The 72089-nt window shown below is 34.5% G+C and overlaps 6 protein-coding genes and 1 non-coding gene across 9 annotated transcripts; 2 read left to right on the forward strand and 5 right to left on the reverse strand.

Annotated features, from left to right (window-relative positions):
• Positions 1-8867: 8867 nt before the first annotated feature.
• On the forward strand, positions 8868-12047 carry LOC110894322 (ACT domain-containing protein ACR4). Its single transcript, XM_022141535.2, has 6 exons — positions 8868-9186; positions 9389-9549; positions 9636-9706; positions 10285-10887; positions 10989-11093; positions 11540-12047. The coding sequence occupies exons 1-6, from the start codon at positions 9113-9115 to the stop codon at positions 11900-11902; spliced, it is 1377 nt and encodes a 458-aa protein (XP_021997227.1). The 5' UTR covers positions 8868-9112; the 3' UTR covers positions 11903-12047.
• A 7340-nt stretch (positions 12048-19387) lies between these two features.
• On the reverse strand, positions 19388-19461 carry TRNAV-AAC. Its single transcript has one exon. It is a non-coding gene; the product is annotated as a tRNA-Val (tRNA).
• A 500-nt stretch (positions 19462-19961) lies between these two features.
• Positions 19962-34025, reverse strand: LOC110894321 (protein ESSENTIAL FOR POTEXVIRUS ACCUMULATION 1). 3 transcript variants are annotated; one of them, XM_022141533.2, is made up of 12 exons: positions 33733-34025; positions 31825-31884; positions 31605-31678; positions 30414-31223; positions 29269-29362; positions 29040-29159; positions 27975-28586; positions 25985-27433; positions 23028-23091; positions 21704-21852; positions 20530-20849; positions 19962-20204 (listed from the first exon to the last, which is right to left on the reverse strand). In XM_022141533.2, the coding sequence occupies exons 1-11, from the start codon at positions 33812-33814 to the stop codon at positions 20560-20562; spliced, it is 3804 nt and encodes a 1267-aa protein (XP_021997225.1). In that variant the 5' UTR covers positions 33815-34025; the 3' UTR covers positions 19962-20204; positions 20530-20559. The 3 variants fall into 3 exon arrangements, with proteins under 3 accessions (XP_021997225.1, XP_021997226.1, XP_021997224.1); XM_022141534.2 differs by lacking the exon at positions 19962-20204 and adding an exon at positions 32178-32265 and having other exon boundaries at positions 20297-20849; positions 33733-34020; XM_022141532.2 differs by lacking the exon at positions 19962-20204 and having other exon boundaries at positions 20297-20849; positions 33733-34020.
• Positions 34026-35543: 1518 nt separating this feature from the next.
• On the reverse strand, positions 35544-37201 carry LOC110894320 (BAG family molecular chaperone regulator 6). The gene is made up of 2 exons (XM_022141531.2): positions 36259-37201; positions 35544-36093 (listed from the first exon to the last, which is right to left on the reverse strand). Exons 1-2 carry the CDS (start codon positions 37004-37006, stop codon positions 35846-35848), a joined length of 996 nt encoding a protein of 331 aa, XP_021997223.1. The 5' UTR covers positions 37007-37201; the 3' UTR covers positions 35544-35845.
• A 7495-nt stretch (positions 37202-44696) lies between these two features.
• On the reverse strand, positions 44697-46269 carry LOC110892569 (5-methylthioadenosine/S-adenosylhomocysteine deaminase). Its single transcript, XM_022139726.2, has 4 exons — positions 46111-46269; positions 45417-45573; positions 45071-45243; positions 44697-44813 (listed from the first exon to the last, which is right to left on the reverse strand). Exons 1-4 carry the CDS (start codon positions 46216-46218, stop codon positions 44697-44699), a joined length of 555 nt encoding a protein of 184 aa, XP_021995418.1. The 5' UTR covers positions 46219-46269.
• Positions 46270-53719: 7450 nt separating this feature from the next.
• On the forward strand, positions 53720-54127 carry LOC110892568. Its single transcript, XM_022139725.1, has one exon. It carries the CDS (start codon positions 53720-53722, stop codon positions 54125-54127), a length of 408 nt encoding a protein of 135 aa, XP_021995417.1.
• A 2345-nt stretch (positions 54128-56472) lies between these two features.
• Positions 56473-62662, reverse strand: LOC110894319 (5-methylthioadenosine/S-adenosylhomocysteine deaminase). The gene is made up of 10 exons (XM_022141530.2): positions 62339-62662; positions 60209-60381; positions 59427-59585; positions 59142-59291; positions 58923-59066; positions 58235-58391; positions 57885-58057; positions 57569-57624; positions 56845-56947; positions 56473-56761 (listed from the first exon to the last, which is right to left on the reverse strand). The coding sequence occupies exons 1-10, from the start codon at positions 62541-62543 to the stop codon at positions 56672-56674; spliced, it is 1410 nt and encodes a 469-aa protein (XP_021997222.1). The 5' UTR covers positions 62544-62662; the 3' UTR covers positions 56473-56671.
• Positions 62663-72089: the final 9427 nt, after the last annotated feature.

Raw genomic sequence — 72089 nt, forward strand, 5'->3', positions numbered from 1 at the left:
GTGCGGGTTTCTATGTACATGTCGGTATAAATTCGAGTTGATCTATGTTTAGACGAAAGCTTTTTCTTGGGAAACAAGTCAGTGCAAGTATAATACGTTTTCTTTACATACCAAACCGAACGTCGTTAAATATAATACATTTTCATTCGACGTTATAAATTTGAGTTACTCTGAGTTTCATGTGTTTTCTATTTTTAAAGCAATAATAATAAGCCCCTTTTGATTGATGCGCATCTACCACGTTACATAACACTTGCACTAATCCGTTCGATATTTGCAAGATACCTGCGCCGTAACACGCAGTGGCTGACCCAAAAATTATGTGTTGGATGAGCGGGTGAGGTGTTCTACCATATTTTCAAGGGGTCCGCTTGGGTTTTTTTGCCTAAAATATACACTAATTTTTTTTAATGGATGCAGCCCGTCCACCTTGACTAAAGGGTGAGTCTGCCAATGTCAACATGTGCTGGTCCATTTACTAGTATTGTAAATAAAAAAACGATTTTGATTTACTTTTTTACGAATTCTCAACATGTATATTTGTGTGTGTAAGAAAGAATCCAAACATCTCACCCACTTTGTGTTGGATTTCCAACATTGATGAGTGGGACGATACTCATCTCCACCATTTATTAATCAACATGTCTTCCCCAAAACATGCTGATCATGAATTAATTATTTCACACTGCTGGTTTAAACTGCATCAACAATATTATTAAACATTATAATAGATATGGGCATAAACGGGTAACTATGGGTTTTGAAATGGGCAAATCAAATTGGTCGGGTAGGTTGTGTTGGCCTTACCAATCAAAAGTTTGTTTGTTTTTTTTTTTTTTTTTTTTTTTTTTTTTTTGCAATTTGAGCATTTTTTTTAAATAAATATATTTAGCATGTTTCAAAAATAAATAGTGAATAATCAGTAAAAATCTAAAAAGTGGCTGATTTTTCCTATTGATTTTCAACGGTTTAAAAACATCCAATGCCAATAAACAAATCGGCATTCTTAGTTGAGCATCTTGTGAGAAAAGAAAAAGAACAGCCTGATACATATAAAAATGGTTTAATTTGGGTAAAGTATGTAACCGAAAAATAGCTAGAGAGACAAATTGATCAAATAGAATGAAAGTAAGGTGTTCTATATTTATAAGAACAAATTGTCATTTTAGTCCCTAAGGTTTGGTCTAAATTATCATTTTAGTCCAAATAGTTTTTTTTCTCCTCTAGGTTCCTAACTTTTTCCTTTTCTTGCCATTTTGATCACATTGCCTAACTCAATTTAAAAATCTGGTTATAACCAGGGGTATTTTTGGTATAACTGTTGTGTAGTGATAACCACGGGTAGTTTACAACATAATTTATAAACTTCATAATAATTTAATGCCAAAAACACCACTGATTATAACCTGGTTTTATACTAAGTTAGGCAATGTGATCAAAATTGCAAGAAAACAGAAAAGTCAGGGACACAGAGGAGAAAAAAAAACTATTTAGACTAAAATGTCAATTTAAACAAAAACTCAAGGACTAAAATGGCAATTTACTCTATTTATAACCTTAACTCTTATATGTTAAATAATTATTTTAATACCAATTCACACAGATAACAAAGAATAAAAGAAATTTGACGTTCAAATCAAAAAATTATTTTAACAATATGTTTTATAATCGTATTTACTATAGCAAATAATTAAAGTTTAAAATTTAATAAAGTTAAAGTTTCAGCAAATAAATGTTACATTATGGGTTCATAAATCTTATCGGTCTATATCAACATATTGTATTCAAAATTTAAACTGTAATTAAAAACATTGGAATTGGTATTTACTATTTAGCCATACAACTAAAATGAAAAGTGAGATATTATTTATAATCTAAGATTAAATATTATTAAAAGCGAACTAAAAAAACGTTAGTTCTATATTTAACTATAGATTAAAATCTATCAATTAAAATATCATATACACCCACTTGATCCAATATAACACTCTATATATGATCGATCAATCAATCTGATTCATTATTTTAAGTTTTAACCAGTTTGCTCACTAACCCATCGGAATATTATTAAAATCGAACTAAAAAATGTTAATTCTATATACAACTATGGATGAAAATTTATCAATTAAAACCACTTGATCTGATTAACACTCTATATACGATCAATCAATCTGATTCACTAATTTTAACGAGAGTGGCATGAAGAACCCAGGCAGACTAGTTACGTAGTCAAATTTTAATTTGATTGATTATCAAGTTTAAAAAAACAATAGCTAAGGGGATAATATATGTACTATATATGGAGATGATGGGGCAAGAAAGAAGGGATTTAATTGGTCCCAACCCATCACACATCTTCAGACAAATGGAGTTCTTAAAGATACGTTTTGATTTAGTGAAAACAACAGCGGTATGTGATTCCTTCATCAACCTTAGAGCGCGTGGGAACTTCATACCCAATATGAAAAAAAAAATCACTAGAATTATGCATAAGTTGTGACACCTTTTGAGTTATAATACTCTATTTAGGTAAACTTCTTTAAAAATATTATAATCTATTTGCCTAAAGCGCAAAACCTTGACACGCATTAAGAAGATTAATTTACAATAGTTAGACCATTTGCAATGTGACAACCACTTGTATACGTCGCATCCGTCACAAGCAAACAACCCATTGTTATGCTTTGTCCTTCATTGTTTGTGACACGTCATCCTTCACAGGAGATGTCCCACGAACAAGGTTTGCTTGTTTTCATAATATTTTCAAACTAACATAAAACAAAATCAAAATATTAAGAAACATGAAGTTGAGTTTGTTGATAAGTGTTGTTTGTTGAGGATTTCGATTTAATAAAAAAAATCCTACTTTAATTGGGTTTTATAGCAAGTAGTTTCTTCATTTTCTTAATTAAGCATTTATATTCATGTTTTATAATGAGTAGGTTTTTTTTTATCTTTTTAATTGGGCCTTATAGTTTATTATATTAAAATTTGTAACTTATTAACATTATATTTTTTAAAAATATATAGTTTATTACAATAAATAATCCAATTATTGTTTATTATCTATATATATTCTAAAGTTTAGTTATATGTTCTATTTTAAAACCAAAATTTATGGTTGTTTTAAATGCATCATCCTATAAAAATCCTATTAATTGCATTTAATTTATATTAAATAAATAAGAGATAAGATAAAAAATAAAATAAAATAATTATATATCAATAATCATTAAAATTAATATCATCAATAACACATTATACTAAATAATATATTATAGATAAAGGTAGATTAGTTTAAAGTTAACTTTGATCTTAATTTGTTTTAATAATTGGTTTAAAGATAATTATTCCAAACTTATGATTATTCTATAAAATGATCTTTGACAAGGTAACCATAAATTTAAATTTCGAAGTAACTAATATATTAAAAGTAGCTAAAATATAATTCGTAATAAAAACACAACAATATATTTTCAAAGAAAACATATAATAAAAAAATAGGTAAAGGGATCCAAATGATATCAAATATTAAGAACTTATCCATGATATTAGTATCAGAATTTAATAGATTAAGATAAAATTTAAACCGAAAGATCATAAGTATCATAAAAATATCATTAAATTAAAGTTAAAAAGTAAAGAAAAGAATTATTATTATAATATTAAAGTAATAAAAATATATAAAAAACTATATATATTATTAAAATATTAAAATTACTATTTGTACCGATACCAAACAAGACCGTATCGGTATTTTCGATACCAGTACCGGTTGACACCAAGCTTATCCCACCCCGTGATACTAAAAAATCATTAAATTAAAGTTAAACAGTAAAAAAAGGAATTATTATTATAATATTAAAATAATAAAAGTATTAAAATAACTATATATATATATATATTCTAATATATTATTAACAAGATTTTGGCTAAATTAATTAGATTATTACAAATAATAATAATAATTTACAAATAAAACAACACAATTTGCAACAAAGCAATGCATGAAACACCATATTAACATATAGTACAGTACATTAATGCTAGAACCTAATCTATACTATATTATAAAGCATTTCATAAGGATACCAACCAAATTTAAGTAATTACAATTTTTTATACTTATGGTACAACAACTTAATGATGTTAGTAAGGGGTGAAATGGTCTTTCTACATTAATATTAAAAAATAAAAAAAATAATTATCTATATCTATATCTATATCTATCTATCTATACTATATTATAAAGCATTTCATAAGGATACCAACCAAATTTAAGTAATTACAATCTTTTATACTTATGGTACAACAACTTAATGATGTTAGTAAGGGGTGAAATGGTCTTTCTACATTAATATTAAAAAATAAAAAAATAATTAAATGAGAATATAATCACAATTAATTATAATAATACAATAATAAGTTCGGTTCTTAAATGCAATTAATAAACGAAACCAATTGGGATAAACCGCAAAAGCACTCCAAAGGTCCAATTTCAATCAATATGTAATAAATTTGACCGATTAAGGAATCTCCTATCATTGCTATAAATTCACCATTTCACTCAACATCAACTCCTTTGTCTACTATTGTGCGAGTTAGAGTCGAAAAGAAAGAGATAAGTTGATATGAAATTTATTTATCTTGGTGGAAAGGTGTGTTCTTTTATACCCATTTCAACATTTATTCGAAAAAACTTTGGTTTGTTTCTTAAAATATTCAAATGGGATAACAGTTTTCTTTTACATAATCTATGAGTTTATATTGATGTTTTATTATGTTTTTGGTGATTTAGTGGTTTTTTTTTTTCAAATTATGATTTTATATTACATATAAAGTATACACACAGGTTATTGGATACAAAAAGACAGACACTTCATACTTCATCAAGGTACCCTTGCATGACTATAGTATCTGGAACCATTTACCAATGTATTGTTTAATTGTTCATAAATTTATAGTCTTTTTCCTTTTTGCAGCTTCATGTATATGGAGGTGTAAAAGGGTGGGTACGAGAAAAGTTATTCATTTGGAGATAGACATTTATTTGGCCTATTGGTATTTCCTTTTTTAATTTCTACTTTACTATTTTTTTTAAACATATGATGCTTTTGTGTGATTTAATTGATACTATATATAGGCAATATAGATGCAGAGGAAATATTTGAGGAGGTATTGTTTTACAGGATTGGGCAGCAAACTTTAAGGGCTCGGATGTTTTCAACCCGCGCAAAAGATTTAAATTGATTGCGTTTATCTATACTATCGTATAAAGCATTTCACAAGGGTTCCAACCAAATTTAAATAATTGCAACATATTATGCTTATAGTACAACAACTCAATGAAGTTAGTAAAGGGAATTAGTCTTTCTACATGAGTATAAATTGATAAATACAATTAAATTGATAACTTTATAAATTAAGTATTGTTAAATACTTGATAAAGAATTAAATCATTTGACTTAGTTGAACATCATCACCTTCCTCATATTTACATTGCTTTTCCATTTCAAGTTCTCCGTAACCGATTACTTGATTGAATTTTATAATTAAGTCATTATTATTTGGTTTAGTAATTGCTAAACATCATACAAATAAGGTTACAACCTTTTTTGCAATTTTATCAGATAGTTGATGAACATCATATGAAATAAAAATAAAAATAAATAATAATAATAATAATAATTAAATATAAAAAAACTTAATCAACGTTATTATGAATTTAATTATAACTATAAATGGTTTTAAAACTTAAAAGATGCTAACCAATTAGAAACGAAAATTACTAAAAGGTAATTTCATGGGGTATTATTATCTATAATACCTAATAATTGCAACAATAATGATTAAATAATGAACTTAATTACAGATGGTTTAAAACTCAAAAGAATGCTATTTGCATCTTACCTCAAGTCTCATGGAATAAGGTTCAAATGATAACCATTGCATAATTAGGAACCACTTTTTAGCCCTTGGATCGTATTTTGATGGTTGAGACCTTTAAGTGCAATATCTATATCTCTAAGATGAAGATAATGTATGGTAATGAAGATTTGGAGCAGCAAGAGGTAAAAACAGCCCGAATTTTTCCTTTTATAAATTCGATTCGATTCGTGAGTGTTAGTGTGTGTGTTTATATTGATTAGGGTTTCATCAAATGCAATGTGAGGGTTTCCAATCGGTGTTTATACAAATAATATAGAACCCAATTTTTATGTATGTGTATGTAATGTGTAGTATGGGGTCTTGCTTACCTCATTCAAGGAATAACAATGAAAGACAGGGGTCATTGATTTCGAAAAACTCCGCCCCTTTGTTCGCCTTCTTCCTGATTTTAAGTTACGGTGAGTCAATTTCCTTTTTTCTGATTCTAATCGATTAAGAACTATACGTGATTAACCAACGAATTGTGGTAGATTTTATGTTTCTATTGCAGTATTTGGATTGAATTGACTGTTGCAATTTAATAATCGTCAGTTATAGTTCGTTTTTTGAATATAGAGAAACACTGACTTATTTAAGGTGCTTGATTTGGGTGAATAGTAGCAATATAAACTGCTATTGTAATTTGGTGTGATATTCAATTCAATATCAGCAACCTAATCAAATTGTTCCCTAAACATAGAGTAAATGTGTTCACCAGCAAGGTAATAATATGTACTAATTTTCAATTATAAGAGACTTCTAATAAGGAAATATAGCTATTAGGTTATGTCAAGGTAAGCATAGTTTATAAAGAATATGTTGCAGAATAAAGTTAATACAACATTTTAGTAATAAATAATAAACTGCTTTCTTATCTATAAAAGGGAACAAAAACTGCAATTTGACTTTTAGATGTCAAAACTGAATTTATATGTATATGTGTATGTAGTATAATATATATATTTAACATCTATTTTACACCATCTAAAACAATGAAAAAGAAAAAATAAAAATAAAAAAATTTGAAAACTGTGACGTCTTTTGAAGAGGGTTGAGAAACCACACGTCCATAGAATTGAAGTTTTGTGAGACCACATGCGGTGGGGCGCAAGCCTCTCTCAAAGCGTCTTAAAAACGCGGGGGAACACTGTACCCTCGGGCGTTTTGGGCCTTTTTTTGACTGGTAGTGCTACCACAAAGCGCCGAACGAGGAGTGGACTTTGGTCAAAATAACCATGGTCAAACGGCTAACTTTAAAAAAACCGGTTTTTGTTTTAAAAATCTATACTATATTCGCACTTTCGTACCGTGTCACGCACTATCTATATCAGTCGTCGTTCCAGGAAAAAACAATAACTATTATGCATGTCGTGCATCGCACGGGTGTTCCCCTAGTGTATAAAAAGCAAGACCCCTTTAAAATGTAAGGATAAATGCATCGTTGATGTTTGTACTTATCAAGTAACCGAAATTGTCCCACGAAATTGTTAAGATATTTGATAAATTAAAAAGTATCATTTAAGTAAAAAAGTAGAATGCATCAAATTAGATGTTCCAATTCTACATGAACACGATATATGAATTTCATAAAAAAACAAAGTGATATGAATAACTATGGCAGATTCGGTTTAGGTTGAATAAGGTTAGAGTAGACATGAAAGCGCACTTTAAAAACGCTAAATATATTACCAACTTAAATATATGCATATGCGTATGTGTATGTATATGTTCAGGGAAGTGTTATCAATCACTCATCACGTGATATCATTTTAATTTGTGTCACTAAGGGAAATCTACGCCACTATTATAGTGTAAACAAGTCGAGTGGTTCGAGAGCTACTCGTGATCGGCTCGGTTAAAAATGCGAACGAATCGAGCCTTAACGAGTCCGAGCTTGAGCCTGAAATAAAGCCCGTTTAGTTGTCGAGCACGGACTCGGACTTGGCCTAGCTCATTTACACCCCTAGACCCACTAATATGGTGGTATTTCCTTGAGAAAAAAATATGATGACATGTAATAGGTATGTTTCCTTTGCTACAAAAATAATGTAATTGTTGTATTGTGTGTTTTTAGCACAAAGTTTGAGAATGTGTAACGATTCATAAAGCACTAACTTTATTTGACGTGTGACTTGTGAATACAATAAGACTTTAAAAGAAATACGATATACATAGAAAACAATGACGTAATAGTTACGTTTCAAACGATACAACAGAACGTTAATGAAGAACACGTTAAGCTTTTAATCTGACGACAGCTGTAATGACAACTATGTATAGCTGTAGTGATAGTTGTGTATAGCTGTGGTGACAGCTGTGTATACTTTATCAGTGTAATACGTGTCTTAATGCTAGTTCAAAAGGACAACTATGAAGATCGTCATCTAACATACATTGAATATTCATGTGAAACATTACATATGCCTTTGAATGGAGCAACATTGTGATCAATTTAGATTATTTTCCCTAATTGCACAAATGTTTTATATTCTGAAAGAAAAACAAGAACACATGAGATTTGTATAATCAACCTATAATACATAAAAGGATTTCCTTTTAGCATCATATTAAAAACCTATTTCTTGTCTACATTACATTAGTATATAAAACTCTTCATTGTTCTATAACGAAACTATATTCACAAAAAGCATAAAATACATTAAAAATCAGTGTTTTCATAACCGGTTGCCTCAAATAAAGACGGTATAAAAGTACTCAACTATAGCGGTCGTATAAGTAGATCCTAACTCGAATAACGAGCCTTGTACAAATCTAAAATAAAAACAAAACAAAAATTTCATTTCACAATGTCGTTGAACATAAATTGAATAATAATTATGTGATCTGTTTTTCTTTATGAAAGTACACATGTACCTTTGAAGTACCAAACATTGTGCAAGTGGTATACACCAAATAAATAAAAGCCATCACAACAATATATGGTAGGATCAAAGTGTGGTGACCCATGCCACTACGTGTTTTGGTGTTTGTGTGTGTTTTCTTTTTCCTTTTTTCTCTTCCAATAAAAAAAAACTCTTCACCTATTTCAGGAGCCATCAAACACACACACACACACCACCTTCATCCCACCATTTTCTCTCTCTAAAAATCCATACATATATTCACAGGCACACATACACCCACATCACACACACATACACACCCATTAACAAGATTCACCAAAATGCATTATTGGTCTCCTTCATTAGATGTTGATCATGAATTTGAGAAGCTTGTTCATCGTATGCACCCACCAAGGTAATTAAATCATCAAAAAAAAAAGTGCAAAAAATAAATAAATAAATAAATAAAAACAAATAAAAAAATCCTCGGTTTTTTCATTACAAAATTATGGTAAAATTGTGAGATTTTGCACACAATAGGGTGATTAAATCTCAAGATTTTTACAATTTACATAAATTTAATTTTGTTGATGAAATTTGTTTTTATTATTCATCAGGGTGACAGTTGATCACATAACAGATAAAAAGTCAACTCTGATTAAGGTGGATAGTGCTAACAAAAGAGGGAGTTTGTTGGAAGTTGTTCAGGTCTTGACTGATCTCAATTTGTTCATTAAAAGAGCATACATTTCTTCTGATGGAGGCTGGTTTATGGATGGTGTGTGTTTATATGGCTTTTTCATATTTTTTGTTTTTATTTCTTCAAATTAGTAAAAGTTTGTTTTGAAATTTTTTTTTTTACAGTGTTTCATGTTATTGATCAATATGGAAATAAGCTGTCCGAAGATTTTAATGTGGCAGATCGCATCCAGCAGGTATTGAATTTAGGGTGTTCATAAACCGTTGAAACCAACAGGTTGACTAGTTTGGTTTGACTTGAGATTCATGTGGTTCGGTTCACGGTAAACTTTAGGTGCTTTCACAGTGGTTTGGAATCTGGAATCCGACTTTTTAACTTTTTATATTTAAATATATAATTTTTTTATTCTGGAATATGTGAATTTTTAAATGTATATATTATATAGTTTTTTTTTTAATTTGGAATATGTAATTTAATATATATTTAATTTTTTTTTTATTTTAATACAAACTAGTGATTAAAAATCAATTAAATTATTGTTTTAAACTGTTAAACCGAACCGTTGTTCTACAAACTGGTAAAAGTAAAACCAGTTGGTCCGGTCTACACACCGGACCAAACCAATTTGGTTTGTTGTTTCTCAAAAAGCGTATTTAGCGGTTTGATTTGAAGTTTTTTTTTATCAAAACCAGCTAAACCGAACCATAAAAATCCGAGACAATTGGATTCATGTGTTGAAACCAATAATCATATTTTTTATAACGTTTAAACAAATGTATTCTGTTTTATTGACCGTCTTGTGTTGTGTTGTAGTCACTTGGACCAAGGGGGTGCAGCTTCCGGTCCCTAAGAGGTTCAGTCGGGGTTCAATACGCATCCGAGAACACCACAATCGAGCTAACCGGTCGTGACCGGCCCGGCTTACTATCCGAAGTTTTCGCGGTCCTAACCGACCTCAAATGCAATGTGGTTGCGTCCGAAATATGGACTCACAACTCAAGAATGGCATCCATAGTCTACATAACCGACGACGAAACAGGTCTTCCGATCGAGGATCCAGACCGACTAGCCAAAATCAAGCAACTTTTACTATATGTCCTTAAAGGCGATCTAGACAGACGTGGTGCACAAACCGCGGTTTCTGTGGGGTCGACCCATACACAAAGGCGGTTGCACCAATTGATGTATGCTGATCGCGATTATGATACGGATGAATATGACATTGTTTCCGAGGGGACCAGTAGCCATAAACCGGTCGTGACGGTAGAAAATTGTGTCGAAAAAGGGTACACCGTCGTTAATTTGCGGTGTACCGATCGGCCGAAGTTACTGTTTGACACGGTTTGTACATTAACAGATATGCAATATGTTGTTTTTCATGCCACCATCATTGCTGAAGGCCATGAGGCATTTCAGGTAATTTTTTTTTTAATTTGATACATTTAAACGTGTGTTTTTTTATTTTATTTTATATTTTTATAGTTTTGGTGTTAATATTATTTATTTATTTAATTTAGGAGTTTTACATTCGGCATACAGACGGATGCCCCATCAGTTCAGAAGCCGAGAGGCAACGAGTAATTCATTGCCTTGAGGCAGCAGTCAAGAGACGCGTCTCAAAGGTATCACACCAAATTCTAAGATCTTATATCGGGTACTGATTATTGCGAGTGAGTTCGCAATAATCGGTTTTTTAATGTTTGCGTAAACAGATTTTGTTTTTGATAAGTTAAAAATAAATGGTTATTTTTAATTAACTAAACTAATTATCAAATGATGAAATTGAAAAATTATCTTTTTCCTTGTAAAACATCTTTTTTCCTATTGTTTAATGTTTATTAGTTTCTTAAATAATTAGAATTTATCCAAAAGTAGTTGATAATCTAATTATTACGACTAAAAACACATTTAAACGCTATCTCCAAAAAACAGTTTCAAAACACGCACTAAATTTATATTATTACAACTTTAACAATAAATATTTTTTTACTTTTAAAAATTTATCCCCCAAGCACCCCCAAAATTTATAGTATTTCTTAATTTTTAAATTTATACTTGTGATTTATAGGGTTTAAGGCTAGAACTATGCGGCGAAGACAGGGTCGGGCTATTATCCGATGTGACCCGGATTTTTAGAGAAAATGGGCTTTCAGTCACTCGGGCCGAGGTGACAACTAGAGGATCTACGGCTGTAAATGCGTTCTATGTGATCGATGCATCCGGTGATCAAGTTAAAAGTGAAACAATTGAAGCGGTTAGAACCGCGATTGGTGAGACCGTGCTTAAAGTAAATGAAGACGAAATGTCTACATTCTCGAAATCGCCACGACGACAAACGGGTGGGTTTTCGTTGGGTAATCTTTTTAGGAATCGATCCGAAAGGTTCCTTTACAATTTGGGCCTCATTAGATCTTGTTCAGAAGTGGCTTAAAGTTAAGTTAGGGTATAGGAAAGTACTTAGGGTATATTTAATGTTTCTTTTCTTCATCAACTGTAGATTCTTGATTTAGTGGACTCCTTGTAAATACATACATGAATGGCTTTTAAATGTTTCAAATTTAAATTTTAAGGTGTGATATGACAGAGAACAATGCAAGATTATTAAAACTAGAAAAAGTATATCGTACAATATGGCTTAACGTATGAAGCGTATGCGAGGCAAGTTCGCATGTTATAAACCTGTAAAAAAAATATCGCATGTTATAAAAACGAAAGATCGCACGTAAAAAAAAAAAAAAACAATATCGCATGTTGTAAAAGAGAATATCGCATGTTTACATGGGAAAAACATTTTCACATGTTGTATGGAAACCAATACAATTTCGCATCCTATTACGAAAAACCTAATTCGCATGTTAGTTACAAGTATTCGCATGTTGATAATGTCTTGCGTACACGTCGTACATTAAGGTATTTTGTACGTTAACCAGCCTCATTAAAACTAAATTTAACCGTCTTTTATACCACATTAAAGCAACATATACGAGTGAGTGTTTTAATGTTTCTTACGATTTTCCATTGGTAATAACTTAGTGTGATTTCAAAATGATTACGTGAAAGTATGAACTTTGAATTATATTATAAACTTTATTGTTTAATATCTTATTATTTTAGTGGTAAATAATAAATTCATAACTAAAAGTGTTATGAAAATATGAATTAAACATTTAAATTTGAAACTATTATAAGTATATGAGCATTTGATTATTTTGATTTAACTTTAATTTTTCGAACCAAAAATTTCTATTAGGAAAAAAAAGAACAAACGGAACCCGGGGCAGCAAGAAGCTGAACACCCGACACCAAGAAGCACACGTTACATTTTATTTTATTTTAATTGTGATATATAAAATAGCTATATAACAATCTATCTTTCTCTTTCTAATTAGATTATATAGTATTTGTCTAGTTAAAGTTATTATGTATTAAACGTGTCTTAATAGTTTAAATACTCATATTTAGTGAACCACTCCAAATATATTGCTATATAAAATGGGTGTTGCTAAATGTACCCCATCTTCTACTGAATGCACCCCCTTCTTCAACTTTTACATTAATTTCATTCAAACCCTTTTATTCTTCTTTCATTTTTATCTTTAATTATTATTATTACTAGTATTTGTTTTTAAAATGTTATTTTATTTAAAAAGAAACTTTTTTTGATTATTTGAAAAATAATCGTTTTCTTACGTTTTAAACTAAAGCGAGTCATTTTAATTTTGAAATGGATCTTTTTGTTCATAACGGCTTGATGTGGGTATGCGAATTCGGTTTGTATAAACAATGATACACAACAAAGTTAATGAAACTTTAAAGCCAACCAACTTAACTAACATTTTATTTCTTTTTACGTCTTATTACTTTTTAATAGATAAAAGTTGTTAATTATATTAAAAAACATTTTAATATAATAATAATACTAATAAAAATAGAAATAGAAAGATGAGAGAACTAAAATACGAATTAAATAAAAAATATAAAAGCAACTGTTTTTTTTTTCAAAAAAGAGTTCTGAAACTTTTTTATTGTATAAAAAATATCTTTTTTATTAATTTTAAGAGTTAATTACATAGTTAGTCCCCGTGGTTTGCACAAAATAACATACTTAGGTACTAATAGTTTAAAATCACCTTTTAGGGTATTAACTTTTCATTTTGTAACGTTTGAAGGTATTAACTTCTAGGGTATTAACATAGTTAGTCCCTGTGGTTTGCACAAAATAACATACTTAGGTACTAATAGAATGTGATTTTAAACCTAAAAATAACGTTAATACCTCCAAATGTTACAAAACGAAAAGTTAATACCCTAGAAGGTGATTTTAAACTATTGGTACCAAAGTATGTTATTTTGTGTAAACTACAGGGACTAACTATGTAATTAACTCTAATTTTAATGACGTTTTATAGAAACATAATAAAATACTAGTAAGAGAAAGTGTCTTCAAATTATAGAAACACAATAGTTTTCAAAAACAATATTTGAATTGTTTAGAGAGGTGAAATTTAACAACTTTTAAATTATATTTTTAGAAAGGGGGTGTGACTAGTAAAAAAGGGGGTGCATTTAGCCAACCCCATATAAAATATGGGCAACCAACTTAAAAACATTTATTATGTGATTTTAATTAGTCATTATCATATGTTCGAACAAACTTGGAAGATTCAAAGTAGATTTCATTTTCGTCGTTTGTTGACTACATATTTAAGATAAAATATTCAGAAAATAAAACATATATTTGTTTTTTTTTTCTTGTATTCATAATTATCTTAAAAAAAGTTATCATTATAGACACTAAACACATTATCTTAAAAAATGTTATCATTATAGACACTAAACACTTGAATAAACTTTATGTGTTCACTTTATAGTTTATATTACAAAGCGTGGGAAATACTTAAAAGGTATAAAGTATAAACCTCTCCCTTTTTAAAAGTTCACTTGAAGAAATTAACCTACTTAACAAAAAATTGCTTAGTTGAAACAATTAAAAAATAGTAAATAGCTAGTAAGATATTATTGCTTAGTTGAAACAATTAAAAAATAGTAAACAGCTAGTAAGATATTATACTTTCCACAATAAATTCGACAATCTATCCATGATTTATGTAAGATATCCATAAAAAATAAAGTTTCTACATGATTTATTTATGTATTGTATTAATTAAGGTTTAAAACCTTGTATAACATACAATTAAAGAAAAAGAAATAGTTATGATTTTCTAACTTATATTCTAAACACATAGCAGCTAATCTATTAGTGTTAAAAATATTGTCCGAAGACGTGGGAAATTGACAAGGACAAATAAAAGTCACGTGATTAAAAAATAAATAATTGAAGGATGTGAGTCATCATCTATGCAGCAGCCACTTTTTATTTTATTTATTTATTTTTAATTTAAAATCGGCTCCTAACAAATATTAATATTATTAATAATTAATATACACAGCCAAAACTCCAAAACTTTGTTTTTTTCTTAAAACATTATTTTACGTACCCAATAGTCCAATAGCGCCTCGGAAGCCGAAGGGTTTGGAACAAATTTCCATTAAATAATTTATTTTATGGTGATATGTTTTATTAAGATTTGGTTTTTTCTTTCTTAAATATTATTTATATGTACTATTTAGTTGTTAGTAACACGTTTAGTGTCTCAAATGGGCATGATGTATTAATGTGATGTACTATTTAGTTGTTAGTAACACGTTTAGTGTCCCAAATGGGCATGATGTATTGACGTGGGTGTGACGATAAGGTGTATAATTATTTGATATAAGTAAAATTTTTATTTATTTTTAACAATAACCATTATACATTTGATATTAAAAATTAAAAATATATATAAACCTTAACCTATCATTTGTTTAATCTCCCTACACGCATTTTCGGGCATCCACTGGACAAACGGAGTACTCCGAGAGTAACCCGAGTCCACCACCAATTCCGGGGAAAACCCGGTAACCCACCCGCCCGTAGGCACGACAGTGAAATTACTAGTAAAACCCGTTTGGCTCAAGGATCCAACCCAGGTTTCCCTGGGTCTCCTATAATTGCCCACCAGTGTCTCACTCTGCACCAAGTGGGAGTCGAACCTGCATATCTCAAGAGAAATACAAGTACTCCAGTACTTGATCTAGAGATTATTGGCTACACAGGCCATACTACCGCAAGACATGAGCAAGGTGGATTCAAAGTGAAATCTCACGTTGTTTTGTCAACTCGATTGATGTTTCAACTGTTCAATTTTAAATTCTATCGGAACTCCATTAATTCCTTAGCCATTTATTTAATTCAAAATGCTATCCTTCTACTTCAGACTCCAATTCCTACAATTCAACAAACTAAATGCTCTTTAGTTCTTTTGAGACTAAACCCAATTCGATGTTAAACATATATGTAGATTTGATGCCTATCTTTTTAAATGTAAGTTAGATTTTAAAATAAACTAATGTGATCTTATGTGTTGTGTTATTATAAAAGAACAAAAAAAAAAACCCCAACCAAACATGAATTAGCCGAGTTGTGATGTAGATGGCGACCCATGAATCAAAATTTTAATTTAAATACTCCATCTGATAATATTTAAGACGATCTTATAAATCTTTAGAATGACTAATAATTCTTTAATTTTAAACATTTGTAAAAGAATTCAAAAAAAAAAACTAGATCTCCAACTACCTCGTCATCGTCACCTCCACCATCGTTGCTAGGATCTATGTTGCCCAGTAAGGGGTGTAAACGAGCCGAGCCCGAGATCAACCAGGCTCGAGTTTGAGCTCGTTTAACATATGAAAGCTTGAGCTCGAGCTCGGCTTGATTCGAGCTTTATTTCTAAAGCTCGAGCTCGGCTCGGGCTCGACTCATTTTAGTATTTTTTACTTTATTTTATTAATTATAATTACTGTTATAAATATAATTTAGTTATTTTTTATTTATATAAATGGTAAATATTATTTTTTAAATATATGTTTAATATATTAATAAAAAATATATAAAAAGAAAGCTCGTTAAGGCTCGCAAGCCGGCTCGAGCTCGATAAGCAAAGCTCTGGCTCGGGCTCGTTTAAGCTCGGCTCATTCGAGCTTTTTTCGAGCCGAGCTGGCTCGTTTGCACCCCTAATTGCCATTGTCAGCCGCCTAGTAGTGCCACCACCTATCAATCACCGTTTCCACCACTCAAAACTTTGTATAACTAAAAAACCACTAAAATCTCAATATTTTTTCTAAAAAAAGTTTATAATAATGGAAAGGTTAACTTTTATAAAACAATGTGTGGCACATTTCAAAGTTAGAATGGATTAAAGCCTTAAAACAATGTGTGACACATAACAAAGTTGAATGGATTAAAGCCTCAAAAGGGAAAAGGATGGGAGCAAATGAGCAATACAATAAGTGGATTGCTTGTTAAAAAGTAGTAAATATTAGAAATGAAGAGGTAAAAGAATGAGAAAGGTGAACCGACAACAAAGACAGCAAGGATGGTGGTGTACCACCATGATCCGTCGCTTTCCGCCACCCTAATAAAACTCAGGCCACCAAGTGTAGGTGTAGGACCACCATGAAAACATATCCTGCACCAAATCTTCCTTGAGTACTATTTTTGGATAATTCTGAGCCAAGTAAAAGTCTTCTTATCATCCAATTATTCAATTCTTTTTCTTTTTGAGGACTTACTTCAGCAACCTTTCCTTATCATTCTTATTTTCTTTTCAATATTCATCAAACAATGATGTATAAGCATTCCAATTGGGCTGGTCTTATTATTCTCAACCATGAATATTCATTTATTTAATTATTTTGTTACATTTTATTAGAACTCTTGTAAATTTATAATACTAATTGGGGGTTGGATCACGTACAAGACAAGCCTATCATACAAAACGTAGAGGGCAACCTCAGCGTGGCCTGTGTCCTTTTTAATTTAACGGGGGAAGGGTATTATGTTATTTTCATTGCGTGACCTATTTCACCACCGATTTTCAAACGGATATAATTTTTTCATACGATAATACTTTTAAAGAAAATTACAACGTGTTAACGAACATTTCATAACTACTAAAACAACTAATAAGCTATACAAAAACGATACAAAATATGTAGGAAAACTATATGTGTTTTGCAACACATCATAGACCCACTTCATATCTGCACCGTTATCGACATCTTCAATTCCTTGAACAAGTGAAACATCCCTCTTCCCGGGTCACCAGAATAACCTCGTTCTTGATCACTGGTCATTACCGTTGTTCTACACGGTTCTCCCCATGACACCGGCTAACCCTAACGACATGGCGCTTTACTTTGTGTCAAACATATTAAAGCTTTCTTTGATCGTAGTTTTACCACCCTATCAAACTCCTTGATAAGCCCCCGCTAATATCAACCACCAACAAAGACAACAACCACTGTTGATCCGTCCTTCGGTCACCAAACGGATTCCTTAGCTCCTCGCTCTTTCGTTTATTCTGCAGCACGCCCGTTGGTTCTTGTACCAAGAAAATCGAACTCCTCGCTACGATTTTCCTCCTTGGCGAGAATGAGTCTAGCCAACAAATAAAACACGATTAAACCCAGGTTAAACTTCTCGTTTCTACTCTTATCGCCACGAACCTGCTGTGAATAAGCCATTCAAACACCCGACAAATATGCACATCCATATTATTGATACATGCATGCATGCCTACTACTAATAAATGGTTAAAAGTGCACTATAATTAAAAACTCAATAGCCCACATAAACACAAAATATTAAAAACGCACATGGTTGGTTAAAAGCGTAAATTACTTGGGTTAATGGGTTCTTTTGATTTCGAATGGGAACAAAACAACAACGTGCAACATCAGCATCAACCTGCGACTAGGTGTGCAAACGAGCGAGCAGCTCGCAAGCTGCTAGAGAAAAAGCTTGAAACAAGTCGAGCCTTATAGAGCTCAAACCGAGCTTCAGCCTAAAATAAAGCTCGTTTATTTATCGAGTCCGAGCTCGACCCTGTCATGTGATTTAGTCAACATGTCATTTCTAAAAGCCAGGATATTAGGCTTTTCCAAATGACTTATTGGCTCTAATAAATTAATAAGTCATTTCCAAATTCAATCCCAAACACCCTTAATATTAGTTTTTATTAATATTTAAAAGTGTATAGTAAACGAGCCGAGCTTATTTGAACTTGTTTACGGGCCGAGTACGAACCTAAAAGTAAGCTTTTTAGTAAATGAGTACGAGCTTCAATTATCGAGCTCGTTAGCCTAAACGAGTCTATTATTTTTATTTAATATTTTAATTAATAGATAATAGACGAGCCGATCTCAAGCTTGAGAAACCACTAATGAGCCAAGTTCGAGCTCTCATAAGTTATTTGAGCTCGAGCTCGGGCTCAGCTCGGCTCGGCTCGTTTACACCCGTACCTACGACCCACTCACCCACCTCCGTTCTCAGGCAGTCGCCGCCTCCCAAGTCCTACTATCATGTTTTTATTTTTTTTTTCTTTCATATTTGTATGAAAGTATGATAAAAAAAAAGAAATTGTTTGAATATTACTCCTAAAATTTTGGTCTATAGTCACTACTTTGTGTGACGGCCGGTTTGTGTAAAAAGCTTGATTTATCTCATCCCATTTCGATAAAACTTAACTTTAAAAGCGTTATTCAAATTTCTGGAGACAATGATTAATGTCATGAAAAGAAACCGTAATGCACAAGTTGGAACGAGCTTCAAGTTTGGATCCAATCATAAAACCTTTTCTTATAAAGTAGTTTAAATGTGAGATCTAACAAAAGAGTAATGATAGTTTAGTAACTTTATTAAACTATTAAAGATAGAAAGATAATCTGAAATCCTGATCACGGGTGAAAATAAATGAATATTTAACAGGGCCGGTTCAAACACAATGAATAAAAATGAAAAATAAAATGAAATTGGCTTCGCCCGGGTTCGAACCGGAGACCTTCAGTGTGTTAGACTGACGTGATAACCAACTACACCACGAAACCATTTGTTAATTTTGCTGTTTGAAAATGATAAATACTAGTAAATGGCCTGTAAGGTGCTAATCATTTTATGCTAACCTTAATTTCTTCTATTCTTGAAGGTGCTTCTTTGTTTAAAGTTGTGATGATAAGATAATTTCTGGATTTATATGTAAAACTTGAAAGGAACATAACTAACTCCACTACTTGTTATTCAAAGCCACCTATTTGATCCTCTAACGTCGCCACATAACTAATTCCAACAAACTTGAAAGAGCATAACGAATGATATATGCTTTTTTTCTTTTGAGTTGCTTTGGCGGATCAATCACTCATCTTTGGTCCGAGCTCAACATTACCAAACCAAACTTGATATTAAATTGGTGGGACTATTAGTTTCCCTGTGCCTAAACATTAGAAACTGATTATATGCTACTTGAAAATGGCGTCATAAAACCGAACAATGTCCTACTAACCAATAAAATCAAATAAAATATAGCTGACGTAAAAACTGGCAGAAGCGAAGATTCAAACATGAGACTGGATATTTACACCACTGTTTATTTCGGTGGCTTACAAAGTGATAATTAGATAGAAAAAAAGGTGTGGTTAACCTTTACTCCGTTAGCAAGGAGTTGTGATTATGTCGAGAGACGTTGATATTTGAATCTTAAACCTGTGACGTGATTTCCATTACGTTGAAGTGTGTGTTTTCCATTAACCGTTGGTAAGAACGCGTTGTGAACGTTGATATTTGAATCTTAAACCTGTGCAGTATGTTGAAGAGTGTGTTTAAAACGTCATATTTATCATTTAGTCATGTAAATAAACTAGACACGTATTTAGATAGTGTATAAAGTAGTTTTCATACTTAAATAATATTAATAAGCATTAATATTTTCAACTGAACTACATAATAAATTTTAAAAAAAAAGGTCTGTACAAGCTTTACAAGCAAACTATATGCATGCCTAACCTCATCACCCAATATCACAAACTTTGGATGCAGAATTGAGGTGTATAAAAAAGGCTTTGCACTGTATAAATCCATACAAGTTAATAAAACAACAAATGATGAAAAACAAGAAAGACCTGTTGTGTCGTTGGTTCGGGTCGGTCAAGTTAATCTTCTATACGTTGAATCTCGCCCATCATTATTCGGTTACTAGTAACCTTAAATCCTAAAAGAGCGGGATCGATTTGCCTCCCTTTTTTTCCTTTTTTCTTTCCAACTTTACCCCCTTGTCCATCTGCACTTTCTACATCCGCTTTTTTAGTATTATTGCTTTTAAGCATGTCACTAAAAGACGCTGTCTCTGACACGTCAGCGTCACTCCATGATGACGTTCTTCTAAAACGAACATCGTCGATGGCTTGATTTGCTGCACTGCCCCCTGCTTCCCGTCTACCACCTAATTATAAAATCCAAGAATTAGACAAAAATTTGAATGATAACAAACAGTGCTGGCAATTCTGACACGAACACGATAACAACACACGAACCTACATGAAGTTAACAGGTTTCGTGTCTATAACAGGTCGACACAATAAGACCTGTTTAATTTCGTGTCGTGTTCGTGTTTACCTATTTCGTGTTCGTGTCTTATCGTGTTCGTGTCTTAACAGGTCATAAAATATTATATATACCCATGCAAAATTATTAATATCATATATATATACCCTTACAAAGTAGTTGAAATATCATATATACCCAATTCATTAAAAACAAATTTAATAAATGACAATTTTACCCTTATTTTTCTAAAACTTTGAAATATCATATATTACCTGTAATTCAAGTATTATATTTACTCATTTCTGGCTTAATTTATTTAGCTTAAATATTATATATGGAGAATACTATTGTTTATGGGAAAAAACAAAAAAATAAAAATAAAAATGGGTAAAAATAAATTTAAGTTATGGAAAAAATAAAAATGGGTAAAAATAAATTTAAGTTTAATATGTGTTATATAAAAATATGAAGTTAAAAGATGAACATATATGAAAACTTGAAGTTAAAAAAATAAGGTTGAATGATTATTTATTAGATTATTATTTTTAATAAATTGGGTATATTTGATATTTTAACTATTTTGTAAGGGTATATATGATATTTTTAGTTTTGGTTGGGTATATATGAAAATTTTCAAGTTTGTAAGGGTATATATGAAATTAATCCATAACAAATTATCGGTTATTGAATGTTTCCAATTCAATATGACTATACGAACATATAAAGCAATCAAACATTTGCAACATATACCTTCAGGAGATATAATAGTAGGGACACTCCTTCCTCTGACATCTGATTTTGATGCCAGCTCAGATAACGCTTCATGTGACAAGGCTGCGCGTGCGACGGGTGGACGTTTCAATAAAATGTTCTCGGGCCTTTTGGATGTAGCTGCCGCCCTGCACACAAAGCTAATGCTTTAAAATATGCTGAAAAAACAAATTTTTAAAAGATTTTTCTATTAAGTTTTTTTTTTTCAATAACTTGAAATGTAGCAGGTGAAGAAAAAAAACAAGTTTCAACACGGAATAACACAATAAGAAAATGACCAATTGTTCAAGGAAAATCAAATGTCACAATAAATTGTGTACCAGTACGTATGTACGTATAAATTTATACTCTATTATAAAGCTTTTAAGTATCTCATTTTAATACCTCTTCAAATTTAAATTTAACTAGTTTTTTTACCAGTCGCGCGTTGCAGCGGCGCCGTACGCGACGTGATAAATAATTGACTACAATCAACCCGACTCGTTTCCGAACTAAAGTTGCATTAAAACGTAGAGTGACCCGAATTCATACTGTTGAATAAAAATGTATTATATTTGACTCGGCTTGTTTCCAAACAAAATTTACGTCGAAACGTAGACCGACTCAAAACGTACATAAAGTAAACACGTGTGATGGCTTCATACGCGACTTGATAAAATATAGACTACAATCAACTTGACTCGTTTTCGAACTAAATTTACATTGAAACGTATAGCAACTCAAATTTATACCCTCAAATGAAAACGTAATATACTTGACCTGATTTGTTTCCAAAAAAAAATTATGTCAAAACGTAGTCCAACTCAAAACGTGCATAAAAATAAAACATTTTATAATTGACCTTTCCAAACAAAAATTATGTTAAAGCGTAGACGAACTCGAATTCATACTGAAATGTACATAAAAATAAAAACGTATAAAATTAGTTTTAAGGTAAACTTGGAACTTTAGAAACTTGAGGGGGTCAAAATGAAATTTACAAATTTAAAAGGTTATATTTGACAATATACAAAAGTTTAGGGTAGAATGGGTCGGTGGCAAAATGCCACCGACCTTTTGTTTTAAGGTTATATAAATACGACATCAGATATTAACTAATTCTAATTGCCTTGGTAATCAAATTACACACTACATACATTCCACTAGTTAAATAATGACAAAATTAAAACTTTCTTCAGCCATGTAAGTTTATTTTGGAGCTATTTAAATACTTATGAAACACTTATGAAATAGTAAAAAATCTCACAACTGAAAATTATAATTGAAAGTTAAAGATAAAAAACCCATAAGTAGCTTTTCTTACCGATCTTCAGCGTCTAATGCAAAAAAGTCAGGAAGTCCAACTCCAGTATTGTCCATGTATAAGCCTGCATTCCCAATCATAACCAATTTAAGAATAATAATTCAAATTAGAGTTAAGTTCCTGTAAAAATAAAGTTATCGTACGAAACGTACGAAGTGAAAGAAAGTCAAAAAAGTGGCGGTGGCATTTTGGTAATTATCAGCAACTTCAAAATTACTCTAGTAGAGTAATTTTGAACTACTGTAGGGTAATTTTGTAAAAGTTCAAGTAGAGTAATTTTGGTCGTGTAGGGTAATTATCAAAATTGTAGGGTAATTATCAAAATTACACTAAACCCCCCCCCCCACCCCCCAAAAACCTAACCCCCCCCCCCCACCCCCCCAAAAACCTAAAAAAACCTAAACCATTGTAAAAGTTCAAGTAGAGTAATTTTGGTCGTGTAGGGTAATTATCAAAATTGTAGGGTAATTATCAAAATTACACTAACCCCCCCCCCCCCCCAAAAACCTAAAAAAACCTAACCCCCCCCCCCCCCCAAAAACCTAAACCCCCCCCCCCCCCCACCCCCCAAAACCTAAAAAAACCTAAACCCCCCCCCCCCCCCCCCCCCAAAAAAAACCTAACCCCCCCCCCAACCCAAACTAAAAGCTAAAAACTAAACCATAAAGCTAAACCCCATAACTAAATGCTAACAAAATTACTCTACAAGACATTTCCCAAAATTACCCTACAGAAGTCAAAATTACTCTACTAGAGTAATTTGATAATTACCCTACATTTCCTAAAATTACTCTACAAATGCTCAAAATTACTCTACAGAAGTCAAAATTACTCTACCAGAGTAATTTGATAATTACCCTACATTTCCTAAAATTACTCTACAGATGCTCAAAATTACTCTACAGAAGTCAAAATTACTCTACCAGAGTAATTTGGAAGTTGCTCATAATTACCAAAATGACACCGCCACTTTTTGCTTTTTCCCTCAATGCGTACGTTTCGTACGTTAATTTTGTTTTTATTTGATCCTTTACCATTCAAATTAAAGAATAACGCTACAGGTTAGGGCCATTCATTTATATAAGGGCATGATTGTTTCAAAACCAATGATATGTTGATATGTGAGAGCCGCACTTGTACGTAGACCTACTGCATGAAAGACAATCATGTGTGGTGGGGGAGATGGAGATAGAGAGAGGAGGTTAAAAAGCCATCTTATGTATCACATTTAAAGCAACATGCATAAGCGTCTACGCGTAGGGCTGCAAACGATCCGAGCATTCAGCAAACAATTCATAAAACGTTCGGCGGGAAGTTCGTTTGTGTCCATTCATTTAATAAATGAACGAAACACACAAGAAATTTTGTTCATGTAGTTAAACGAACAAACACGAACAAAGGCCGCTCTCGTTCATTTATGTTCGTGAACGTTCTGTAACGTGCTCATTTATGTTCGTTTGTGTTTGATAGTTCATTACTGTTTTTAATTTTTATATTTTATTTAAATTCATCAATATTCCGACAAATAAAATACTTAACAAGTATGAATGTATAATATATTCTGTTCATGAACGCTTGCTTGTGTTCGTTTATTTTCATTTGTGTCCATGAACATTAGTTTGTGTCCGTTACCGAAAATTAACAATCGAACACGAACATGCTCATTTTCTTAACGAACGAATACAAACATAAAATCTCGTTCGGTAATGTTCAAGAACAGTTCGTGAACACATGTTTCTTAACAAACGAACATGCGATTCTCATAATTCTCCACTTGAGTAGGGATGGCAATAAAACCCGAACCCGATGGGTATACCCGAAACCCGAAACATATGGGACGGGTATACCCGAAACCCAACGGGTAATGGGCCGGGTATGGGATTAAGTGATGCCCGAACTATATACCCTGATCATATACCCGAAATATTTATATTTATATTCTTATTTTCCCTCAACCCTTATCTATTAGTGACCTATTTTAGTAGGTTCATTATGTGGGAAAAAAACTTTGGAATATATATTTGATAATATTATTTATATTTTGTGTGTTGTGAAGTATATAAATAAAACTATCTAAAAATTATAATGTTATGATTTATTTATGATAAAAGTTATATGTATGTAATGTATATTTTAATTTATATTAGTTTATTAATTCGTTACATCAATAATAATTATACACCAATTACAACAGTAATAAAAATGTATTTGAAAATCTCAATCGATATCTTTTAACAGATTAATGGGTATACTGCAAACGAACCGAACGAACATGAACAAGTCCTTGTTCGTGTTTGTTTGTTAAGAAATATATGTGTTCACGAACTGTTCATGAACGCTTGCCAAACGAGATTTTATGTTCGTGTTTTTGTTTGTTAAGGAAATGAACTTGTTCGTGTTCGTGTTCGTTTGTGTTTGTTTGTTAATTTTAGGCAAGGAATGAAAACGGACGATGATGAACACAAATGAGCACAAACTAATGTTCATGAACACAAATGCTAACAAACGAACGCAAACAAACGTTCATGAACAAAATATATAATACATTGACACTTATTAAATATTTTATTTCTCGGAATTTTGAAGTATTTAAATAAAATATAAAATCTAAAACACTAATGAATTATCAAACACAAACGAACATGTTACCGAACGTTCACGAACATAAATGAACGAACACGCCCTCTGTTCATGTTTGTTCATTTATCTAAACGAACAAAATTTCTTATTTGTGTTCGTTTGTTTAATAAACGAACGAACACAAACGAACTTCCCGCCGAACGGTTCACGAACTGTTCGCCGAACGTTTGGGTCGTTTACAGCCCTAGGTATACCCGATACCCGACGGGTATTGGGCCGCGTATGGGTATGGGATTACCAATACACTTAAGATTGGTTCTGTACAAAACACACGCATACGTATATAATTATATAAGAGAGAGAGAGAGAGAAATTACCACCAATTCCAAGTGAGTTATGCCTGTGATCTACAGCAGTAACACCACCCTGCTGAGTCACCATGCTTTCTTGAGTTTCTGCACCCAAACCATTCATCATACTTATCGGGTTCAGGCTCTCTTCATTGACTTTAAAGCCCACTACCGTATCATCAACACGCACACCAGAATTCAAGCCATAAGATCCAACACCAAATGGGTGGTTCTGGTTCAGTCCACTATTTGTATCCAACACTTCAATAGGTTGATTGGATGGTTTTTGATGTAGTAGTTCCATAAGCAGTCTTTTCGAATTATCATCGCTGGTCCCACCAGACATCCATTGACTTTGACCTTCCGAACTCCTCCTCGCTTCCATATCTCGTTTCTGTATTTCATTATTAATATGCAATTGTTGAATCCGTGATTCCATCCACTCATTCGACATTTGTTCTTCCATTACATCCCCATGTGAGCGACGGAAACTATTAGAGACCAAAGGATTCATTCCCGCTCCGCCACCTGGCATTGACAATGACCGTTGTTCATAAATACCGCGTTGAATCTGTTCCTGCATCAAAAGGTTCCGTTCAATGAGTCCAGGTGAGTTGACTCGGTGAAACCAGTCAGAACCGATTTGTCTTTCTTCCTCCATTTCAACTCTCTGTCGTAACCCCAACTGTCTCAATCGCTCATGTTGAAGCAACTCGTTTTCTAACGATGACACCGACCCATGCTTAGCATGCATCATCATCTCCATAAGATCGTTCGTGTGCCCTTGATGGCCGTATTTCGCTTGAATCAAATGCTCACGTTGTTGCATTTCACTTAAAATCTGCTGCTGCTTCAGAAGCATTTGATCGTGTACATTATGCGACCTTAACGAATCCGTGTGTGACCTCTGATTGTGTACCAATTGTTCAAGCAGCATTTGTTGTCTAGACTGTTGCTCTTTAAGCAACATTTGTTGTTGAAGTTTTTGAAGCTGAATCTGCCTCTGTTGTTGTTGCTGCTGCTGCTGCTGTTGCAGTTGCAGTTGTTGCTGCTGCTGTTGCAGTTGCTGTTGTTGCAGTTGCTGTTGTTGCAACTGAAGTGCCCAAACGTGGTCAAGATCTTGACCAGTCAACCGTTGTTCATTCAAGTGAGAAGAAGATAACAGATTATGCTGCTGAAGTAGCTGTTGTTGGATGTGCTGAGACCTAAGTTTTTCCGCTAAATCAAAGTGATTTGCCTCTTTATTCATGTTGGATGCTGACATGGCATCTTGATACAAGTTACTTTCAGAAAACGTATTACCACCAGTAAACGGCGTTTTAGATGGCTGATCGTTCCTTAAACTTGACCCTTCAAGCTCAGACCACAACAACCCAAACGGGTGCATCTTATTATCATTCTGGCTTGATGCTTGAGGTTCGGTATGAGCAGTGTGGTTGTTCACGTAATGTTCAGGCCTTCCTGGGAAAACAATATCTGAAAGAAAAGAAAATAAAAAACGTTAGTGTGATCAAATCATTAGATATTTTAATACAATGATAACTTAAAAAATGAGTAAAATGTCATTTTCGTCCCTGAGGTTTGGCCAGTTTCGCGACTTTCGTCCAAAGGTTTGTTTTTCCGCATCTGGATCCAAAAGGTTTGAAATCTTGCCATTTTCATCTGGCTCGTTAACTCCATCCGTTTTTGTTCGTTAAGTTAGGGGTATTTCCGTCTTTTTTGCCAACTTAAAGGGCAATTCAGTGTTTTTCACGTTATGTAAAAAGACCAAATACCCCTGAAAAAGAATAAATAGCCCTTTAAGTTGGCAAAAAAGACAGGAATACCACTAACTTAACAAAGAAAAATGGAGAGTTAACGAGCAGAATGAAAATGGCAGGATGCCAAGATTTTAAACCTTTTGGATCCAGATGCGGAAAAACAAACGTTTGGAAGAAAGTCGCACAACTGGAAACCTCAGGGATGAAAATGGCATTTTACTCTAAAAAAATGAATAAGAAAGGCATTTATGTTTAACCTTCTTCAATGAAGCCTTGACTTTCAGAGTATGACTTTGTGGCTAAACCATTATTACCGGTCAATTGCCAACGACGATCATCCGTCAAAACATCAGCTTCAGACACAGGAGCCAACACCGCCACGTCATGTTCAGTGGTGTAACTATGTGCACCTTTTAGATGTGGCATAACATCTCCTAACGCCTCGAAAAGCGTTCCTTCTGGTGCATCTGCCACTCGAACGGGTAATTCCGCGCCAAAAAACCCTTGTTCAAACCACGATATGATGTCAACCCCAAGAAACGGACCCTGGATCTCACCTTGCGGGTCACAATAAAGCAAACTTAACTCCTCAGGTGGTACAACACTCGCCAAATGTTTATTAATACTACTACTCTTCATGGGCTGCTGCGTATTTCCAGCCCAATATTGCTCAGATGATGACATGGCAAAGAGCAAGTTTGAATCATTAGGATGTTCGGTATTGATGACATCCTCAAACAACTGATGCTTCACGTAAGCTGAATCAGTAACTTTAAGATTTGAATTATTATCAAGATTGCTGTCAATGATTCCACTCTTTGACCTTGTTTTCTCTTCATATGATTCTATTTCTGAAAATTTTTGTCCCCCTGAAACAAAGTACAAAATTGTGTATAATTTATCTGATAACCTATGCAGTTAATGCGGTAAAATATCGGATATCGGTCAAGGACCGGTATTTGAGGTATAGGCTATCGCTAACAATTCAGTATACTCTCCTTACCATTAACAAATTAACCTTTTGCAACTTGCAATACACTAACAATTAACAATTAAGACTTAAAAAACTAATAGCAGCAATTAGAAGAAAGACGAATGGTAGAACTAAGAATAAAGGTACCGATATCAGGAAACTCAGTGATATATCAGTCGAATATCAGTCAAATATCGGTCAATATCGCCGATAATATTGGTACCGATATTTGACACTGATTTATGACATGTGGACCGATAACCGATATATCGGTGATACATCACGGAATTAACTGCATAGCTGATAACAGATGTTAGTGAATACATGATTAAGAAAATATGTAACTTACCATCTAAGTTTCTTTTAGGACCTTTCAAAAGTACAGTACTATCAGCATCTGTTAGATTAATCAGCTTATTTGGATCAACAAGTTCCTCCACCGAGAAGAGATTACCATCTTTTCCAGCATCTAATTATAACAAAACAAAAACAAAATTTGGAGATATACAAATTATCCTTTAATACTTTATATATACCAAAGTATTTTTATTAAGTGTAACCTTTAATTAAACAATTACCTGTAATACTCTCAGATGACCTGACCTTTGGAAATGAATTGTTTGACACCTCACTACTGGTGACTTTTCCCGTCCATATATCATTAAGAATAGACTGTGCCAAAAACATTGACTTGTTAAATACAGATAAAGTTAGGGCTGCAAACAAACCGAACGAACACGATCAAAACCTTGTTCGTGTTCACTTGTTAAAGAAATATATGTGTTCACGAACTGTTCATGAACACCTACCGAACGAAAATTTATGTTCGTGTTCGTTAAGGAAATGAAGGTGTTCGTATTCCTTTGTTAATTTTAGGCATCGAACGCAAACGAACGTTCATGAACACACATGGAAAAAAACGAACACAAACAAGCGTTCATGAACATAATATATAATACACCAATACTTATTAAATATTTTACTTGACAGAATTTCAAAGTATTTAAATAAAATATAAAAACTAAAAACACTAATTATACTATCGAACACAAACGAACATGTTACCGAACGTTCACAAACATAAATGAAGGAGCGTCTTGGTTTTAAATTGCGTGATGCGCTCCGATGCGTTTGGTTTAAAAATCTGATGCGTGATGCGCGATGCGAACGCATCACGTATGTGATGCGCTCTTTATAAAAAAATATTAAAAAATTATTTATACATAAAAACTTGTGAAAATATACTTGAAGTAAAACAAATGAGGCAATAAGAAGATAAGAGTTGTGCTTTTTGGTTCAAATCAAGCATACTCGCATCATAAAATCTGGAAAAAAACCGAACCCAATTCATAAAATCTGAAAAAAAAAACACAAGAAACAATGTTCCGTGCATCAGAGCGCATTATGCGATGAGCGCATCATGCGAAATGCGCGCAATATACTCGCATCACGTAAACGCAACGCATCAGTTGTGGCGATGCGCTCTCATCAGCGCATCGGGCGCATCACGCATTATGCGCGCATAATGCGCGCATTTTAAAACCAAGAGGAGCGTGGCCTTTGTTCATGTCCGTTCATTTAACTAAATGAACGAACACAAACAAACTTCCCGCCGAACGGTTCACGAACTGTTCGCTAAACGTTCGGTTCGTTTGCAACCCTAGATAAAGCCATACAGATAAAAAGTCAGTGACAGAGAGGATGTTTTAGCGGTTTAGCATACCTCTTCATCTTTATCAGGAGCAATAAAAGCAAGCGGTTCGACAGCAGTCACTTGTGTTATTGGAGAAACTTGCATGATTTCGTCAGGCATGTTAGCAAAAAACGGGTCAAGTTTTTGTGTACGGTATATATCAAGAAGTTTTCCCCTTGGATAAAGAAACACGCCAGCAGAAACACCGGGCTTGCCAGGTACACTATCATTATTCTCAATGGGTCCACTAGACCTGCCACGTCCAATCGTAAAGCCGGTGGTTGAACCGTCAGCCCGTCCTTTCTCTAGCCCGAATCCAGGTGCAGCCCGAAATGAACCCGGTCCGGTAGAATTTGCCTCCATCCTGTGGCGGGGCCTCCATTTATCACGGGGTTCTGGATCACGCTCAGATGTTAATCTTGGGGTGGTTGAATGTGTTTGAGTTTCGTTATGGTTATGGTTATCTTCTTTTTCAACATTTGTTCGCTTTTCGGGTCGGGGTTCCTTGTCTTTTTCATCTGGGCCCCACCTAGATGACCATTTGCTATCACGCCTAGCCTCGAGACCAGGATTAGTTTTCCCAGCATCATGCCACCTGTCAGGAGGCGAACCTCTGGTATCGGTAGTCTCTCTACCAACATCAACACGTCGGTTATCGGTTTTCCGGCGGTCTCTTCTACCGAGTAAGCCTGTTTCTCTTTCTTCTTCCCGCCAACGAAGTGCACTTGCTGTGTCATTTGGAACTTTTCTCCAATCTTTTTTGTCATCGGTGACATCAGGACGCCGTTCCTTCACATTGAAATCAACTCCAAGAGAAAGAGAACTCGGTGCACGCATTTCCTGCCATCATATTACAAACAAGGATGCAGCTCAGAACACATGGGTATTGACATAAAAAACCATGGTTGTTAAAGAGTTCCATTCACTAGTCAGTAGTCAAGCATAGTTATTAAAGCGAGCGCCCAGGCGCGCCTAGGCGCAAATAAAGACACGGGCCCAACAAATCGCCCTGAGTGCGCCTCGCGCCTTTAGTAACTATGCTTCAGGTCATAGTTATTAAAGCGAGCGCCCCTAGACGCAAATAAAGCCCCGGGCCCAACAAGCCGCCTTGAGTGCGCCTCACGCCTTTAATAACTATGTAGTCAAGTCCATTTATGATGCGATGTTTCTGAATATATGTATATACATAAAGGCAGCTCTAAATATTATCCAATCACTTACCATCTTAGTCTCATTTGGTTTAGCATACAGCCACTGAGGAGACAAGGGGATGCTGCTGTCCAGACCCGCATGATCTTTGATGAATCAAGCAATAAAAGCTCAGAAAAAAATAAAGAATGAAAGATGGTAGTATGATGAGAAATATTAATTCTACTTCCGAACTACTATTAATATGTTAAGAAAATACTGTAAAACTAAAAACTATGTGTAAAAGATCTACCTTTAGAATCATCTAGCAAACCTATCATCTTATCCTCTTCATTCCCTCCTGAAGCTTCCACTGTCATTAAACCATTACATGTTAAAGAGAAAAAAAGTTATAAGGATATTATATGAAAACGCAAAGTCTCATATGTATTGACCAAGTAAAAAAGGAAAAAAAAACTACAGCCCTTAAAAGAAAACTTCCATTATTAAAGATGGTTACACTCGTTACAGTTTACAGATCCTTTGACACACAATGAAATCGCTTATCATTTCAATTTACGTGTCCTAATAACTTAAAATTGCTGCAATATATATATACACACACACAGTCACAATAAGCTAAAAAACGAAAAAAGAAATAGCTACGTAAATGCTGAAGCAGGCTACTATCACAGGCATTAATGCAGCTACGGATCTGGTCCATGAAGAATTATGATGCTTAAGTCCTACAAAACTATTGATACAGAATACATTAACACAGAACCAAAGTTAAGATCTAAGAAAGTAAGAAGTAGATCCAAAATAGCACTGAGATAAAACCAAATCACATAACGCAGGGAATTAATCATTTTCCTATCAATGTAACTGAACTTCTTGAAGTAAAACTCAAGAAATATATGATATTAGCTAGATGAGAAAAAGACAGCTGTTAGAGAGGGAATTGGGAAACTTCAACTTTTATACATGGTTACCGACCCTTTTACCGCATAGATAAATCGTTGATCATCTCAATTTGCGCGTCCTAATAATCTAGGCAGTAGGCAAGCAGCAAGCTTCACCAGAACACATCCAGTCAAATAAAAAAATTAAAGAAAAAAAAAACGTAAAACTTCTCAAGTACTTAAGTAGGCTACTACCGCAAGCATTAAAACAACTACACTGCTACAGATCTATTCCACGAAGAATTAGGACGTTTAAGTCCTACGAGGCTACCAGATACCAACACAAAACCAAAGTTAAAATCCACAAAGTGGATCCAAAGCGGCAAACCAGCACTAAAACCAAACTAAATCACACAAAGCAGAAATCAATCATTTTCCAGTCAATGTAGCGAAACATGTTGAAGTAAACTCAACCGCTTTACAATAAACCATGTCTCTTAACTAATCAATTTCTCAACTGGCCATAAAACTAAACAAAAAGAACGTAAAATTCCATAGAGATTCACAAATCACATTATTACAGATAATTGATAAGTAAAACTCAACCCAATGAATAGCTAGCACAAATCGATGCAACAAGCTGACAATCACCTACAGGCAAACGGAAGGCCTATGAAGCTACCGCATACAAACACAAAACCAAAGTTAAGATTTAAGAAGCAGATCCAAAACTGCACTAAGATCGAACTAATTCACATAAAAGCAGAAATCAATCATTCCCCTATCAATGTAGCTGAACATGTTTAAGTAAAACTGAACCGTAAACCGCATCTCTTAACTATCAATTCCTCAACTGGCCGTAAAACTAAACAGAAATAACCTAAAACTCCATACAGATTCACAAAACACATTCTAACTGATACATACCGATACGTAAAAGCAGAATTCAATCATTCCCCTATCAACGCAGCTAAACTTCATGAACTAAAACTCAACGCCTATACGATAAACCGCATCACTTAACCATCAATTCCTCAACTGGCCATAAAACTAAACTAAAACAACCAAAAATTCCATACAGATCCGCAAAACACAATCTAACTGATAACTAGAAGTGTAAAACTCAACGAAACGAATTCAAAACTAGCAGAAATCAATGCAACTATAACCTAAACTCAAACAGAACTAAACACTCGTAATCCAAAACATACGGAAACAGATTCAACACGTATAGTAGATGAGTAAACCCTAACCTAACACCAACGACGACTATACGATTAATAATAAACGAAAATGCAAATAACGCGATGAAATAGTACCTCTAGGAGTCCAGGAATCGGCAGTGAGTTTGGAGGAAACGAGATCGTCAGGAAGATGAAGCTTACTGTTAGCTTCAGACATCGGAAGTTTTTGAGGAGAGAGAAAGTAGAGAGAGAGAGGGATGGAGGTTGAAGATCAGGTGGAGATTTGAATGAAACTGGAATTAGTGAAGAGATTAGATTTATTAGGGCTTCGAAATTGAAATTGCAGAGAGAGAGAGAGAGAGAGAGAGTGTGTGTTTGTGTGTGGGTGGTAGGAAGAAGGCCAATCAAGAGATTAGAGTTTGTGAGTTGTGTTTCAAAGAAAGAGGTGAACATGTGATCAGACCAATACGAACCCTGATCGGACCCAGATGCGCACCATGCTCGTCAAATTGGGCTCCGTCAGCGGTCAGGCTAAGAAATTGTTTTTTTTTTTCTAATTTTATGTGATGTGATCTAATTTTTTAATTTTTTTAGTCTTGATGTGGGATTTCCTCTCAAGATGTTTAAAGGTATCGTCTTTGTCGATGGATCAACACTCCATTGGTGTAATGTGATATTAGGAATTTTGTTTTATCTTAACTAGAATTTTTGTATTATTTTGTAAAATAAAGTGATTATGATAGTACGAATATTAAATAGTACTTTTATTATAGTTGGTGTTTGAAACCGAACCCGACAGCTCTGATTGCTTTTCGGTTCAAACGGGCTATTGGTCTTAAAACCGGCCGACTGGAAGACAAATGAGGCTAATATTGGTTTTGCATCGGTTTTATCTGTTTTGCTAAAAAACTATTAAATCATTCGGCTTGATTCGTTAGCTAGTAATTAGTCAAATTGGACTAATGACATCATCATGGCTTGATATGTCATTTTGGTTTTTAAAACGCCAAACATTTGGCTTGATTCATTAGCTAGTAATTGGACTAATGACATCATGGTGGCTTAACATGTCATTTTGGTTTTTGGTTTTTATAGCGCCTTAATTTTGAAATACACAAGTAAAACTATGTTTAGCTTTAGTTTAGTCAAAGAAAAAGGTGAAAGGAAAATGATAAAATAGGTTATGTGGTTTGCAACATAATAATGTGTTCTAAGAATTATTTATAGAAGGGAATTAAATTATATATACCTTTTGTGTAGAATATGTTAATTTACTTTGCGGTAATATGTGTGTTCGGAACTTGAACCAGACTTGACAAACTCAAAATTCCAATTTCAAATTCAATTTTTGAGTTTTTAATTGGTTTTCAAAGTTTTAGATCTTGTTCGTATGTTGTTTTATATACGTGTCTAAAAAATTATAGCGTGAACCACTAAAATTAGGAAGTTCAAAGCTCAGTATATTTTGTTACTAAGATCATCTGCTATGTCCTCACGCCTTGGTGGGGTGACAAATTTTCCAGCGTTAGGGGGCGTTGTACACCGGCCCAAGTGAGCGTGAAAGGAGTTAGGAAGAGTGTGGCGTGAAGCAGTTCATGCTCGTGACGGAGAAGGGGTGATGGGCCACAAGATTTTTAACCAATCAAATATATTGTTTCTTTTTTATTTTATTTGATTTAAAAATTATTTTAGTAGGTGGTGAGTACTGAAATTTGTGAAACCGTTAACTCACGCATACATGATTATAATGCGGTAGTCACTTTTTGACATTACAATGAAAACTTGTGAAACCTAATTTGAATGAAACTAAATCAACTTGAATTCAAACCCTTCTTTTGATATTTTTGCAAAAAACTACAAATTTTCAAAATTCAACTACTCGATTCAATTAACTCAACGAACCAAAAATTTGATTCGATAAACACCTCTAAATGATCCTTCGCTAATTAAGAAAACTATAAAACATTTCTTATCTCTTTAATTCTTTTGAGATACAAATACCGGTTCACTCCTTTTCATCCAAACCACCACATAAACCGTCATCACTATCCAATTTCTCTCATTAAGATGCATCTAAATTCAAAGTTTTGAACTCTTAACATCTTCAAAAATACTGGAAACCAAATCAATCAAACCCAACTTGATAGACTAAAATCTACTGTTAAGCATTAAGCATTCAATTAATAGAGCAGATGAGAAGCAACAATGAATGGTGCATATGAACAAACAATCCAGTACCTTTTATCCTTTATACAGAATGCATCATCTTCTTCTTCTTCTTTCGCGGTTTTAAAGTCTTCTCCAGTTGTTCAACTCTTCGACTCAGCGAGTTAATCATCCGAGTCTGCATCTCATCCCTCTCAAACATCTGCGTCATTAGTGATGTCATCTTCTCATTATCATCAATCAACTTCTCCAAAAGTTGTATACTTCTATTCCTATCATCTATCACTTCAACCGAATCACAATTCACATCAATCTCCTTCACATCTTCCACTGTTACATCAATTACACTATCAACATTCATCAAACCATGCGTTATATATTAACTAAATAGGACTTTAACTAACCGCGCTATTTAACTATCACGTTGTAGTTTAACTAATAATTAAATAAAACGCATTAAAAGAATGAAAAGACAAAGTATCACAGAATCCGTACCTGTAGCATTTTCGGTTACAATTCCACAATCAATCACAACGGTTTCACCAGATCTAATCGTATCATCAACAACCGAATCCACAACACTCACATCCTCAACTGTTACATTAACTACACCATCAACATTCATCGCAGAATCCGTACCAGTAACCCGTTCGGTTACAGTTCCACAATCAATCTCAACGGTTTCATCAGATCTAATCGTATCATTAACAACCGAATCCACAACATTCACATTGTCCACTGTTACATCAACTACACCATCAACATTCATCACAGAATCCGTATCAGTAACCTGTTTGGTTACAGTTCTAACTGATTCATCCACAACTGAATCTAGAATCTCCTGTACCGCAATCGCTTTATTAATAACAGCTTTTCTGAACTCTCTAACACCGAAATCAACACCTCGAATCGAATCCAGCTTCAACAGCAACAACATTAGGGTTTCATTCACTCTCAACCGCTCCTTCACATCTGTTCGAATCAATTCAGCGCTGGTTTCAGCTTCACATACCTGATTTCTGATTGACGAGATCTTGTTCACGCTTTTTCTCACTAGAAATCCTCTGAACAGTGACTGAATCTTCAAGGCTGCTGCTGATTTGGTGGATAGTGATGAGGGTTTTTGTGGTTGTTTGGATGAAAAGAAGTGAACCGGTATTTGTATTACTTCCGGTGAGGTGGACCGGTGGTTTTGCTGGACCGGACGGGATAGATAGGCTCTGAAGAATGGATCGTCGAACATGATTTTAGGGTTTGATGGTAACAATAAGATGAAATTTGTATGTAGTGATACGGATTAAGTTGTTAATAGATGATGAAGATTTGAAATTTTGGGCCTTTTAAAATTTTAAATTTGGTGCCAATTTTTGGACTAGCGTATTTATTTTAAACCTAGGAGATTAAGAAAACGAGTTCGGGTTAAAATAGATTTGGAACAACTGAGTTGGTGTGAACACATACCATTTTGTTTCGGTACAAATGGGCTCTGGCCCAAATGAAGCCGTGTTTAAGTTAATCATTTTATAAACAGTGGCGAATATATAACTTTTTTGTAGGGTGAGCACAATACGAGTTGGCTAGAAATGTAACATCACGTAAAAACGCCCAGCGCAGAAAACACCTGCCAGGTGCAGGTTTTCAGCTCCAAACCGATTTTAACTTGTTCTAAGTAATTCTAGGGGCTGTTTGTCGGTCTTGTTAAACCACTCGGACACCTAGGGTGATCCTAGAACTAGATGCCTCCAATATAGCTGCAAAGATCCAAATGCATGGGAATTTGTATATAAAGGCTTCTATGTTCTTGTGAACATTTGCTCATTCACTTGCAACAATTCAAAAACCCATCTCTGGAGCTAGCAAGCATTAGGAGAATATTAAGAAGTGTAGAAAAGATAGCAAGGACCTTATGTAAGAGTTTTAATCCGTGCTTAGTCCATTTTATTAGCTTAAAAACCGAAAAGTCAAAGATATCGTAACTAAGCTTTGACTTTCGGTTTAATCATAAACGGTCCAGCCACTGACCGAAATGAAAGTGGTTATGGAACCATATTAAGGTAGGTGATTAACTCTTAAAATGGCACCTCCTAATTATTTCGTTTGACTAGTTAATTGTCGGGTCAAACTAGTTAGTCAAAAAGTCAAACTGGACATAAACTTTAAAAATGATTTAAATTAATAAAACAGAGGTTCTATATTATATTTTAACATTCTAATGACTTGGTAATTAGTATTAGAATATGTTTAATCAGGTCTAACCCGACAATTATCAGTCTAAGGTCAGTTTATAACCGAAAGTCGTAAAAGCTTGACTTTTGCTTTGACTTTCAGTTCTGACCCATTTAAGCTTAATTCTCCCATGTTTTAAGCTTTCATTAGGACCACATTATATAGTAGTATAACCCTCTGGAGTTATATTGTTTGGTCCTTAGTAGTTTGAATTATATGCTCTTGTTTGTTAATATGTTTATAAATGCCGTAAATGCCCTTTTGACATATAAATGATATTTTTAGAAATGTGAGAGGACAAAAACCTTTGCTACTGATATATAAGCTTGTCCCGAAAATTTGGCATCAGTTCTTGGTCTCAAACAGAAGTTATGCTCGATATCGTAAATAGAAGCTTTTTATTAATTAAATTGCGATATCTTGCATAAGACATGTTTAAACTTGGATTTTGAACCAAAACTCATTACCTACTGTTAAGATATTATTTTTAAGGAATTTTAAGATTTTTGGTCAGATTATAATCTGTCTAAATCATAGAGTTCTTGTGTAAATCGGTAAATGACGATAATAACCTTTTCATACATAAAATGAGATTAACAAATGATTTGAATGCCAAACCTTTTCCTACTGATTTCATACATTAAATAAATTATTTTGAGCATTTAAAACTGATCAAAATATCAGATCTACATAAACATCTTGATTATCGTCAATTAGCGAGTTTTACACTAATTGGGTGCATAGTATGGTTTAAAACCATATTTAACACCTAAGACTTGTTATGTAACACCTCGAAAATTTGCGTCCAATAAATTAACGACACGTGTCACATACGAAAAAAGTATTATAAACCCGGATCAAATTAAAAGTTGTGTGGTAGGATTTTTTTTAGACATGTCGACATGTTAATTTATACCTCTGAACGACTTCTTCATTATAAATCCCAAGACCCTAACATGATTAACAAACATCTATACCTTAATCTGGTGATTCCTAATAATAGTGATGGAGGTCCAAATTCTAATATAAGTCCTAAGAAAATAATGCCATTTAAACCTTTGCCCATGAATCCTATCATTCAAACCAATAATCTTCATGATGGGTAGGCACCCCTGATCAAGCATGGGTTAAAGGGCCTCATACTGACATTTTCCAGACTCAAAATCATGCATTGCAAGTTGTCCGTTCGAATCATGAAAGGTTAATTTTTTTGCTTCTGGCAATGGCTTACGGACCGCAAGGGTCCTGCCTTACGGTCCGTAAGGTGCGAAAGGGTAAAACATTTTCTCTGTCAAAGGCTTACGGACCGCAAGGGCCCTGCCTTACGGTCCGTAAGGGATGCCCAGCGACAGCAGCTTGGCTGTTGGTTGTTGTAAACGGTAAAACAAGCATGGTAAGATATTTTCAGAGACATGGGCGACCCCTAACCCATCCTATACATTAGGAGACACTTGTAAATGATCTGGACACAATCATAGACCTAGTTGTCATGATCTCAATGGATTAAATTCACTATAAAAGGCCAATGAGTTGCACATTGTGTTCACTCATCACTTCTACATTCCTGGAGCTTTTCTGGAGCACAAGTGCCATTCCTAAGCCTTCCTAATCTTGCATTAGACTTCTGTAAGTATGCTCCACCCTTCCTTGGTTAAGTTTTGCTTAGATATAGCCTAAAAGTCAATCTGTCGTAATTAACGATTGACTTAACGATTAATCACAAATGGTCCAGTGATTAACCGAATCAAAGGTAGTTATAGGTTGGTAATCATGTGGGCTTTAAACCCTTAAAAGGGCACCCTTTGATTCCCACTCTAACTAGTCCAAATGTCGAGTCAAACTTGCTTAGAAAAAGTCAACAGAATGCTAAATTGTGATTTTATGCATAATCAGTAATGTAGATGGCGTGTAACCTGTTTTAACACTCATATAACATGATAATAAGTATATTAACTAGTATAAGCTTGTTTGATCCGACCGTTTTCTGTTTTGACCCGGTTCGGAGCCGAAAGTCGCAAAACTTTGACTTTTGCTTTGACTTCAGTTCTGACCCGTTATGGTATGTTTTAGATATGCCTTAGGACTCTCTTAGGACCAGGTTACATGATGGTATAACCCTCTGTGACCGGTTCATTGGTTGTCCGAGTCTTTAGCACATTTCCGTTAAACGCCTAAAAGTTGACCATAACGCCCTTTTAACTTTAAAACGAGAATTTCGGACATGTGAAGGGACAATAACCTTAGTTAATGATTTCTAAGCATGTCCCTAAAATTTCACGTCAATCCGAGGTCTAGAATAGGAATTATGTTAAATAGCGCAATTACGGAAACTTTAGCAATTAAACGGCGCATTTAGCATAAAGCCTACCTAAACCCAAATTTCGACACCAAACCTTCTACACACTGATGTAAGATAATATTTCGAGATTTTTAAAGATTTTTATTATTTTTAACCTGCTCATAACCTGCGGTTATGGCATCGGTTCGGTAAATACCGAATATACCCTTTTTGAACATAACTTGAGTTCTACAAGGTATTTTGACCTGATTCCAGTTGCTACTGATTTTAAATAATAAATAGAGTATTTTGGACTTTATAAACTGTTCGGAAAACTCAGATTTCCTGTAGAACTCAAAAACCTCTTTTATAATCTTTAAAAAGACCGGAATACCCCTACGGGGCATATATTGGATTTAAACTCATTACGAGCATTATGGAAGGTATCCTACTGATACCACAACCTCTTTAGAGCATATTAACTTAGGAAACCTGTGTAAGACTCTCACAGTTACCCGTTACGCCTTTTTGCGCGCACGGTTCAGTTTATGTAACTAGTTTACATAAACTAGCCGAAACGGGTCAAACCTTATCGTTTTCACTTCAAAATCCAGAGTGTGGTTATTATACCCATATAAAACAGGTCTTCAAACTTGTTGGGTCCAAACCACATTCCATTCCCGGTTTTCGTCTTTCACGCGATTAAACCGTAATTATCCTTTGAAATTGACCGGTCTAAGCTAAGGCTGAATTAAAGACCCGTTAGGATTCTAATAGGTTGTTTAAACCTTCGTTCCAGAATAGGAGACCAGTAAAAGAAACTTTCATTGTTTATTAAGGATATTACTTGCTCAGGTAAATACTTTTAACTTATTTTCCGTTATACGGGCTTGGGTTACGGTATTTAAAATACCGCTTGGTCGGGCAATTGACCCCAACTCATTTGTAGTTGGGTATTATCAATGTGACCCGTTTAAAAATTGGTTTTGTTGGCTTTACGCCTTTGGGAGCTTAATGACCATGTCCCGGATATCCTTGGCATCATTTTACGAAATGGCCACGACCTCGACACGCGGGTGTAGGTGTACACCCGACAAGGTGTCTATAATTATAAAGGTATAACCGTTGGTTTTCCCGCCACAGCTTTATGCTTTGTGGCGTGTCTATTAACCTTAAAGCCGGCACGACCTGGGCGACCGAACGCATAGTGAACATGTAATTCTTTTAGAAGATTTAATTAATAAATTATCCCAAGTTATAAAGAGTTTGTGCCTTGTGCATTCAAATCAATTTTATTAAACATTTTACAAAAGTGTCGGTTGAATGTATTTACCAGTGTAAACTGACGTATTTTCCCCAAAAGATTAAATGCAGGTTCTGTACGAAATAGGCTGGCCACTCCTTAAGCATCGTTAGAGTCTCGCAAGCTTGGGATGCCATATCTGTTGAACAATATTTTTATTTTGATCCCCTGTGGATTTGTTTCGACTACTCGTGATACTTGGATATTACAATCAGTGGTTGAAATATAATTTATCTTTATGCTTCCACTGTGCATTTATATATTGTGGTTTGACTTTATTTGCCAACTACGTCACGGTAATCCCCCACCGGGCCCACCGGTGAAACACGTGGAAATCAGGGTGTAACATGTTACCTACTGAATTTTTAAAAAAAATTTAAAATTATTACAGTAGGTATGAGTCATGAACTCAGACTTCCAAAATGTCCTTAAAAACATATGTGAAATGACCAAAATGCCCTTTCGGGGCATAGTTTGGCCATAATTGGTAAACCTCACATATATGTAGTATCTTACTAATGTAATGAGATAAAATAAATATTTTTACTGATTACCAAAGACCAGAACTTCAGTTTGTTATAAAAAAATCTCTTTTATAATCATTAAAATGACCAAAATGCCCTTACGGGACTTAAATTGGTTTTAAATACTTTTTGGGCATATATGTTAACATCCCACTGATGTATTAACATATTTTAAGCATAATAACATTTGAGACCTGTATATAATTCATTTGGTTACCCGTTACGCGTTTATGCGTTCGGATCGGTTTATCTAACTAGTTTACGTAAAATAGCCGAAACGGGTTTAACCTTATCATTAAATCCTCAAATTCCAGAATGTGTTTAGTTTACCCATATTATACAAGTATCCAAACTTGTCGGGTCTAAACCACATTCTATTCCGGTCTCCGCTTAATCTATCGTTTAGAACCGTAAAGTTTATTTCTAGCTAGCCGATCTAGGTCTTTGACTTAACTAAAGACCCGTTAGCATCCTAATAGGTTATTAAACCTTCTATACAGATTAAGTAGCATCCAGTAGAAGGTATCATCATAAAGCGTTAGGATTATACGGCTGAGTTACCTTTCACATTTAGCTCAGGTAAATACTTTTAACTTATTTTCCCTTATACGGGCTTGGGATATGGTATTATAATAAGACCACTTGGTCGGGTATGAAATTATTTAATCGGATTGTGATTAATAAATTTACATAACCCGTTTTAATCTGTCTTGTTTGATAACATGAACATTAGGGGTTAATACGACCGTGTCCTAGATATCCTCAGCTCATTTCATTTGAAAATGGCCACGACCTATGCACGGGGTGTAGCCATACACCTGACAGATGCAAATGCTAAAATATAAACCCACATGTTGGGGATAACTCCTTTGTGGGTTCTATAAGTGGTGAGTCGGTTAATCATGACTGGCTTCCAAACCGGCCCCAAATTGTATGACAAACATGTAAATCTGTATACAAGATTATCTTTAAATAATTGTCCCAAGTTATAAATGATTTGTGCCTTGTGCACTTAAATCAATTTTCATAAATGTTTTCAAAAGAGTCAGTTAATTGTATTTACCAGTGTAAACTGACGTATTTTCTAAAGACTGATTGACAGGTACCTCTCGTAAATAGGCTGGAGCTACTAGGTGTCATATAAGAGGATCTTGCAAATCCCTAGATATCTGAAGTCTGTTATTTTGTTTTCTTGTATTTTATTTATGATTCGCCTGTGGATCTTATTACAACCAAGTCTGTATATTCTTTCATTCGGACACTCAGACATTATGGTTTGTAATAGTTTATTCACCAAGCCTTCCGCTGTGCTATTATATTGTGTGTATTGACAGTGATGATATCAACTACGTCACGATACTCCCCGCCGGCCCCACCGGTAATATGTGGAAATATCGGGGTGTGACAAGAAATAAGTTAAATAAAAAAAGTAATGATAATACCATCCAAGTTGACAAATTTGTGTTATAAAAAATGTTGAGGATAGTTCAAAACAGAAGGATGAGTCAAAATACGTTTTAGTGTATTTCTACCCTCGCATGAAAAATAGTTTTGTAATCATATTTCTTACTATTTATCCTGGAAAATAAAGGAACAAAACATTTATGTATCTTTGGAATAATTCATAGACTTATAGTGAGACAACCACAGTCAAATTGGAAGACTTTATCTGTTTGATATCGGGTAATGGAATGGACGAGAGAATGAAATGGACGAGGTAATGGAATGGACAAAGGAATGAAATGGATCATTCCATTTCATGGTCTTGTTTGGTTACCATATGGGAACAGAATGAATCATTACCTTGTAGTGTTTGGTGGGCATGAAAAGAAGGAATAAAATTGGCGATGGGTGGTGGCGGCGGTCGGAGACAGCAGCGGTGGTGGGTTGTGGCGGCGGTGACGTTGGTGTTCGGTGGCCGAGGGTGGCGATGGTCGGCAGTGGTGCCGGTGTTGTGGCGAAGGGTGGTGTCAGCAGGTGGTGGAGGTTGTCGGTGGTAGTGGCCAGTGGTGGCGGCGGTGTTCGGTGGCGGAGGGTGTCGACGATGGTGGGTTGTGCTGGTGGTGTTCGGTGGTTGGTGGTGGAGGGGGTGGTTGCGGCGGTGGGTGGTGGCGGTGGCACCGGTGTTCGGCGATGGCGACAGCGGGTCGTGGCGATGGTGGCGCCGATTGTCAACGATGTAAGGTGGTGGAGGCCGGTGGCTAGTGGTGGAGTTGGTGGGGAGTGTTGGTAATGAAGACGGGATAGGGAATGGAAAGGGGTGTGGATGGAATGAATTTGAGGGAATGGAATGGCCTATGTAATGGATGATTCCAAAACCATTACCTTTACCTTGACCAACCAAACATTTCTTTTTCATTCACTCATAATAGTCCATTCCATTCTGCCTCTCATTCCTGCATATCAAACATTACCTAGAAGTTTAGGGTTATGTGATTCAGTCTGATCTTCTAAAATAACACAGGTATCTAATTGGGCTAAAATTCAAAAGAAATTTAACATAAAAGTTGAAGTTTGTGTGGTGGGTCTGTACCCACCCTCCTATCAAAGTGGATCCGTCACTGTTTACAAAGAAAAGTATCAAAATAGGTTCACCGGCTATTTATAAATTATAATTATGGTGGTTGCCATGGTAATGGGGACAACTACGAGGTGGTGTTGGGGTGGCGGTGGTGGCGTCGGTGATGTTGATGGTTGTGATGGGGACAATCATATCGGCCTGCAGAGATATGCATAAGAACATGATTAGAATAACGCATAGTGTGTCCAAATAGATGCAACCATTAACTTCGGGTGTCTTTCAACCTATTTTAACCATTACCCTATAACCTATTTGAGATAAAAACACAAACCAAATTGACACATTTATACGTAAATCGGTTAAAACTGTTACCTCTACTAGTAATATTATGTCAATATCCACCCCTAGCATAAGAAAAGTAGTTGTTAAGTTTTGGGAGAAAACAAAATAATAACCTTTTTTCCAACTTCAAGAGAACCTATTTCATTCTCCCAAAGTACTGCTTTTGCACCATTTACGGTTGCCATTTTCAGAACGGATTCCGCAGGAAGAGCTGTAGGGTCAGTAGTGTCTTTTGTATAAACTTCGCGCCCTTTATTGATCAAAGAAGCTAGGTACATCTCATCAACTGTTTAAAATTTTAAAAAAATCACAACCACTTGTTTAAATAGCTTTAAGTTAAAAGATTTGATACCAAAGTTCACAATGACTGGTGCCATATATATATCTATTTTAGTACATTATAATAAGTCAACGGTCAATAAACGTCGAGAAACATTGGGTTTAAGGTAAAAAACATACCAATGCTCATACGGTTATTTGACGGTGCACCATCTGTCCCCAATGATACACAAACATTGGCATCAAGCATTTCTTTAATCGGCGCAAATCCAAGCATGCGCATGGCTGCAGCAGGACAGTGGGACACCTTAACATCATGATTAGAAAGAAATCCAATCTGGAAAGGATATAATCCAAAAACAATCAGAAACTAGTAGAGTAAAATATCGTGTTCGTCCTTGAGATTTGGCTAGTTTTGTGACTGCCGTCCAAACGTTTGTTTTTCCCCATCTGGATCCAGAAGGTTTGAAATCTTGTCATTTTCATCTCGCTCATTAACTCCATCCATTTTTTTCCTTTAAGTCAGGGGTATTTCCGTCTTTTTTGCTAACTTAATGGGCAATTCAGTTTTTTCAGGGTATGCGGTTTTGGTACATAAAATGAAAAGACCGAATTGCCCTATAAGTTAACAAAAAAATTGAAATACCCCTGACTTAACGGAGAAAAATGGATGGAGTTAAGGAGCCAGATGAAAATGGCAAGATTTCAAACCTTTTGGATCCAGATGCGGAAAAACAAACCTTTGGACGAAAGTCGCAAAACTAGCCAAACCTCAGAGACGAAAATGGCATTTTACTCAATTATATTTTTTTCACCATCTTGTAAGTTAGTCAGTTACTAACGAAACGTATGCACTATTAGTTTAGGAAATTACCTCATTTTCATTTACCCAAACAGTGTGAGCTGATAGCAAATTGCTTGACAAAAACCCGACTTTCTCTAGATATGTAACGGTCCCATGATCAACTTCCCGAGTTTGCATCACCGGATCATTTTCAAAGGGTATCTCTGCAACATGCTAAGGTTTGAAACAATTACATAAAAAACATTTTTTTTCTTTTCTTTTTAAGGAAGGGGTTGGGTCCCATGAGTTATTTACTCCTTTCTCTTTATGTTGAGCTTGATTGATACATACATTTTACCTATTATCCTATCCATCAGTTTTACTCTATAATTACACTAAAAACAACTATCTTTTCTCTCTCCTTTCAATTCAATAATATTTTTTTATACTTTTATCATTATCTTTTCTCTCACTTCCACTCACAATCACATTCAGAATATACTAGTCGTTTGCCCGCGCGATGCGGCAGGAAACATATCACTTAGGTTGGTGAGTTTAGGGCTATGTACGGGACGGTTCGGTTTTAAGCCATAACCAAAACCAAATTCGATCGTGACATTTATGTACATGACATCCAGTGTCGATAAAATATAATGGTGAAGTTGGTTCGATACTTGATTTTAGATTTGTAAATATTATTATAATTACGTTTTAAAATAAATGTAAGTAATCAAAACTGGTTTCCAAATGGGTAAACCGTTACAAACAATGTTTTCAGGACCGGCCGGTCGCCTTATGGGGTCAAAGGTCCGACCGGATTTAAGACCCGGATTACGTCATAAATTGTATAAAAATATGTATAAAATATAGAGATCACTTTGAGCTCTAAAAATGAAGTTCGGGCTCGAGCTCGTTCACTATACAAGCTTATAAGGGGTAATGATTATTAAATACTAACAAAACTTAATATTATACTAAAATTATTAAAAAAGCTGATGTATGTATGCACAGTGCACATTGACGACTGTGTTGTCTTTTCTACTTTTTGAAAGAGGTGCTTTTTGACAGTGAAAAGCCCATAGCCCATATATTAGATATACTCATATACATACAAAAGCATTGTACATATCAATAAAGTGTCTTCTTCTCCTACCCTTCTAACTTACACCAGAAATAAAGCAGATCCACCGGAGCTAACACGCCACCGCCGGACAGCCGCATGTTGGCCGGAAAAAGTTAAAACACAATCTATGCCACCGCCGGACCGCCCCTGTTCACTCTTCTCTCGATGTCTCTTCTCCATGATCGCCGGCCCGACCTTAAATAGACGGACCGCCGGCCCAACTGCCCGGATCCCGGCCCGACCTCTGGGTTTAAAAACATTGGTTACAAAATATACAAGAATGACCCCATATTTATCTACAATACATCACATAACCCATTTTGCTCAGAAGACATTTTCACCAACCATTTAAACCATGTCCAGAAGCTTGATGTACCCATTGAATTTGTAGCAACCAAAGTGGCGGATTGAACACGCCAACACACCAATGTTTCTAGGACCGGACCGGGGGTCGAACCGGTCGACTTACAGGGTCAAAGGTTCGACCGGATTTAAGACCCGGATTACGTCATAAATTGTATAAAAATATGTATAAAATTAGAGATCACTTTGAGCTCTAAAAATGAAGTTCGGGCTCGAGGTCGTTCACTATACAAGCTTATAAGGGGTAAAAATTATTAAATACTAATAAAACTTAATACTATACTAAAATTATTAAAAAAGCTGATGTATGTATATTGTATGCACAGTGCACATCGAAGACTGTGTTGTCTTTTCTACCTTTTGAAAGAGGTGCTTTTTGACAGTGAAAAGCCCATTGACGGGTGGTTCGTAGGACAACCCTTAAATGGTTTAAAAAGATTAAAATTCCATGCTTTACTTGGTTATTTGCTTGAATTTAGTAACTACGAGTTGTTTGGTTTTGCAGGTACTTAAGTGCATAAAATATGCCTTTATGATGATTAAATGGAAGTTGCAAGAAGCAAGTTTGGACTTTGAGAGATCAAATAAAAGAAACAAGGGAGAAAATGTCAGCCGCCACCGTAGCCTACGGCTGACATCGTAGGCTACGGTAGATAATATAAGCACACATGTTATTGGATGGAAGATTGAATATGTGAAAAAAAAACAAAGGAATAGAGTGGGGATCCACGTGAGAAGTCAGCCAAAGAATCATCACAGCTGACATTTAGACTTTTGGAGATGGATTGAACTTAGTCGCACACGTGGACTTGGGAGGATACAAAAGTCAATCATATCATCATTCTCAATTTTGGGGGAATCAAATTGTGGCAACAATATTAATGATCATATATCACCACACTCATTCACGTGACTTTTGGGCTGACAACCTCGCATGAATAATGAATCCATACATACACATGTGGGCTTGTGGACACATGGAGTCTTTGGAGTGGGCCGCCAACTTTAAGATCCATCACTAACATCACGTGTGGAGTCAAGGGCATCATCATATATACACGCACATCTGGACTTGATTGGTTGGCAGCTTTGACTCACATGTGGGCCTGATTGTGGACGACAACTTTGAGAAAAAAAAACAATATTTACGTGAGTTTGGGGATTATTAATTAATTGATTGGGCCGCACATGTTGGATGGTGGGACGTGGACATCTTTGACGGCAATTTGGAGAAGCACAAGTATACAAAAGTCAACAACTTAATGAACATCATGATGACTTCACTTTTGGGGCGGCATATTTCTTTTGTTGGCACCGATTGGAGAGCATATGTAACTTATCGCATTTAATGTTTTTTTATGGAGTTTTAAGAGGTCTTTTCACTTGTATTCGGTTACACAACTCTTAACACTTGGTTAGTGAACGAATCGATTTTGGGGAGGAAGTATGGAGACGTGGTGGAGGATGGTTGTTCAAGCCATGGATAGCTAAACTCTTTATGGTCATTTTTAGTTGAAAGTTTGTAGAGACAATTTGTGCTTGATTTCATATTTCTAGAATGGTAAATTGAATTTATGTTTTAATTATCATGGTGTGTTCTTATTTGCGTGTAAATTGTTGATGCTTATGATTATTCTATTTTGAAACCATACGTTCTTGGTGCCGTTGGCAATCGAGATATCATGGGTAGAACTAGGATCGGGTAAGGGTCAATTGGTCATCGGGTAACAACCCCACGTTCTAGGAATCTGAGTACTTAGTTCCCTTTTATCACAACAAGTAATTGCACATGAACTATGTCTATGTAGTTCTTTCTAGTGAATGATAGCACAAATGTTGAAGCAAACCGAAAACTAAAGATGGTCACTCGTCTCTAATTTGTTTGCAACCAAAACTTTTCTTTTGCAATTTAATTAGTTAATCTTAGTTTAAAAATCAACCAATCAAACCCACTCTTGAATTTATTTTTATTGCATTTAGTTTAAATTATAGTTAACTTAGATAAACATTTAGATAACACATATTCCACAAACTCCCTGTGTTCGATACCCACTTGCCACTATTTATTTAGTAGTAATTGGATTAAATTTGATTGTGACCACGACATCACGTCACCCATAGCCCATGTATTAGATATACTCATATACATACAAAAGCATTGAACATATTAATAAAGTGTCTTCTTCTCCTACCTTTCTAACTTACACCAGAAAGAAAGCAGATCCACCGGAGCTAACACGCCACCGCCAGACTGCCGCATGTTGGCCGGAAAAAGTCAAAACACATTCTACGCCACCGCCGGACTGCCCCTGTTCACTCTCCTCTCGATGTCTCTTCTCCTCGATCGCCGGCCTGACCTTAAATAGACGGACCGCTGGCCCGGCCGCCCGGATCCCGACCCAACCTCCGGGTCGATGTTGAAACGGGTTAAATGCAAGAACCGGCCCGGGTTTAAAAACATTGCAACACACAGATGAGATGATCTGATCTAAATCATCCACTTCATATCCTGATATTGGATATGTGGTGTTGAATTTATATGATAATGCAGGCATAGGGAACGCTTTATTTCTTCTGCATTTAGCGTCTCGTATGTAGAAATCAAGTTTCTTCTACTTTTTCAAACAGCCCCCTAAGGAAGCTGGAAGCTTCTGAAGTTTGCATTCATTGTTTATGGTACTTCACTGACATACCTCCAACGAAAAGGTAGAAATCAAGTGCTTTTTCAACCAGAGCAACCATCAAAATCTGGCATTACAGATCATAAAAAAAGTTAAAACTGAAACGAATTGAGTGAACCTAATTTACCAAGACAAAGTTATTCAGCGCAGTAACCAGACAGGCCGTTTTAAAATAAATAAAAAAGTAAGAATATTATCCAAATAGGATCCGGTCAAAGAGGAAGAAGATAAAAACAATATTAAAGAAGAGAAAAAGATGGTAAGGACAATCGCAAACACTGGTTTGCGATTAGCAATTGTCAACTACCAGTTTACTCATGCAATATGTTTTGATTAGCAATTGTCAACTACCAGTTTACTCATGCTACCTGTAAACCTCGTGGGCCGTGTCCGTTGATATCCATATGGGCTAGCTTTTACCGAAGCAGCTGAGTAAGCATCAACATTAAAATCAGCCCATTCTGATCGATGCTCTCGTAGAAACCGGACCAACACAGCCGGAGGTACATTCTACCAAAGAAAAAGAAGAAACATCAAGAGTCGGACATTATTCACATTTTTATCACTACCAAATCCATACAATACTCACGTGAAACAGCATCGAGGCCTTTGCACAAAGAACTCCTCCAAGAAACGAGAGGGGGTTCGATGAATTAGTCCTAAATGTCCGGTTAACCATCTTGTCAACATAAAAAGTCCCCGCTAGATGATCACACTCGTGCTATAAAATTCGGGCCTGCCAGCCCGAAGCACTCACCTTTATAGGCTAACCGTATCCGTCCAAGCCCGTTACCTCCACATCTAGAAACATTTCAACCATTGCTCTATATCCATCAACACTGCACGAAAATCACATCCCTCGTCAAAACGGGTCGGGCCAGCCCAACCCACAAACCATTTTTTAGTACAAGTTTTTTTCAACAAAACGATTTAGAATGTTGTAAGCAATGATGACACACCTCAAACAGCCTTCGAAAAACAGTGCTGATTTGTTCCCTTTCTTTTGAAGATTCTGGTTTATAATCACCTAAAAAATCCAAGACATTTATAAGCAATTTCAGTTATTTTATCCAGAGATAAAAATAGTGTCGTAAATGAGTTGAGCTACTCGTGAACTACTCGACATTGGCCCGTTTTTAGCTTGACTCGATTCGAGCTTTTAACGGGCCGATCACGAGTAGAAAAATAGGACATAAAAACTTGCCAAAAGATCAAAAGAACGTCTTTCTTGAGCCTTAATATCTTCCTTTGGTGCATACCCAATGTACTCTTCAGTGTCCTCAAGTACAATAATCTAAAACGGGTCGGGTCAACTGATACGTGGTCGAATAACGGTGTTTGTAATTGCATAACTTGATGTTTTTGCATGGGTTTTAATTCCGAATAGCCTACTTTTAATTAAATTTGTGTTTTGCAAGTTTAATGAAGTTTAAGGTGCTTTTTGGGAGCTTTACGGTCATCGGGACGAAAAACGGGCCATCGGGATGCGAAACGGATCAACCGGGAGAAGGAAAATGAAAAAAAAAAAAAACGGGGATTTGGTCTTGCAAGCACCGTCGCCGATTCCGTGGAGGGCCGTCAGCGACGCCCCATAGATCACACCTTCGCTCAAGTTGACCGTAGACGGCATGTTAAGCCGTCGGACAAAAAGGAGACAGGGAAGTACCGTCGCCGACGGGTCTTGAATTCTGAAGTCGTGATATGTTGGTTGTTGGATGTTTTGAACGTCTTTAAAACATATTTTGGCAATCAATTCAGGGGTTACACTTTGTGGGAATTTGAAAAATCATTCTGGGAGCCTAATTGATAATCTTAATCACCACCAATCCATCCATATCATCAACCTTCATTTGAATCATTCCATTCCAGCACCCAATTCACCTTCTTCTCCATTCAAAACCCTAGGCATTCATCCCTTGATCCTTCCACCATCATCACTTACCAAAACCCTAATCTTCACCATCCATCATTTCACAAGCCCCAAGATGATCCAGTTCAAGTCTCCATCATCCATTGATCAAGTCCCGTTCACCATGAGCGGCTAATTTCTTGAAGGTTTCACCCTAGTGTAGGTTATTGTAAGTTTCTAGGGTTGAACATCGTTTGAGCTTTGATTGTGACAAGTTGTATTTTGATTTTGAATCCTTAGATAATTGTCGTGCATTGGAATTGAATTTGTGAATTGTCGAACGATGATAAAGTTATGACTTTACGAAATGAATTTGTGCACTTATGCCTTATCTAAGTTAGGATTTACATGTTCTTGGTACGAGGCCCTTGACCTTTTGGAAGACGTGTTCGATTCGCTACCACTGGGGATATTCGCCCACTTTGGATGGAACTTACAAATCTCCCAACAATGCATGAAACGGAAGTCGATCGCCACATTTGTTTTGAATGTAACCAAAGCATTTGTCACAATGTCGGCTTCGGTTTCACCACTTTTTGGGTTTTGCTTTACTTTATTTAAAAACCCACTAAATTTTGTAAGTTGGGTGCTTATCTCGCTCCACTTCGAGGATAAGCTATCGTTTTCACGATAAGCCTCCCTTCCCATTTCTTCATGGAATGCTCTACTAACCGCTTCCCACAAATGAGTTCGATGTTGAGAATTTCCTATTTTAATAAAAACAAAATTTAATACATTACAAAGTTATATAAAAAATAACCACTAATAAAAACAAAGTTTGACGGTTTCAAGGGCTTTCTCCACCTCGGTTTTTTTCTTATGACTTATCTTTTTGATGGGTTTCGATGCGGAAGGAGCATCGTTGGGTGGTTGAGTTTCGGGGACGATTTCGGTTTGTGAAAGGTCGATGGATGTTGGTGAAAGGTTGATGGGCGTTTGTGTAAACGGGGTAGGTATCGAATCATCGGTGTGTGGGAAGTTATTATACAAACGATTCCCAATATACGATGCATAACTCACTTCAACGGTCATAGAAGAATGTATGATAATGGACGAGGCATTGGACGATTGAGTGGTGGGCTAGGATTATTTTCTTGGAATGCATACGGGTTGTTCGGATCATAAGCACGGTTATGAGGATGCATTTTTTCGTTTTGTAGAAAGAGAATTGAAGATGATTATAGAAGATGTGGTTGAATGTGGTAAAAAATGGAAGAAAATGTGAGTTTTATAGTGAAAAAATATTTTTTTTTAACATAGCCGTTGGCCAACGGCTAGTTTGGTTTGGCCATTCACAGCCCGCCATGTCAGCTTGTCAAGACCGCCCCACGCCCGGCTTGAAACCCAAGCCCCAAGGGTCACGCCCCAACCCAAGCCCACCCGGGGTGGTGGCTTGGGCGTTTTCCCCCAACCCACGCCCCAACCCAAGCCCATACCGTGAGACAAACATAGACAAATTGAAAACTTTATCTGTTTGATATCAGGTAATGGAATGGACGAGAGAATGGAATAGACGAGGTAATGGAATGGACAAAGGAATGAAATGGATCATTCCATTCCATGGTCTTGTTTGGTTACCATATGGGAATGGAATGAATCATTACCTTGTAGTGTTTGGTGGGCATGAAAAGAAGGAATAAAATCAGCAATGGGTGGTGGCGACGGTCGGAGACAGCAGCGGTGGTGGGTTGTGGCGGCGGTGACGTTGGTGTTCGGTGGCCGAGGGTGGCGATGGTCGGCAGTGGTGCCGGTGTTGTGGCGAAGGGTGGTGGCAGCGGGTGGCGGAGGTTGTCGGTGGTAGTGTCCAGTGGTGGCGGCGGTGTTCGGTGGCGGAGGGTGTCGACGATGGTGGGTTGTGTTGGTGGTGTTCGGTGGTTGGTGGTGGCGATGGCTCCGGTGTTCGGTGGTGGAGGGGGTGGTTGCGGCGGTGGGTGGTGGCGGTGGCACCGGTGTTCGGCGATGGCGACAGCGGGTCGTGGCGATGGTGGCGCCGATGGTCAACGATGTAAGGTGGTGGCGGCGGATGGCTAGTGGTGGAGTTGGTGGGGAGTGTTGGTAATGAAGACGGGAGAGGGAATGGAAATAAAACAAGGGGTGTGGATGGAATGAATTTGAGGAAATGGAATGGCCTATGTAATGGATGATTCCAAAACCATTACCTTGACCAACCAAACATTTTTTTTTCATTCACTCGTAATAGTCCATTCCATTCTGCCTCTCATTCCTGCATATCAAACACTACCTAGAAGTTTAGGGTTATGTGATTCAGTCTGATCTTCTAAAATAACACAGGTATCTAATTGGGCTAAAATTCAAAAGAAATTTAACATAAAAGTTGAAGTTTGTGTGGTGGGTCTCTACCCACCCTCCCATCAAAGTGGATCCGTCACTGTTTACAAAGAAAAGTATCAAAATAGGTTCACCGGCTATTTATAAATTAGAATTATGGTGGTTGCCATGGTGATGGGGACAACTACGAGGTGGTGTTGGGGTGGCGGTGGTGGCGTCGGTGATGTTGATGGTTGTGCAGTCGTGAGGCGACAACTAATAATGGTGGAGACAAACAATGGTCATGGGTGGTGCGGTGTTGCTAATCTATTTGGATTATTTGAATATTTTTAAAGTTAACAAGTTGTATAAGAGCATTCACATCCAAATAATCAAATTATGTGTGTGGTGTTTTTAAAATATAAAGAGTATAAAAAATGGTTGTGAGTGGAGGAGAAAGAAAATGTTACTGTTCATCTGTATATTTGGGGGGACACTGTTCACCCCCTATAATTTTTTAATATATTTTGAAAGTGGTTGTGAGTGGAGGAGAGAGAAACGATAATGATAAAGGTATAAAAAAATATTATTTAATTGAAAAGAAGAGAAAAAGTAGTGTTTTTTAGTGTAATTTAGGGTGAAAATATGATGGATTGAATGTGAATGCTCTAATAGTTGTCCGTTTTGACCTATTGACTAATCTATACTATATAATAAAAGAAACCAATGGAGGGACACTTGTCATTATTCTAGACCATCATTAATTCTATATAATTATTATTTAATTTAAACTATTAAATTTAATATGTTTCAAACATTTAACAAATTACGGATAAAGTTCTATAAAATATATTATTATTTATTTATATTAATTACTAGGTTAGAAATTATATTTTAATTCCTTAATTGTAGATAATTATTATTTAATTTAAATTATTAAATTTAATATATGTTTAAAATGCAAGACAAATAATAACTACATTTACCATACTAATAAATATTTATTTTTTATAACTAAAAAAGAAAGTCATTAATTTAACTTCTAATACGATTTGCTAAGTATTCATATATTAAGATAAACATTAAATGTCATACTGTGTCAGAATTCATATATTAAGAAAATGGTTATACATAGGATTTGATAAGTATCCATCCATATATTAAGATAAACATTATATATTAGTTTTGAGTTAATAATTATGTGATCATAAATTGTAAAAGACCTTAAAAAAATTGAGATGATAAAAATACAATATAAGTAGGATTTGATAATTATCCATATATTAAGATAAACGTTAGATAATAAATTTAAGTTCACAGTATAAACAGTAAAAGGCCTTTAAAGAAATTGAGATGATAAAAAACAATCTTAATAATGATAATAAATAACTCCAATTCAAAAAAAAAAAAAACTCCAATTAATATCATGTGTTGGTTTCTCTCAAATTTATTATTAGTATTATTATTAACATTAATACATTAGATTTTTATATATATGAGATTATAACTAATGCTATTGATAAATAATCATTATATCTTTGTTTTTATTTTAACTTTTGCTTATCTTATATAACTTCTTTTATTATTTACTATACAAAATTCCATATATTCTAACCCGTGTAATTCATGGGGTTTTAAAAATAAAACTTTTTATAATTATTATCTGGTGTATAAAATTAGTTTTATTCAATTTGTGAAATATACGGGGTTTTTAATTATTTAATATATAAAATTATATTTATTCAACCCGTGTAATACACGGGGTTTTAACCTAGTATGAGGATATACAATTTATATTTGCCAAAAAAAACCTTTTTTTGAAGAATGAATCATGATTTCCAATTCCACCTATAAGTCAAACGATTAAGAAAAGTGTTAACTTCGAGACTGGTATATTGCAAAATAAACAATGATTGTTAACTAACATACATGATTATCTATGTGGATACATACATAAATTTTAAACTTAATTGCAAAATAATAATCAAGCTATCAACCGCGGTGATGAAGGTCGTATCCTCTAGTGGTGATCTAAACCTTACTGACTTTAAATGTCTCTAAGTTCAAATTCTTAAGAAATAAATATATATAATAAGTAATAATTGAAAAACTTATAAATTGTTCACGTTTAGGAATTAGGATTACTTTTAATGTGATCAAGTGTTTTTGAACAATCAGTTTGGATAATCTACAAATTTCAAATCATAAGTTCATAACTTGTTGATATCTGCGTATTATTAAGTTTATGGCATGTAGACCGCTCTTGTTACATCGTTGTCGCCTTCATACACACTAGAGATTTGGAGTTCATACGAGATTCATCCTGTTAGGAATTTGTATGCCTGCCCTACTCAAAAGCTGTGCAGCAGCATGCTTCGCCATTGATATGATTTCTGCCTGTTTTGCGCGCAGCAAAATTTGTTAACATTATATACTTTGTACATATATTAAAATTTAAAAGTAATGTATACATAATATACCTCATCGACATTCATGATTTTCTGATTCTTCATGATCCAACGGCCATTGCACATGACAGAGACTATATTTTCAGTTCGCAAGCAATACACGAGGCTGGAGATGCTGAAAGTGTAAAGCGATCATCAGATAACGAGACCTACTTGTTAGAAAGTAGAAATGGAACCAAATTGTCATTCTATGTATGCAACAAACTATGATTTTTTTTTTTTTTTTTCATTTTGATACTGATGACATGACAATCACATAAGCTGCCATGTCAGCAAAAAACCATCTACATGGTGGTTGACCTGACAAAAGCCATTGCCACGTCAGCAACTAACCTGGTCAAGGCCAGGTAAAAAAAAGTCAACATGTTTTTTTTTGTAATCTTTGAGGGTTTTTTTTTTTAACTTTTGAGGGGTTTTTTTTTTCTGTAATTTTTGAGGGTTTTTTTAATTGAATTTTTTTTTTTTCAAAATCATTAGTTATACATATGTATGGGTATTTAAATACAACCTAATGATTTTGAAAAAAATAATAATAAAAAACTCAATTCAAACCGTTAAACCACCAAACCGGTAAAACCGCCCACTTTGGTTTGTTGTTTCACCAAACCATAGTTAGCGATTCGGCCCAATTCTTTTCAAAACCGGACGGTGAACACCCTTAGTTACCATCACAATATTCAAAGTTTGAACAACTTAAAAGGGCCAGGGATTGTTTGTATGTAAATGATGTCTATACCAGTCATGAATGGGAACCATAGACCACGAAGAAGGATTGATTACAATCATATCGGCCTGCAGAGATATGCATAAGAACACGATAAGAATAATGCATAGCGTGTTCCAAATAGATGCAACCATTAACTTCGGGTGTCTTTCAACCTATTTTAACCATTACCCTATAACCTATTTGAGATAAAAACACAAACCAAATTGACACATTTATACGTAAATCGGTTAAAACTGTTACCTCTACTAGTAGATATTATGTCAATATCCACCCCTAGCATAAGAAAAGTACTTGTTAAGTTTTGGGAAAAAAACAAAATAATAACCTTTTTTCCAACTTCAAGAGAACCTATTTCATTCTCCCAAAGTACTGCTTTTGCACCATTTACGGTTGCCATTTTCAGAACGGATTCCGCAGGAAGAGCTGTAGGGTCAGTAGTGCCTTTTGTATAAACTTCGCGCCCTTTATTGATCAAAGAAGCTAGGTACATCTCATCAACTGTATAATATTTAAAAAAAAATCACAACCACTTGATTAAATAGCTTTAAGTTAAAAGATTTGATACCAAAGTTCACAATGAATGGTGCCATAGATGTATCTATTTTAGTACATTATAATAATAATTCAACGGTCAATAAACGTCGAGAAACATTGGGTTTAAGGTAAAAAACATACCAATGCTCATACGGTTATTTGACGGTGCACCATCTGTCCCCAAGGATACACAAACATTGGCATCAAGCATTTCTTTAATCGGCGCAAATCCAAGCATGCGCATGGCGGCAGCAGGACAATGGGACACCTTAACCTCATGATTAGAAAGATATCCAATCTGAAAAGTATATAATCCAAAAACAATCATAAAACTAATAGAGTAAAATACCACTAAGGTTTGGCCAGTTTTGCGACTTTCGTCAAAAGGTTTGTTTTTTCGCATCTGGATCCAAAAGGTTTAAAAGCTTGTCATTTTCATCCCGCTCATTAACTCCATCCATTTTTCTCCGTTAAGTCAGAGGTATTTCCGTCTTTTTTGCTAACTTAATGGGCAACTCTGTCTTTTCAGGAGTATTCGGTCTTTTTACATAAAGTGAAAAGACCAAATTGCCCTTTAACTTAACAAAAAAGACTGAAATATCCCTGACTTAACGGAGAAAAATGGATGGAGTTAACGAGCCAGATGAAAATGGCAAGATTTCAAACCTTTTGGATCCAGATGCGGAAAAACAAACCTTTGGATGAAAGTCGCAAAACTAGCCAAACCTCAGAGACGAAAATGGCATTTTACTCGATTATAATTTTTTCACCATCTTGTAAGTTAGTCAGTTACTAGCGAAACGTATGCACTATTAGTTTAGAAAATTACCTCATTTTCATTTACCCAAACAGTGTGAGCTGATAGCAAATTGCTTGACAAAAACCCGACTTTCTCTAGATATGTAACGGTCCCATGATCAACTTCCCGAGTTTGCATCACCAGGTCATTTTCAAAGGGTATCTCTGCAACATGCTAAGGTTTGAAACAATTACATATAAAGCATGTTTTTTTTTTCTTTTTAAGGAAGAGGTTGGGATAGGGAAAGACCATGTGGATTCCGGTTTGCAGTTCTTTCGCCGTATCTCTTGTTTGAAGAAGTAATTGATCGGTTGAGTTCATAATCTGTCTAATACCAAGCCATATTCTAATGCGTCCGTCGGCAGTATTATTATGCTTCTTGTGCAACTCCTTTTGAGACTGTGATCAACATTGGTTTCTCACAAATGCATAACAAGCACATTCGGTTTATGAAAAATAGTAAGGACATATTACAAGCAACCCGAAAAGTTATCTAGTTTAATCTATATCAAGCTTGCAGTGGTGGAAATTTACCTGAATACATTCATCTGCAGTCCTAATGCCCCATGAAGATGGTAAACCGTCGCCAGAATCCATAACCGACTGCGTTAAACATGCACGTAAACCTAGTAATTCTACTGCCTTTGCCATTCCTGATACATGTTGTCCTCCTGCTTCTGCAAAGCATGTGACCTGATATTCAATTAATTAGAATCCAAATTTTCATAAGGTATTCCCCTGGCTTACGTGCGGTGAACAGTTCGTGAACTGTGCAGCGAGAAGTTCGTTTATGTTCTTTCATTTAAAAAATGAACAGATATGAATACAATTTTGTGTTCATTTATTTAAATGAATAAACACCAATTACGTACGTTCGTTTATGTTTATGTTCGTTTACATTTGTTCATTCTTTTATGTTCGTTTAAATATTCATTCAAATTTATTTATTACTAGTACTAACTTGATATCAATATGATTTTCATTTTTAAAAACCTTTGTTCATATATATTTATTCACGATCACTTTTCACTCGTGTTGGTTTATGTCTGTTCGCTTATGTTCATCTGTGTTCGTTTATGTTTATGTTTGTGAACCATTAGTTTAAAATATTAACAGACAAACATAAAAGAACACAAACACGTTTATTCTCTTAACGAACAAACACAAACAAGAATATCCATTCATTTAAGTATTCGTTTTCGTTTGTTTGTTCCGTTAAAGTTAAACGAACTAACGTACAAGCCTACCCCTACTTATCAAACAAACATGATACATACGGTATACCAATTTTGATATGCATAACCGATGAAACTTACACCAGAGTGAATGAGTTCGATTCCACAAAGCAAAGTTGAGATGTACGAATCCTCTTCAGTCATATTCGATTCATACGGCCAGATCCGATGGTGCAGCCACGTAAGCAAATCGACGTCATCAGCAATTCCTCTAGCTAGTTGTTGAGACGTATGAACATGTGTATTGATCAAACCTAACAAACAAAAAGCTAATCATATCTCTGAAATTCTGTATTCAACAAACCTTAGCATTGCTTATAGATCACTTAAACCTACAGATTAACCGCATAAACACAAATAAATCTCAAAATATACTCATCATTTAGCACAAATAAAAGCATAACACTCGTTCACTAGAATTGATTTTAGTCCATAACATTTGAATAGTTCTCATAAGCCTATTGTAATGGTTTCACTGCAAAGGATAAAAAAAAAAAAAAAAAACTAGTGTCATGTTTCTTGGTGGCCTAGTGGTGCCTGGACCCTATCGATTTTTCATTCTTAGTGTTAATTTTACCGAAATTTCCAGATTTTTTTTTTGTAGTGTAAAATATTGGATTAGGAGTCCAACCCCCACTGATTTGGATTTTGAGAGTTCGGCCCTACTGATTTTTCGTTCAGGCTCCACCGCTGCGTGAAATATTTTTTTTTTCTAATCTCATACTCGTCTGGTATACCCGTCCCGGATGCTTTGGGTTTTGGAAACTCGGACCTTTTTTTTTTGTCAATCCTTAGTCTTTAGATGTATGTGAAAGAATAATTTTACCCATGTGCTTACAAATAAAAGATAACATAAAAAATTAATAATAAATAACCCTCCAACGCCCACCCCCATGTTATCCACCCTTTCAGAGTTTCAGCTCATGATATGCCCCATGACTTGTGATGCTTATCGTCAACCACACATCCTCCACTAAATTGATCATATGATAACACTTTCACCATACTTTTCAATTCTTAAAAAAATAACAATAAATAAACCCCTCAATAACCATCATCTTTTGTTTATTTTTCAGTTGTTTAAAGAAAACTCAATAACCATCATCTTTTGTTTAAGAATAGATTCGTGATTGAATTGGAATGTTGATCTCATTTCATAGTTTTTTCGGGCTTTTTTTAAAGTTGAAATGGAACTAAACAACATGGGTTGGTTCCGGTACAAACCATATTTATCCTACAAACCGTAAGAACAGATCCTAGCACTTAAAAAAAGTTATATTAGCACATACCAAAACAATACATACATAAAAGTAGCATTTTTTAATTATATTAGCACATGAAAATTAATCAAGATAATTGATTTTAGCACATATTTGAATGATATCAGCACTTTTCTTAATTAGCACTTTTCTTACTCAACACATTGAAAACAAAAGGAATATCCAAATAAATAATTAATTGCTTGTTGGCATATTTATAGGGAATTCAATATAATTGATATTATTTAGGATATTATTTTATCATTTCTCTATAATTGCTTGGATGACACGTGACACTTTTTAAATGATTCTTACAATTTGTATGCCAAATGTGGTTTGTATTTGATTTTACTCCCTAAACAACAACATAAAGAAGGGCAACCTACATTCAAGTTCCATTCAGATTCATTCTATGAAATAAACACACCGTCCAAATCAAAATCCAGTTCCTGCGCAAATTCCAATTCCATTACATTCCATGAAACCACCACTACCACCAACCGTCGCTAAGACCATTCGGTGTGGATAGGCATGAAAATTGTGCGTTATGCGACATGTGGCGTCAGCACGCGTCAAAAAAATGGCGTTGTGCAAAAGAGAAAGGAGCGGAAAGTGACGTTTTTATATAATAATAATAATAATAATAATAATAATAATAATAATAATAATAATAATAATAATAATAATTAACCAATCAAAACCAACCCAAAATCCACCTACCAATGAAACGCCACCTACCCACCCACATATTTGGCCCCACGCCAGTGGAGATCCTCAAACTCCAGCCACAACGTCGTGCTCCACGCTGGACACGGGATGGTTAGCTTGACGTGGACTGGCGGAGTTCAACATCCACACCGTGTGGTCTAACATTAATCCTATAATTTACATATCATATGTTCGGTGTCTAGCATAAATACAAAATGACAATAATAAGTGTAGAGAAACATACCAGGAAGTAGAAACTGGCCATGGAGGTCGATGATTTCGTGTGAATTCGACGAGTATTGACGAATAATATCTGCTGATTGACCGATTGCTACGATTCTATCGTTATCAATAACGATTCCTCCGTTACGAAATACACGAGATTCTTTATCCATGGTGACGATCAAAGCATTGTGAAGTATAAAGCGCGAGTTCATAGCGTCGTTCATGACTGTTTGCGGTGTTTAATAATCACCGGAAGTTAAACAAGCTATCGTTTGATACTTTGTTGATGATGATGATGAAGAGGATGAAAGTTGACTAACAGTATCTTTTTTGTTTGTAACCATAGCTGTTCAAAACAAATTATTGAGTATTATAGTAAATTACACTTTTGCACCTTCGGTTTTTAATGTTTGTTAACTACAAGAAGTTTCTTTTAGAACTAATTTCTGTCTCGATCTCTACGATTTAACTAAATATTTTAATTTACTAACACTCTGTTCCCGAGACTCATTTAACAGAGGGAGGGAGGGAAAAGAGATGAAAATATGAAAAACCTTGTTCCTGAGTTTCATTTAACAGGGGGAGGGGAGGGAAAAGGAAAGAAAATATGACCAAATATGACCATATATTCATCCTCCCAAATTGGAGAGATTAGGAGAGAAAATTTTCCTTCCCCTCCCCTCCCCCTGTTAAATGACTCGGGAATTGAACCGAACGCCTTATGAGTTCACTGATTGGTGAAGTGTTGGCCCAAGATGGGAACACTGCCCTCCCCATCATCGGGGTCGAGTTGGAGAGTGTGGAAAAGTTTTAAAGTTTGATTTAAATTCTTTTGGGGAATTTTGAGTAAAAGTAAGACGAAACTGTGCATTCTAGAGAAAACTAGAGAAAGTGAGAAAAAAAACTGATGCGGCGCTGAGATATAACACCAGGAAATCTGACGGAAAACTTATATTTTCTTTTTCTTAGATACTCATGAACATATATAGAGATGATAAATAGTGGATCTCTAATTTTGAAGAATCACTAATCGTAAAACTCTAAATTTTTTGGATGGAAATGCAAAATGAAGGAAATCTTCGAATTTTAGAGATGACGGTAAAGATAAAGACCTAGATGTGAAAGCTCCTATATTTAGTGTGTGTCACGCTAAACTTACGAAATGAGTCATTTACTCGTTTCTCTTTATGTTGAGCTTGATTGATAAATATGTTTTACCTTTTAGAAGCCATTTATTTAATAAGTATAAATTTTGCTTCTAAACGTTTAATTAATATTTAGTAAAGTTCTATTTGCTTTATAATTAAGCAAAATAATATTTAGAAAATTGTTGTAAGAAACAACGATTATAAAGCAAATATAACTTCATCAACTAAATGTTTAGCTTTTGAACATACCTAGGCTTTTGGAAGAAGATTAACTAATGTTATTTCATCAAATTAGTAACAAAGTCTCATTCATTCTCTTGATGTCATGTCAACGAAACATCGGTGCAATTGATTCACTCTTGCCCACCATCGAGATTTCTCAAAGTCGATGCTCTCACATTACATATCGTTTTCGTTTAAATTCTTGAATGTTATTTGCTGAGAAGCAATTGAGATCTTTGATTGAAAAAGCAAATTAGCAGAAAATGAGCACCCAATGTAATGTTTGAAAAAGGATGTTGTAACTTAGCAGTAGACCTACATAATGGTTACTTATTCGATTTGCTGGCAAGTGGCAACTGTGTTTCTGTTTGAAAAAAAAAGTTGTAACTTATGCAAAAGAAATAGACGGCTATTTTGTAACTTCTGAATGAGTAAGTTCTGAACCAGTAAGAGTAAGAGCCCTGAACCATTAAGAGTCAGTATAACCTTAACCATTCAGAGTCAAATGTCTCACCAATTTCAAATAAGAGGTCTTAACCATTCAAATTCAGTATAATCCTTAACCATTTAGAGGCAAATGTCTTAATCATTCAGACATCTTCTCGGGAAACAAACAATCTGAACCATTAAGTACTGAACCAGTAAGAGATCTAAACCATTAAGAGCACACTAACAGCTGAAACAAACATTCCCTTAATTGAATTGTTTCATGGATTTGAGGAAAATTATTTGCTTTGCATTGGGCTACATAATGGTTATGATTCAAGTTGTTGGCAAGTGTGAAGTGTGTTTTTGTTTGAAACATGATGTTGTAACTTAAGAATAAGGAACAAAATATTTGGATGGTTTCATGGATTATGTGAGGATGATGTTAGTGATATATGCTAGTATCTTTGAAGTGGTTTATAACTTTATATATATGTTTTTAGTTTACGAACCAATCTTGTTGACATATTTAAGCACTACCAGCAGGATGCTACCGCGATGCGGCGGGAGCGACGCATCGCATTACGATACTCGTTTTTGGTAATTTTCTTATTCATATAATATTTATTATAGCATCATTGTGATAGATATATACATCCAAAGCGAAGTAATCGGGTAATCCATTTCATTGCATTGTGCATGGTTCGGTCGGTTCGGTTATTATCCTCGACCGAAGCTGAAACCAAAGTCATTGGTTAGTAGTCTATTTTATTAACCAATCGGTTTTCGATTAATCACTTCGGTTTATTCGGTTAGACTGATGGTTTTTTGTTTGGTTCATTTAATTTCAGTTAATAGCAAAAACCAAACTTGGGCTAAATTTTTTGCTTAGAAATATATGAAATTGAGATGTAAATACATGAAATGAAAGTATAAATACATGAAATGGAGATATAAAATATGGAATATAAACCGTAGATATAAAAGCTAGAAATATATAGAAATATGAATGATTCAGGGTTCAACTAATTTTGGTTAAACGAGAGTACAAAAAAGTTGATAACCGGTTTTTGGTTAATTCGGTTTACAGTTTTGAGTTAATTCAGATTTTGGTTGATTTTAGTTCAGTTTCGTCCGTTTTTTGTTTTGTTTAGGTTAACGATTTAGTTATTGCTTACCGATAACCGGTTTTGGTTGATAACCAATAATAGCGCGCGATACGGTGGGGAACACAGACCTTGCCACAATGTGCATTGTTCGGTTGGTTCGATTATTATCCTCAACCGAAATCGAGGTCATCGATTAGTCTATTTTATTAACCATTCCGTTTCCAGTTAATCGGTTTGGTATATTCAATTAGATTGGTGGTTTTTGGTTTTATTCATTTCATTTCGGTTAACAGGCAAAACCAAACTTGTGCTAAAACTTTTGATTAGAAAATACATGAAATTTATGTATATATACATGAAATGGATATATAGATACATGAAATGGGGGTATAGATACATGAAATGGATGTATAAATATGAAATACATGAATTGAAGGTATAAAAGCTAGAAAATATATGAAAATATGAATGGATCCGTTCAGTTAATTTTGGTTAAATAAGGGTACAAAAAATCGATAACCGTTTTTGGTTAATTTTGGTTTTGGTAAATAAGTTTCTGTTTTTTTGGTTTGGTTTCGGTTAACGATTTAGTTGTTACTCACCCTTAGACATTTTTAATCACGTAACATATCATTTTTTTTTTAATTAAAGAAACTATAGTAATACTATACTCTAATTGAAGAGAATAAAAAATTCGTTTATATTGTGTAATTTAAAAAAATATATTAACGTACCAAAAAATTATGATCGTTTAAAAATGGGGGGGGGGGTTAATTATCGATAATTTTGTTAACTATGAGGGATTAAAATATAATCTACATGAGAGGATTAAATTGACAATATTTAATCACTTGACATTCTGTAGCTATTAAACATTTTGGGATAATGACTAAGTACATTGGGCTTTAATCACGCGTACACTAAGGCATCATCTACTTGTACCTTTTAATCCACACATTAATACTGATCAAGGCAACTATCAAAACGTCGACAAAAATGAGTAGGTCGTCTCGGTACTTTTGAATTTTTTTAAAACATTATAGATCATAAGATATGATAAGAATACGTAAAAGGATTATAAGTCCGATGTGGAGGGGGAAAAGTGTAACTAATTACCTATAAATCTATAATTATATTAAAACTCAAAGAAGATTTAAGTGCAATAAGATGAGAGACTAAAATATAATTATTGTTTAAAGATCAAGTTACCCTTATTTTAAGAGTGTATTTATAAATTAAGAGGGAAAAATTCTTATTTTTTTGGGATCTTCTTACTCATGCATTACAGTATAGATAAAGCTAATGTGCCACCACAAATTTTGATGCTACATACTTGAGTATGCTATAAATGATTATAAACACTTGTACTAACGCATTGTTGTTGATTATTATTAGGAACATGGTAATGGAAGTAAATTATTTATATAAATTTTCATGATCAATTTTGTTTATTTTGTTTAGTTTCAAGTGTGACTTAGTGTAGCAAAGTAAGATAAAGCTTTTTAATAGTTTATATTCGCATAAATGCTACTGTGTTAGAATGCTGTTTCACAACCATACAAATGCTAGAGCTCATATTTTTACTTTGCATTGTCGCGTTAGGCCTACAAAATGCTTCTCTTATAGCCGCGTTAGGCCTACAAAATGCTTCTCTTATAGAGTTTTTGTTGTGTCGTACACTTGTACTCAACACACATACATAGTGTATAATAAGTGCTGAACTAGTAAGAGGTCTGAATCATTAAGTGCCGAGCAGTAAGAGGTCTGAACCATTAAGAGCCAATATAATGTTTAACCGTTCAGAGGCAAATATCTGACCAATTCAGATTAGAGGTCTTAATGATTCAGACTCTGTATAATTCTTAACCATTCAGAGGCAAATGTCTGAACCATTCAGACATTTGCTCGCGAAACAAACAGTCTGAACCATTAAGTGCTGAACCAGTAAGAGGTCTGAACCATTAAGAGCCCCATTAAAAGGTAAACAAACATCCCCTAAATCTATGATACAAATGAAACAGAAAGCAGGTGAGAATGACAACTCACTTCTATTTCATCTCCTACTATCACTAATTATATTTTAGGGAGTTAATATTCACATATCCCTCTCCTCTATTTCTCTCTATACATACATAGATATATATAGAGAGAGATAGAGTGAAAAAGAATGTGAGAATGGAATCTAAGGATGTGAAAATAGTGAGAACCTATATTTTATGTATCACTTACAAGTGCATTATTTAGTTCACGTCGTTCTCAACGTTATACTGGTTTTGAAAAGAATGCATCCCATCTGCATAGCGGGCGACGAGTTCTATTTATCTCTCGCATGACAGGATATGCTTAATTTTCTTCTAGTTGGGCTTCAAAATTACGATATAAAATTTTATAACATTTTAAGTTGTTTTTTTTAATAAACTTGTATTTTTAAATACTCAAACAAAAGTTAGCCGGTTTAGCCAAAACTAATGAACTATGTGAATTTTAGCCCAATATGTCTACACAAGTCATCATTTGAAGCCCAACTAAAGTAGAAGCAAGTTAAGCCCATTTTTATATGTGCAATTAGAGAAGGTTCCAGCCCAATAGAATTGTCGCAACCCAACCTAATCGGGTTTAGTGTTTTCACCACAAAAGCCCGTTTTGAGAGTTTGGGCTGCTACTTGAAACACTTTTATTAATTTTACTGACTTTATTATCAAGTAAATAAACCATTAATGATGTCTTGTTACAAGATCTTGAATACTTTTGAGTTATTTTACATGTGAAATTTAATAACAACAGTATGTGTAAGAGAATTCGGAATTGTTATAATCACTTCTACAATTTCTGTGTATAAACATTGTTTTTAAATTTGGACTAGATGTCGAATTAATAGTTCCAACGGTGCATCAGCTCAACTTGCAACGTTAGAGCCAAAACAGAAGACCTCATCCTAAAATGATAGTCTGGTGGGCGAAAAAACTTATTTGGTTACATTGATGGCCATACAACTGAAGTCTCATACCATGCGATGGTTTCAGTCCGTAATAGGTAAGCATCGGCATTTTTGCTCATGGTTCAATCGGTTTTGTTTAGTCTACTCGAAACCGTTGGGCTTGGTCTATTAACTCGTAACCAATCTTATAACATTGCCAGTTCCACATTTAACCAACTGTGCCTGCTAAGCTTATAACCAAAATGATCACATTCAAGGTTCGAGGTTAAACCAGTTGAACTGTTGGTGTCATAACAACAATTTGTGTAAGAGAGTTGCTAATGTCAATTATACAATTTCTGTGTATAAACAGTGGTTTGAAAATTGGATTGGATGTCAATTTGGTAATTGCACCGGTTCACCAGTTCAACTAGCAAATATAGGAGGTAAGCATATATATATACAATTTCGCTCAAGGTTGAACCGTTTTGTTTAGTTCGCTCAAAATCGTGGTGCTCAGTCTATTAAGTCATAACCAAACTCATAACATTGTTGGTTTCGCGTTTAATCAATCATGTCTATTCATATCAAAATGATAACATTCAAGGCTCTTGCCCAGTTTGTCAGTTTTTTCAGAAGCAGTTATTTTATGTTATCACGTCAGTTAAATTATGTATACCAAATACTTGATTTCTTAAAATCTACGAATCCAACAAGTAAAAATCATCAACTCTCATCTTTACAAGAATTCCACAAAAGGGACAAAAACAACATCATCCAACCTATTTTCGGATATTGTTTGATATACGATTGAACATTTTTTTTACAAAACACGTCTTACCAATCATTACAAGAAACTTAAAATAATTTATCCCGAACCGATTCCACCACTCAAGTTCAAGCTTTCCACGTCTAGCGTGTCTTTTACCCGAAATGCAAAACAAGAAAGGCGATCGAGTGTGCATATAAACATAATATTTTGAGTACACAAATGCCTTAGATGGTAAAAAGGGCATAGAATCTTGAAAAAATCATAATAAAGATGATTTTGGTTGAGAACATGAAAAGGAAGGTGCATAGAGATAGAGGTATCGTGTTCCCATGTCCAAACACAAAAGTGAACCTCCATTCTTCACCATGCCAATACGTTTCTTTTTCTTTTTCATTTTTTTTTCATTTTTTTTCTACTTTAAAGAATGTTATTTTTCACGAAACCTAGGTGTCCCCACCTCCACTACTCTTGCTTACACTACAACGTATAAAAGGACACTCCATGTACGTTGTTTTGGTTTATATACACAAACATGTTTTCCTTTTTCTTTTTCTTTTTTAAAGAAAATTAGAATTGAGAGCCGCCGCAATATCGCGAGGATTCTTTAGTTGTAACTAAATCAATTTAGGACCCGCGCGTTATGTTAAACCTGTCAAACGGGAAAAAAATAGACGATGTAAAAAGTTCACCCACACACGCACATTGCGTCGTGTTAACTCACAAAATTTAGAACGAAATGTAAAAACGTTAAGCCAAAGACGCACGTTGCGATGTGTTAAGTCACAAAATTTAGAACCAAGCATAAAACGAAAAATTTGCGGAAAATGAAAACTATAAAGGAGCAAAGTTGAAAGTAAAAAAAGTTGCGAGGATAGATTGTAAAAGATAAAAAGTTTTGGGTTAAAAGTAATTTATGAAATACTTTTTGGTGAAAAGTAAAAAAATCAACTTTTTTTTGGAAAACCCCCAAACCCAAGGTCACGACAACCATATGCATAACCATTTTTTCTTTACAAAACCCCCCAAAGCACACCCCGCGTTACGGCGGGCGTAAAACGGTGTCAAATAGTACTAATTTCACACAACCGTTATCGACCACCAACACTTACTCGACCTAGGATATGCGTGTTGCGACGAATCTGTCAAATGTGAAAAAATAGAGGTAAAAACGTTGAACCACACATGCACGTTGCGCCGTGTTAACTTGAAAAATTTGAAACAAAACATAAAAAAGTTTACCCACACTCGTACGTTACGTTGTATTAAATCGAAAAATTTAGAACTATACGTAAAACGAAAATTTGCCAAAGATGAAAAGTATAAGTGACAAAAGTTGTGAAGTTAAATTGCAAATAATGAAAAGTTTTGGGTTAAAGTTAAAAAAACAAATTATGTAAGGTTAAAATTGTAAAAGCTAAAAACCTTTGGGTTAAAAGTAAAAAAATCAAGTTTAGTTTTGGGTTAAAGTTAAAAAAATAACAAATTACGTAGGGTTAAAATTACAAAAGCTAAAAACCTTTGGATTAAAAGTAAAAAATCAAGTTTTTTTTTTTTTTTTGAAAAACTCTCAAAGCACAAGGTACAAGTGGTTATGCGCAAAAAACTTGCTTATTTATATATGGAATAATGTGTAATACAAGAAAACTCTAAATAGAAAACAAATAGTAGTCTACAAATCGCTCGTGATTGTATCATATAAACTCGATTAAATTCAGTTAAAACTGATTTGGCGTAACACACGGTGAGATATTGTGCCACCATAAGAGCTAAACACTCCCTGACGTAACACACAATGAGATGAAAACCTAGGTGGGCTCAGGATAGAACCTAACACCACTGTAAGGAGGCTAGACTCTATCCATCATTGTCTAATCTACCAAAATGATACGAGTGAGGATTGAACTTGGGTCTTCTTAGAAAAACGCAAGCCTCCTACCGGTAGTTATTAATAAAAATATTAGAATAAAAAGGGAAACCAAATGAATTAAATATAGGGATGTATAATGTGACAAGCTTGCGGTGGGGAGTGTAATTAATTCAAGCTTACGTATCTATGTTTGCTTGTTTGGAGGAAGACTTGTATTATGTTATGTTTTTAATCATAATTAATTAACTAATTGTGAATTATTATTTTAAGCAACTACCTCAAAATAAAGCAAACCACCACTATTTGAATTAATTTGGTTTCTTCTTCGTCTCATTAATAAAACTTTTACGTCTCTTCCACTTTAGTAAAGAAAGGTTTATTTTGGTACTAAACAAGACCAAAAATATACGTGCATCATAAGTACTTATAAGTTCTAAATCCGAAAAGGAGAAAAATCTTGGATAAAAACAATGGGAAATATTATGGTGTAAATGGTCGAGTTGCGCTCAAGTTTAGTTTGTTTGGCTTATAGAAAGTTAGGTCAATTTATATTATAGTTTCTGTCTTAGCTCGTTTATTTTTTCTTTGTTATTTAGCCATTTTCTCTTTATATATATAGCTATTTTCTATGCTAATACTTATAACTCTAATCCTAATCGTAAGATAGTATATATTATACCTTTTTTAATCGTAAAATATATAATACTTATTTTAAATTTTAGTAGCTCACGAATGGCTTAATTGATATACAACCCTAAACATAACGTAGAAATTGATCATAAGTTATTGACACATAAATAATCTACTTTTAATATTTTACAGCACCTACTTAAACAATTTATTAAACACAAAAATATATAAAAATATTAGGACAACCACACTTGTTAGCTAGTCTTTTTTTACCTTAGTTTTGAAGATAAATATACATAGAGTATGTTCATGTTAGTATATTAATTAATCTGTAGAACATTAAATGATTAGGTATATATAACCAGAGCTCAAAACGAAATGGTTTTTGTTGTATCAGATAATTAACATTTTCAACAGTAAACTAAAAACTTAAAATAAATTAAGATCAAAACTAATGTTAATTAAAACTTAAACTAGACAACAAAATTAAAATTAAAATTAAAAGCAAAACCAAAACCAAAACCAAAACCAAAACCAAAACCAAAACCAAAACCAAAACCAAAACTAAAATTAAAATTAAAGTTATGCCTAAAGTTTAAATTTATTACTAAAGTTAAGCACATGGACAAAAGTTTTTGCCATATATTTGAAAGGAACACTTTACTTGTGTGGTTCAATT

The sequence above is a fragment of the Helianthus annuus genome, chromosome 12 (genome assembly GCF_002127325.2).
Source record: "Helianthus annuus cultivar XRQ/B chromosome 12, HanXRQr2.0-SUNRISE, whole genome shotgun sequence".
Classification (NCBI taxonomy): Eukaryota; Viridiplantae; Streptophyta; class Magnoliopsida; order Asterales; family Asteraceae; genus Helianthus; species Helianthus annuus.

What these genes read in the sequence shown, in the direction of transcription:
- LOC110894322 (XM_022141535.2), top strand. Translation starts at nt 9,113, where the DNA reads ATGCATTATTGGTCTCCTTCATTAGATGTTGATCATGAATTTGAGAAG. An exon ending in TGGAGGCTGGTTTATGGATG is followed by an intron (nt 9,550 to 9,635) that starts GTGTGTGTTTAT and finishes TTTTTTTTACAG; the next exon opens with TGTTTCATGTTATTGATCAA. An exon ending in AAGGCCATGAGGCATTTCAG is followed by an intron (nt 10,888 to 10,988) that starts GTAATTTTTTTT and finishes TATTTAATTTAG; the next exon opens with GAGTTTTACATTCGGCATAC.
- LOC110894321 (XM_022141533.2), bottom strand. Translation starts at nt 33,814, where the DNA reads ATGTCTGAAGCTAACAGTAAGCTTCATCTTCCTGACGATCTCGTTTCC. An exon ending in TCCTAAAAGAAACTTAGATG is followed by an intron (nt 28,587 to 29,039) that starts GTAAGTTACATA and finishes ACTTTGTTTCAG; the next exon opens with GGGGACAAAAATTTTCAGAA. An exon ending in TCAAGGCTTCATTGAAGAAG is followed by an intron (nt 27,434 to 27,974) that starts GTTAAACATAAA and finishes CTTTTCTTTCAG; the next exon opens with ATATTGTTTTCCCAGGAAGG.
- LOC110894320 (XM_022141531.2), bottom strand. Translation starts at nt 37,006, where the DNA reads ATGTTCGACGATCCATTCTTCAGAGCCTATCTATCCCGTCCGGTCCAG. An exon ending in TGTAACCGAAAATGCTACAG is followed by an intron (nt 36,094 to 36,258) that starts GTACGGATTCTG and finishes TTGATGTAACAG; the next exon opens with TGGAAGATGTGAAGGAGATT.
- LOC110892569 (XM_022139726.2), bottom strand. Translation starts at nt 46,218, where the DNA reads ATGCAAACTCGGGAAGTTGATCATGGGACCGTTACATATCTAGAGAAA. An exon ending in TTTGGGTAAATGAAAATGAG is followed by an intron (nt 45,574 to 46,110) that starts GTAATTTCCTAA and finishes TATCCTTTCCAG; the next exon opens with ATTGGATTTCTTTCTAATCA. An exon ending in AAATAACCGTATGAGCATTG is followed by an intron (nt 45,244 to 45,416) that starts GTATGTTTTTTA and finishes AATTTTAAACAG; the next exon opens with TTGATGAGATGTACCTAGCT.
- LOC110892568 (XM_022139725.1), top strand. Translation starts at nt 53,720, where the DNA reads ATGAAAAGAAGGAATAAAATCAGCAATGGGTGGTGGCGACGGTCGGAG.
- LOC110894319 (XM_022141530.2), bottom strand. Translation starts at nt 62,543, where the DNA reads ATGAACGACGCTATGAACTCGCGCTTTATACTTCACAATGCTTTGATC. An exon ending in CTGCAGATGAATGTATTCAG is followed by an intron (nt 59,292 to 59,426) that starts GTAAATTTCCAC and finishes TGTTGATCACAG; the next exon opens with TCTCAAAAGGAGTTGCACAA. An exon ending in TGCAAACCGGAATCCACATG is followed by an intron (nt 59,067 to 59,141) that starts GTCTTTCCCTAT and finishes TTCAAACCTTAG; the next exon opens with CATGTTGCAGAGATACCCTT.